Below are 71,430 nucleotides of genomic sequence, written 5' to 3' on the forward strand. Positions count from 1 at the left end.
TTACGTATATTAAACCAACTTTGCATCCCTGGGATAAACGCCACTTGGTCGTGATGAACAATCTTTTTAATATACTGCTCTATCCAGTTGGCTAGAATTTTGTTCAATATTTTAGCATCTATGTTCATCAGTCTATAGTTTCATTTTCTGGCTGTGTCCTGTCTGCTTTTGGTATCAAAGTGATGTTGGCTTCATAGATGCTGGAAGGGAGTATTCCAGTGTCTTCAGTCTTCTGGAAGACTTTTAAAAGTAGAGGTATTAACTCCTCCTTGAAGGTTTTGTAAAATTCATTTGTAAAGCCATCTGGTCCAGGACTTTTATTTTTGGGAAGGTTTTTGATAACTGTTTCAGTTTCATTAGCTGTGATGAGGCTGTTCATGTTATCTAGGTCCTCTTTACTTAATTATGGAAGTTCATAGGTATCTAAGAAATCATCACTTTCTTCCAGGTTCTCTAGCTTGGTGGCATATAGTTGTTCGTAGAAGTCTCACACGATATGCTGAATTTCGTAGGTGTCTGTTGTGATATCTCCTCTGTCATTTATGAGCTGATTAGTTTGGGTCTTCTCCCTTTTTTGTTTTGTGAGTCTAGATAAAGGTATCTCAATTTTGTTCACTCTTTCAAAGAACCTACATTTACATTCATTGATCTTTTGAATGGCTTTCTTATTTTCAATGTTATTTATTTCAGCCCTAACTTTAGTAATTTCTGTCCTTTTGCTTGCTTTAGGGTTCCTTTGTTCTTCTTCTTCTTCTAGGTCTTTAAGGTTTGCAATCAGGCTGTTTATTTGTGCTTTTTCTTGTTTCCTAATGTGTGCTTTTATGACTATGACCTTCCCTCTCAGTACTGCCTCAGCTTTGTCCCAGATATTTTGATAGCTTGTGTCTTCATTTTCATTGAACTCTTGAAACACTTTGATTTCTACCTTTATTTCCTCTTTGACTCAGAAGTTGTTAAGAAGTATACTGCTGAGCTTCCACATTTTGGGACTATTAATAATCTTTTGTTGATTGTTAAATGTTAGTTTAATTCCACTGTGGTCTGAGAACAGATGCTTGGGATGATTTCAATGCTCTTGAATTTGCTGATGTTGTCTTTGTGGGCTAATATATGGTCTATCCTTGAGAATGACCCATGTGGACTTCAGTAGAATGTGTATTCCAGTTTCTTGGGATGAATGACTCTGAAAATGTCCAATAGTTCTAGTTTATCTATCTCCTCATTTAGCTCCCTCCTGTCTGTATTGATTTACTGCCTGGATGATCTATCAAGCTGAGAGAGTGGGGTGTTGATGTCCCCTACTATGACTGTGTTGCTGTTAATATATTGCTGTAGCTCTTGCAGTAGATGTTTGATGAATTTAGATGGCTTCTCATTGGATGCATAGATGTTAAAAATTGTTAAGTCCTCTTGATTAACTGATTCTCGGAGCATTAAGTTGTGTCCTTCCCTATCTTTTAAATTTTATTTATTTTAAAGTCTATCATGTCAGATATGAGAATAGATGTTCCTGCCCCTTTTTGTGGGCCATTGGTTCGTATGATAGTTTTCCATCCTTTCATGTTGAGTCTGTGTTTGTCTTGTTGAGTTAGGTGGGTTTGCTATAAACAAAATATTGTTGGGTTGTGTTTTCTGATCCATCTTCCTACACTGTGACATTTAGTAGGTGAATTCAGGCCAATGACATTAATTGATATCAAAGATTAAAGATATTTTAATGACATTCTTGTAGATTTTTAGAGTGTTCTGATAGATGGCATATTTATGGTGGTCTGACGGTTTATAGAAGAACTTTCAGAACTTCTTTCAGGGAAGGCTTGGTGATAGTTGATTCTTTCAGCTGTTGTTTATCTGAGAAGGTTTTTACGCCTCCATCTAGTCTGAATGACAGTCTAGCAGGATACAGTAGTCTTGGTTAAAAGCCTTTCTCATTGAGCACTTGATAGATATCTTTCCATTCTATTCTGGCCTGTAGTGTTTGTGTAGAGAAGTTTACTGCTAATCTAATGGGTTTTCCTCTGTAGGTGACTCTTTGTTCTTCTCTTGCAGCCTTCAGGATCCTTTCTTTATCCTTATTACTTTCCATTCTAAATATGATGTGTCTTGGTGTCTTTAAGCCTGGACTAATTCTGTTTGGGACCCACTGGGCTTCTTGAATCTTTATGTCTTTGATGTTGTATAGACTAGAGAAGTTCTCAGCTATTATGTCCTGAAGCATGCTTTCTTCCCCTATATCTCTCTTTCTTCCTCTGGTAAGCCAATAATGCATATATTATTTCTTCTGAAGTCATCCCATAGGTCTCCGTTGTTGTTTTCAGCATCTCTTAATCTCTTTTTGAGATATCTTACTTCTTTTTTAGTTGTCTCTAATTCATCCTCAATCTTGCTAATTCTGTCTTCAGCCTCATTGATTCTATTCTCTCTCCCCTGTACTGTTTTCTGGAGTTCATCTATTTTGTTACCCTGTTCTGATACTGTTTTAGCTTGTTCAGCTAGTTGTGTTCTTAGCTATTTCAGCTTTCAGCTCTGTAATAACCTTGAGATAATTAGTGTTTTCTTCCAGATACTCATTTGTTGTTTCTGCATTTCTGATGATAATCCTTGCAAACTCTTTACTAACTCTTTTAATTATTTCCTTAATAAGTGTTTGGATGTTGACCTCATTACTTTGTGCTTCACCCTTTGGGGGCTTTTAGCTGCACTCTTTTCCTGTTTTATATTTCCAATATTTTGTCTTGTTGGTTTAATCATTTTATGTAGTATGTTATGAGGTCCTTTCTCACTCAATACTTTTCAAATTACTGATCGCTCTTGCCTGGATTGACTTGTGTCTAAGTAAGGTAATTAAAGGGTTATTTTTCTCCCCTGTAGGCTATGGGAGCCTGAGGGCTTTTAAACTATAAATAGCCTTCTTAGCTTAATCACTGACTCCTGACCAAGTGATAAAGCAGAGTGGGGCAGAGATAATCCAGTGATTATGCAAAGAGACTCTCACAGCCCCACCACTAGGCCACCAAGATATAGATCTTCTCCTAAGTTTCCTCATTAGTTCTCTGTCCCCTGGTGTCAGCACAGGGTCATCCCCCACCCCCACACCCACTGCTCCAGATTCTGAGGGCAGTAGCATTGGAGACTCACAGTTTCATTTGGTGAGTCTTAGGGGAGTCCTTTCCTCCTTTCAGCTGTCTTTTTGTTGGTGAAATGGATTAGAGATTGTGTCTCAACTGGTAAACTGCCGGACTGTTAACTAGCCACTTAATCTCTCCTAAACTCCTCTCTGTCCACAAGCCACACGTGTTTGCACTCACCGGTGATTTGGTGGGTTCCTGAAGTTGTTCGGGTCCTGTTTTGTTGTGGTCCCAGGTGGTCTCCTTGGTGTTCCTAGTTGACTCGTGAGAGGAGAGGAGAAAAGCACAGCTGCTGCTGCTCCATAGTCCCACCTCCAGAATTCTTAAAGCTTTATTTATTTATAGAGATAGAGACAGAGAGAGTAGGGGATCAGAGGACTGCTTTGCAATTCTATGTAGTGTTAGACATAATACCTATGCATTACTACCTGTTGAGCTACCTATCCATCTGTGAATGTGAACTCTAATAGTTGTAAATACTTCTTTTTTTATCCTTTCCTTCCCACATGTACACTCATGAAATGTGTAGTTTCATACAGATAAAATAACCACATGTAATGTGTTTTAACTAGTGACTTGAAGAGTACAGTGGAATTTCTGATTAATTTACAAATACCAAATTGCTGGTTGATTAAGCTGGCCAAGCCTTCCTAGTGAAAGACTAAAAGACATATTTCTCCTGTTCTATTACTTCAGAATACACTGTCTACCCATGAAAGTGTTATTTAGCCTGGAAAGTACATTCTGCATACTGGAGTGCTGAAATAAAATTTGTATATTCATAAAAGAGATCATCTTAACAGCATAATTTCTGCTTCTTTTGCATAATTGAATTCCCAAGAAATTAGAAATTAACTGAAAAATCCCATTCACATCCTCTTTACTTAAAGCAAAGGCTGCTTCAAGAATCCTGAAGTCTTGGAATTCCATTACCATAGTAGTAATTCCTTAAGGAATAAGATATTCCTCCTCTCCACCACCATAATGTGTACATGTGAGCTATCTAGGTGGCCATGTTGCTAAGGAAAGGGGCAGTGAGGGGACTTTTCTCACTGGCATATTGGCCAAGCCATATTTGACTGCCTCTTGATGACCTTTATTTTTTCTTTCTAGTTACAAGTTTGATGAGATTCATGTATGAAAACTCCTAATCATCATTCTGCAGATCTGAAATATGAGCCTGTCAGCAGAGTTCTTCATTGTTTGACCACTGAAGTTACAAGGATGCACTTGACTCAGTACACTTGCTGGTGGAGAGCTCAGAATTTAAGAATACACTTCATGATGTCAGCATTGGAAATGGAAGCATTCTCCCCAAAGTGTTAAAATAATTAGATGCTATGGGCATATCCTTTATATTTATATTCTAATATTCAAGAAATTTTTGTATAAGATTAGAATGAAAGTATTCTGTTATTTCATTTCAGTTTATTGCTACCAGGACTATTACTGGGATTTGGTGCCTGAATGATAATTCATAGCTGTCAGTAGCCATTTTTTTCCTTTTTACCCGTTCTTTCATTTGATAGGATGGGGGAAGGGGAGAGCGTGTGTGTGTGTGTGTGTGTGTGTGTGTGTGTGTGTGTGTGTGTGTGTGTGTGACAGAGAGAGAGAGAGACCTACAGCACTGTTTTACCACTTGTGAAAATCCCCACCTCATTTAGGTGTGGACTGGGGGCTTGAACCCAGGTTGTTAAACATGTTAATGTGTGCACTCAAGCACTTGGCCCCTATTTAATTCCCATAGGCAACTTTTATATTGTTTTTGTGTCTGAAAAATGACCACATCAAACCTCTCCTATTGGTACACACACGATAGGGAAATCCCCAAGGTTTTCAGAAAATGTCACATTATCAAATGAATTGACTTATATTAGAGCACATTATACATTTTAGGCCTACAGAAGTCAAAGTAGATGTGTACTTGCAGTAGGTCACACTGGGAAAATATTCTGTAGGATATAAGCTATCCACATCCTGCTCATTCTTAGTTTTTGTTGTTTGTTTCCCTTCAGGGTTATCACTGGGGCTCGGTGCCAGCACTACAAATCCACTGCTCCCGGTGGTCATTTTTTCCCATTTTTTTATTGTATAGTGTAAGGGCTTGACCTGAGGAGCCCCATCTTGGCCTCCCCAGTGACCCTGCCAATTAGTTCCAGGAAAATTCGTTCCCACTAGAGTATGGAGTACACTCACAAAATACCCTTGGACAAGAGGGTGTGGTAGGTGGAGGAGCGCTATTCTCCCACCCCCAAAATGCTTGCTTGTTCCCCAAAGAGGTTTTTTTTAAATAACTGCATATATTAGCTTCTGTACCCACTTACATAGGAAGTTGTGGTTTTTGCCTTTATAAATAGCTGTGTAACAAGGGCTGCTGTTGTTCTTGCTGTGAGACAGCTCTGGCTAGGAAATAAAGACTCTCAAGATTTGGACCTTGGTCTCAAGTTGTCTTCCTTGCCTCTACCCCACAACAGATATGAAAGAGAGGAATTGAGAGGGAAGGGGAAGATTGTGAGAGAGACACAGAGACACCTGCAGACATGCTTCACCATTTATGAAGCAACCTCCCTGCATGTAGGGAGCCAGGGGATGTAACTGGGATCCTTGTGTGGGTCCTTGCATTTCATACTATTTGCGCTTAACCCAGTGTGGCACTGCCTGGCCCTCTGCCTGGAGAGGGGGTTCTATCTCTAAGCCTTCCAGCAGTGTTATGAGGTTGATATTACCTCTCTCATTTTTTAAATTTTATTTTTATTAGTTATTTACAAAATAACAGAGGTACAATTTCACTATGTCTCCTTTTAGAGGAGAAAAATGGAAGTTCAGAGAAGTTATAGAACTTGCTTAAAGCCATACATTTAGTTCAAGGTAGAAGCTAAATTCCATCTATGCTCTGTCAGAGTTGAATATAAATATGCTTTATCTAAAACTGTAATAAAAAAAAAGCTGAGTCCCCTTGTCCTCAACATGGACAACTATAATCATCGAGGTATCAATTATAGTAAACCTCTAACTTGTTACAAGTTTTTTTTTTTCACAAGTAAGTGATTACAGTTATCAAGCCTTCATATGAAAAATCATCTGTTCATATGGTAAGGTATTAAACTGTAAGAAGTTCCTCCATATTCAACCTATGTGAATTAACATTCACATATTCTTGTACACTTAACTGGTGTATCTTGTCTTGCCACCATAGGCCTGCCTTTGTCAGCCAACAATTTAAAGGTGTTTCCCTTTATAACATCACCCATGCCACAGACATCCTTTACTACCCCCAAAGACAAATGTCTGTTCCCCTGGACATCACATCCACTGACTGCTTCCCTTAGACTTGAGATATGATCCCACCTCTTCATACCAATGGATACATTCCCCCTTCCTTACCTGTCTACCCTTAGTTGTGAGACCCTTGCTTGTTTTACTTCTGCTCACAGTAGGTCCTATAATTCTTAACAAGCTCATGGCCTTTTTGAAGCAACAGACTGATGCCATAAAGATGCAACCTATACAAGCTCACTATCATAGGCTGGACATGGCAGACTATGGAGTTGCTGCGGAGGATTTTCCCCCCTCCATCACAACGTCCACCATGTAGAGGGCTGGCTAGCCAATGACGGGTAAGGGGAAACTAGCGCTATCAAGTCAACCTAAGACAGGGCACCTGGTACTACTGGGCAAAAAATGACCAGGTGTTCCAATGACGGGTAAGATGGAAGGCTGATCCCCAACCTAAGACAGGCACAGTCCACCCTGGCACAAAACAAAATCCGCCAAACATCAAAACATGATATAAGAAACGGGGACATGTGGGGAGCCACGTGTGCCCTCAAGGTTGCTATTGGCATGGCCATAGAGTCTTTGTTAAAAGATAAGTTCCTGGGAGTCGGGCGGTAGCACAGCAGGTTAAGCACATATGGTGCAAAGTGCAAGGACTGGCATAAAGATCCCAGTTCAGGCCCCCTGGATCCCCACCTGCAGGGGGTTTCTTCACAATCGGTGAAGCAGGTCTGCAGGTGTGTCTCTTTCTCTCCTCTCTGTCTTCCCCTCCTCTCTCCATTTCTCTGTCCTATCCAACAACCACAATATCAATAACAACAATAATTACAACAATAAAACAACAAGGGCAACAAAAGACAACAAATAAATACTAAAAAAAAAAGGTAAGTTCCCACTTCCCTACACCTTAGAGTCCTTGTTAAAAGGTAAGTTCTTTTTCCCCATGAATCACCCAGGACCTTCCAGATAACGGCTGACTACCATGACAAACAATAATAAATAAATAGGAAAGATACATCCCCCAATACTCAGTTGGCTAAGGCACCAAACCTCTTTTTCTATAAAAAATTCAAATCAGATGCCCTGCTAACCATAAGAAGCAGATTGTTTGTGTTTCTTCCACAGGAATCCCGGAAAAAACCATCTGGACCCCTGCACACCCTGACATGACACACTCCCCCGAAACCCTAGATGTGACCTGACGTGATCTGAAGAACCTGATTCACAGACTCCAAGGACAGAACTTTTTTACTGCCTGTCTGCCTTTCCTGCTTCTGCTTTGGCTGTCACGTTTTGGCGGTTCCAGCTCACTCTCTACAGAAAAGCAGAATTCCAGAGGCTGACCTTCCTCATGCAGCGTTTCATCCCCTGCCATTTCTCCCCCTAGTCATCTACTTTGGACTGAGACCTCTATCGAACTTGCTGGTATACCCTTTGGACACTTTAGACAATTTTACAGCAGCTTCCTTCCCTTCACGTTGCTGGTTTTTCATAGACTGACCCTGAGTAGTTCATAGACTTTACAGACTGTTGCCCTGGCCATTAGATAAAAGGAAAGGGGGAGATGCTGGGAAATAGTGCAGATGCAGTCACATCTGCCATGTTGTCCCCTCAGGCTACTACTAGTTCCCGCAAGAGTTGGAACATTCTCAGGAGTGCCTGTTCAGCCATGTTGTGCCCTCAGGGCATTGTCTATTTCCCCGCGATATTTGGAGTGCTTTGGTTACTCCTCCCCCCTCCCATTCTCACGAGAGTTATTATCCTATTCCTCCTCCTTCCCATTCTCATGAGAGCTGCTCCTATAAAAGCCCTTCTTCTTCTGCACCTCTCTCTTGCCGGCGCTTCACCTCTTGCCAGTGCTTCACCTCTCTTGCCGGCGCTTCACCCCTCTTGCAAGCGCTTCACCTCTCTTGCCGGTGCTTCACTTTGGTGTTCAGATGCAGGAAAGGTTACTGCGTGAGGCAGCCATTTTCGCTACCTCCACATGGCCCAACCTGCTTCTCTCGCACCCAACTCTGAGGTGCCAGCACAAATAAAGATTTGTGTTCCCTCTTCGCCCTGGACCTCCTCTCTCTCTTCCCCGCGGTGCAGAATGACATCCAGGCTGGGCCACCTCCTACCAGCTGCCTTCAGGAGCACTGGAGACAGAGTCTGGGAACCCCAGACAACAGCAGGTATGCAGAAAAGGGTGGGGCTTCCTCAGGAAGATAGGTGGGTGGTGGAGGAGGTGACTGATCAGTGGAAAAGAAAGGAGTCTTGGTGGGTGCCATGTGAAACTCTCCTCCTGAAGTCTTATAATTTTGTAAATCATCAGATCACCAAGTCAATTAAAATAAAATAATAAAGGATAAATAAAGTGGGTCTTGGGAAACCTTGGAAAACCACTGTTAAAGTGCACTGGTAGTAAACAGATCTCTCTCTTCCAAAGGGGTAGAGTGATTTGGGATCTTTGACTTATGGGTCTATTCTAAGCCAGAAAGCTTTGCTTTTGAATTCACAATCTGTGATCCTTTTTTTCCCCCATAGACTTGCCCACTCAATTTGCACTACCCTGTAAGTTTTTAATCACATATTTTGAAAACACTCCCACATGTGAACATTCATTAAAAAAAAAAAGCATCATACTCAAGAAAATTTATGCCAAATCAGACAATCAAATCCTTTGTTCTGCCAATGTTTGAATTTTTTTTTTGCCATTTATCAAATTTCTAAATGTTGTTTTATCAGGTAAATACCTCTTTGAATCAATTTCAAGAATTAATGGTTTTTCAGAGACCATCCTCTTTGTCTGCATGTGTGTGTGCGTGCGTGCATGTGTGTGTTATTGCCACAGGGTTTATTGTTGGGGCTGGATGCCTACAGGAAGACTCCACTGCTCCATGCAGCCAATTCTTACTTCTTTCTTTTTTGATAGAGACAATGAGAAACTGATAGAAAAAGAGGGAGAGAGAGAGACAGACACAAGCAGCACTGTTCCACCGCTCCTCAAGTCCCTACAGGTAGGGACTGGGGGCTTGAACCAGCGTCTCTCTTCCTGATCCAACTGAGCTGCTTATTAGTTCACACCACACAGCCCCAAGAAACATATCACGTTCCAAACGTCACTGGGGACCAGAGCACAAGAAGTCGCATTTATTGTTTCTGTGACTACGTAGTGACTTGTAGTTTTTCATGTTCCCAAGACCCAGAATCTGAAATACAATTTTGTTCAATTAAAAACCCGTTGGAAAAAAGATTTTTCAAAAATTAATCTTCATTTATAGAATATCTTAAAAGCCGTTGCCACACATGGCACTCGTGTTGCCTCGGTCAGTTGTCTCATAAAAATGAAAAACAAAATCAAGGCATGTAAATACCGTTTTGTTCTACGTTTTAAAATATTGTCCTTCTTTGCTATGTTCAATCACGTTTCATCCATTCAAGGATATTCTGAACTTCCGCTGTCTGGCGCAAGGCAGAATGGAGGTATTTGGGAGCATCGGGGTTAAGCACTGTCCTGACTGAGCCGCAGCAAGAACTCGATCAGGGTCCTCGTGGGCCTCCCAGTCATGCCTTTGCGCAGATAGGGGACCTCGTCTTTGTTGGTCATCACCCCCGCGATGTCTAAGTGCGCCCACTTTGGGTGGGTCACAAACTCCTTCAGGAAGGCTGCCGCTGTGCATGCTCCCGCAGATCTGAAGAGAAGGACAGACGTCATTCCTTAGCCCTACAGACGTGCACGCGGAACAGTTCACTAAAGGTCCTCCAGGCCCTGGGGAGGCTCAAGAATAAGAGCACAAGCCTTCCATGCCTGAGGCCCAGGGGTGGATCTCGGCTCTAGGTGGGAGCGCCAAGAATAGCACCAGGGTGAAAGTGGGAGGAACTAGTGGGCGGTGCTTTGGCATCTCTCTTCCCCCTCCTTCAAGGCAGTGGGGGGGGCCAGGCTCAAAGCTGGGTCGCACACACGGCAAAGTAGCACACTGTCCAGATCAGCTATTTCACTAACTCCAAATTTTTGTTTGCATTAAAAAAAAAAAAAAAAAAGAATGTGGTCCAGGAGGTGGTGCAGTGGATAAAGTCTTGGACTCTCAAACATGAGGTCCTGAGTTCAATCCCTGGCAGCACATGTGCCAGAGTGATGTCTAGTTCTTTCTCTCCTCCTATCCCTCATTAATAACTAAAATTAAAAATAAAAAAATAAAAGGAAAAAAGAAAGATAGAAAGGACCCAGGTTCAAGCCCCCGGACCCCACCTGCAAGGGGAAAGCTTCACGAGTGGTGAAGGAAGGCTGCGGGTGTCTCTCTCCCTCTCAACTTCTCTTGGTTTCTATCCAGTAGTAAGTAAATAAAGAAAAAAGGAAAAGGAAAAAAAAATACAGTCATCCTGACTGCAGGTCTTGGGAGATAGCTGACTCTGTATACAGAGTGCTTGCCCTGCCATGTGGGAGACCCTGGGTTCGAGTCCTGGGGCCACAGGTGAGCACAACAGTACGGGGATGGGGGGTTGGGGTCTCCATAGGTGGAGTGGTGCTGTGTTTTCTCTCCCTATGTCTCTCTGAAACAAAATGGAAGAAGAGCAGAATGGGAAGTGCCTCGCTGGTCTCTGAAGTACAAGGTCCCAGACTCAGCTCTGGCATCGCATGTGCCACAATGATGCTCTCAGTTCTTTCTCATCTCATAAATAAATAAACCTCTAAAAAAAGAGAAAAAAAAAAAAAGGGAAAAGGAAGTGCCTGAAGGTGGAGGATCAGATGCCCAAGGCCCCGGCACCAGTAAGGAACGCACCCAGGGCTCGCACGCACCTGTACTTGCCGATGTTGTTCACGTCAGCGAGCTGGCAGTCGACGACCTGTCGCGTGTAGTGCTCAAAGAGGGGCATCCTCCACACACGGTCCCCCGTTTCAATGCTGGCCTGAGGAAGAGATGGGTGTGTGACCGCTGTTGACACTCAAGAGGCTTCTGGGTAGATTCACGGCACTGACATGCTCAGTGCAGCCAGGAAGCAGCTACTGACCCCCGACCTTAAACCTGAATCTGCACGGGGCACTAAGGGCTCAAACCCCAGCTGTTTGTGGTAAATGAGGGCTCTCCTGGGTGGTCTGCCCAGGTGGTTCCCACCTGTCTGCCCTCTGAAGAAGCTGAGGTCTAAACAGTTTCCTAGCAGACTCTGGGGTGATGACAGAGTGGGACACTGTCAGCAGTCTTGACAGCCCAGCAGACATCTCTCTCTGCACCACGCCACGGTGCTGGTGAACCATTTTCACATCTTCTAAGGACACAGGAAGTGGCAGATCGGGGAGCTTGTCTAGAAAACCCAGGGCACCTGCAATCAAGCTCACTGCAGTTTCGGTCCAAAAGTGCAACATGCAGGTCACTTTAACACAGGGCTTGGAGAAAGAGCACACGTTATTGGCAGGAGAATGATTTGCTCCCCACCCCAGCACTGTAACTTAGCCTCCATCTGCTATTCCTACCTCAAACAGCTTCTTCCACAGCCAGGATGAATTGGTGAAGACCCCAGTGGCTCCGGACCCCAGAGCTATGTCCATGGCCCCTGCAAAAAACAACCTCAGGTCAGTACTGCCGTCTCTCCACTCTCTCTTGCTCAGAGCAGACCGGCAGTCCTTAACTCAACTCTCAGGTCTCCCCACTTTTCAAAGATTAGCCTAGGAATTCCTAACTGCATTTACTGAATACCCACTTCTAGCTATTTGTTCAAACTCAAGAAGAACACTTGTAGGGGCCGGGCATTGGCGCACCTGGTTCCCAGCTGCAGGGAAGAAGCTTCATGAGTGGTGAAGCAGGGCTACAGGTATCTCTCCCTCTCTATCTCCTCTTCCCCTTTCAATTTCTCTGTCTGTATCCAATAATAAAAGTATATAAATTTTAAAAAGAACACTTGCACCCTTATAGTTACTGCAGTACTACACAGCAGAGCTAAAACATGGAGAAAACCAACCTAAATGTCCACCAGTGGATGAGTGGAGGAAAGCATGAACCATGTACACACACACACATGCACACACACACACACACACACAGTCATAACAAGAAAAACCTCTGCACTTAGGACAACACAAATGAGCATTGGGGCATTCATGTTAAGTCACTTAAGTCAGACAGAGAAAGACAAATGACACAGAATTTAAGCAAAAAAAAAAAAAGTAATAATCCAAATTCCTAGACACAAAGACCAACTAACCAGTGGTTGTCAGAGGTGGGAGGTCAGGAGGCTGAAAGGTAAAGGAACCAGGGCTGGAATGCACAGCACGAGGCCTGTGCCTGAAAGTCACTGAGGGAAGATCCCAGAAAGTTCTCACCGCAAGGGCTAACGGCTATGCCCGAACTCATGGTAGGTGTCGGGACCATATTGCGGGAAGGTAGCGGTGACTCACGCTTAAGCTCTAAGATCTAACGCGGTGCACCAGAGGACGCAGAGGGGGGGCGTGAAAGGCACTTGAGCAGGGCGTAAGGCCCAGCACCCCCTAGCGGAGGGAGATGGTGCTTCAGTGAAGCACAAGGTATGCCGTCACCTGTCGGGTAAGATGTGAAACTTGACCACGGTGACCAGTCTTGCAAGGCAACGTTTCCTTATTTAATATTAAAAAAAGCATCGTGAGAGTAAAAAAAAATTGTCACTATATATAGTGAGCAGTGTTTTACTAGATTTATCATGATGACCACTCTGTAGTGAGACAGAGGATGAGAAATGACATCAATTTAGGGGCCAGGCGGTGGTACACCTGATTAGCCACACACACTACAGTGAGCAAGGAAGGACCTGGGTTCAAGCCCCTGGTCCCCACCTGCAAGAGGAAAGCTTCCCGAGTGGTGAAGCAGGGCTGCAGGTGTCTCTCTGTCTCTTTCCCCCTCTATCTCTCCACCCCTCTTAATTTCTCAGTCTCTATCCACTAATATATAAAGTAAAAAGTTTTTTTAAAAAAGATCATGGGAAAAAATGACATACATTTTAATCTTAAGAGACACAGAATGAATCCCCGGGAGGAGAAATGGTGGAGGAAAGATTATGAAAGCTGGGTCTTTGCAGCAGGCAGTGCCTGTCACCCTGTAGGAAACTTCAGAGTTCTGGGAGGTAAGGGCCATCCCCAGGCATGGATGCTGGAGGGCGTTCCAGGGCAGCCCGTCAGAGGTTCACAGCTGGGGCCATCCTGGGTGGGCCTTAACACTCATACTTCACACTGCTGTCTCTTGCCACACGAACGTCTTGTGAACCCTTGTGCCCCCATGTTGTCTTCTTTATTTATAACATCAGGTTCAGAGCTCAGGAAGAAAGAAAGTCAGTGGACACCAAGTGCATCAGGATGAGTAAAAACCACTGGCTTGGGGTTAAAGGAAAGCAGCTCCTCAGGGAGCCTCCTCTGGCGCCATCTTGAGACATAACACTGAATGGCAGGTGTGGCTCACTGAGATTTGTTGGTTTTTAAAGGTACATACAGCCTGGAATCTTTTGAAACAAAGAGCTTAACACTTGGTGAGAGTGGGCCAGCTCCTTTGAGAAAGGTCTCTGAGTGTAAACGGAGGGAGCCAGAGTGCTGCTGACCGGACCAGTGCGGTGTCTGCACTCCAGTGGGACAGTGTTTCCCACCCACACTGTGGCAAAAGCCTGACCTGTGAGGGTGGCGGCATTGATGATGAGCTTGGGGTCGAAGGTGTGCGCGTAGCACAGCGCGTCAGCCAGGATGAGTCTGCCCTCGGCATCTGTGTTGTCCACCTGCAGGGAGGCCCAAGAGAACAGGTGAGGTCCGAGCAGCCAATGTCACCCCAGACGCGCAGAGCTATGTAGGCGGGCTGCAGGGAGCTGAACTCCTGCAGGTGACCCAGTGTGGTCCATACAGAGGTGACGATACAGTGCTGTCAGCTGGAGACTAGGTTTCAAAGCAGTGTTGCTTCAATTTAAAAAAAAAAAAAATTGAGAAAGGAAACTGAAAATGTTCTTTTGAACAAGAACAGTGCTTTGTTCTGGCTTACAGTGGTGCTGAGGAAGGAACCTGGGATTGGGGCCTCCGCTACCGCAGGCAGCAAAGTCCATCCAGTGCTAGTTCCCTAGCCCTGAGGAAACACGTAAAACAAACAAACAAAAAAACTTTCTAGTTGATTAAGTTTCACCAACACTTCCTTTTATTAATTTTTTTTAATGAGAGAAACAGACCAGAGCACTGCTCAGCTCTGCTTATAACGGTGGTGCTGAGGCTTGAACCTGGGACTTCGAACGTCTCAGGTAGCAAAGTTTTTGGTGGCGTTTTTTTTTTTTCTTGCATAATCATTATGTTGTCTCCTCAGCCCAAGAAGCACTTCTAAGTCTGCATGAGCAGACTCCTGCTCCACAGAGAGTCCCCCTCAGTACCCACACAAAGTGTTTCCTGGTGACTAGAGATTTCCCTGTGCCCGCCATCACAAACCTGGATGGTCTTCCCGTTCCGGGCTCTCACAACGTCCCCAGGCTTGTTGGCCTTCCCGCTTGGCATATTTTCACAAAGAGGGGCCAAGCCTACCACAGGAAAGAAAAATGGAGGTTTAGGGATGAGCTGGACCCAAACACACCACCCAAGAGACAGAGGAGGCCAACCAGTGGGCCACAAGAACATTCCAGCCAGAGTCCGTCCTCAGTGAGCGAGGCCAACTCAGCACCCCAGTGACCACGGGACATTCTGAGCATCTGCCACCAGATGTACAGGGCTTCTGAGACGTATTCCTACCACAGACTCCACCAGGAAGACACATCCAAATATATGCCTATCAGGGAATGTGTGAAACAGGTCTGAACCCATCAAAACGGACAGTGTCACAGAAGAAAAAAAATGGAGTGGGTGGTGGTAAGATTTTATAATTAGGGAAACTAAAGAATCATCATCATGACAACCACATACACCAGGAAGTGTTGCTTCGCTCCTATATTTGAAAATCAGAAAGGAGTAAATGTATGGACGCAGACCCAGGGGAGTTTTTCTTTTGTATTTTGCTCAGGGATGGATACAGGACCTCATTCGTGTGTAACATCTGCCTCCTCGCTCGTAACTGTATCTTAATTTCAAAGAGAGAGACAGACAGGGAGAGACACCAGGGCTCACAGTGCTGCCTTGTGGTGCTGGGGCTCAGACATGGGGCCTCCTGCACATGAGGCAAGCATTCCAGGTGAGCTTTCTCCCACCTGTTGCCCAGTTTTTACTCTCTGTTTACAGGGAGGAGGACAGAAACCACGCAAGCCTCAACGCTCTCAAACCCCGTGAGGCAGCGAGCGTCGTTCCTGCTGAGTCACCTCAGAGGCCCCGGGATGTCTTTCAGATCTATCAAATGAAGCTGAAGGAGGTTATTGTACCAGTCCTTGCAGACGTCAGTGGTGTTGGAACCCCACTGCTTGGCCCTATTGCTGGGAAGTGCTGGCGAAAAACAAGGCATGTTACCCGAGTGTTTTTCGCCGCCTCAGGAGCTGGCTCCCACTTGGCACTTGTCTGCCCAGGATCTTCTCTGTATCAAAGCAGCCAGCAGACCCAACCTGATGAAGTCACTGCTGAAAAACCCCAAAAGCCCTTCCGATCTCACTGCCTCAGGCCTGTTCACTGCAGCAAGCCACAGACTCGGCATGTGGCCTGCTAACCACGTTTTGCAGAGAAGGGGACGCGGCAGTGCCAGTCACAGCCCGAGACGGTGAAACAAGCCAGACGGAATCAGCTTCTGCCCCGTGATGGGCTGTACAGAACCATTTCTGGTCCTTGGAGGTCACAGGAGACCCAGCCTGTGGCCTGGACTCTGCCCGGGGCCTAGATTCTGCTTCCCACAGTCACACTCACCCACGATGTTGATGGGCAGGCTGAGCCTGGCCGCCGACACGATGGCAGAGCAGATGGTGGCGGCCCCGCCCATGTCGGCCCTCATGAGGTCCATGCTGGCAGCGGCCTTGATGGAGATGCCGCCACTGTGGGAGACAGGAACAAGGGTGGTTGGTGTTAATGACAGAGACCTCCTCTCCTTCTCCCCTCTTCTCCCTTTCTCTCCCTCCCCGTCCTTTCTGCAGAAGCCCAGGCCTCACACATGTGGTTCAACACTCTGGGCCACGTTTCCACTCAGAGGGACAGACACCATGATTATAAAGCCTTCCTCTGTAGCTGCGGCACCTTCCCACATGGCACTGGGACTCAAACCTGCGCTGTGCCTGCCCCACCCCCCAGGAGAACAGCCTGTGCTAGAATCTCTGTGGTGGGAAGGGACATGGATACATGCTGGAGGGTGAGGGTTGGCACAGCCTCTCTGGGGAGACGGCATGTCGAAAGGCTACAGCACCCCCACGCGAATGGAGTGTTTTTAATACCCACCACAGGAATGTCTGGCGTGGGGGGGGGGGGTTTTGAGGTAATGTGTCGTAGTGCACAGGGAGACAGCATACTGGAAGGGCACCTTCTCACATGCCTGAGGCCACAGGCTCAGTGTCCGGCACCGCCTTATGCCAGAGCTGAGCAGTGTACTAGCTTCTGTCCTAAGAATGAATCTTTAAAGGCTGGGGACACAGCATATTGATTTTGCAAAAGACTCTCATGCCTGAGCCTCTGAGGTCCCAGGTTCAATCCCCAGCCCCACTATTAAGCCAGAGCTAAGCAGTGCTCTGGTATATATATATATATATATATATATATAAATCTTTAAAAAATGATAATTTAGGGAGCCAGGCGGTGGCGTACCTGGTTAAGCACTCACATTACAGTGCGTAGAGACCCAGGTTCAAGACTCCACCTGCAGAGGGGAAGTTTCACGAGTGGTGGAACAGGCTGCAGGTGTCCCTCTGTCTCTCTTTCCCTCTCTATCTCCCCTTCCCCTCTCAATTTCTTTCTGTCTCTATCCAGTAATAAGCAAATAATTAAAAAGTGATCATTTAAGTAAAGACAAACCCGAGTCTGGCTTGTGACGACTATCACTCCTACGACATTATTTAGCCTTCTGGCTTTCTTCTCTGCTGAATACATTCAACCCCACCGTCTCAGTACGGGCTGATGAATGTAAAACCGGAAGGCAGCTTCTGACAGGCAGTGAGCATGTCATACGGAGCAGCTCAGTGAGACCTGACAGGCGCCATGCTGAGGCGAGCCGCATGCCCAGCGAGGCCTGTCCACTCAGTGTTCACCGGAGCACGACAGCAGGTGCCGGGAGGGTACCTGTCAAAGGTGATGCCCTTCCCCACGAAGACCAGGGGCGGCTCGTCAGCGTCGGGGCTGCCTTTGTAGTGGATTTCCAAGAAGACGGGAGGCTCTTCGGATCCCTTGGCCACGCTCAGGAACGACCCCATTCCCTGCTCTTCAATCCAAGACTTGGGTCTAACGGAGCGGAAGGGAGCAGGAGAGTCAGTGAGCACTGCTGTCGATTTCCGAGTAACCTACAACAGACTCATCTGTGTTTGAAAAAGAAGAATACTGCTCCTGTGTTCCTGTGCCGACTATGGGCCGCAGATCAAACCTATGGGGTCTACAGTTCCTAAGATTTATATACTTCCCATATTCAGGAGCTACTCTCTTCCCTGATCCAGTTTTCTAGTCCTTTTTCCATCTATGACACCATCCTCCCCAGACAATAACTTAGGCCACCTGCATGTTAGATGTCAAGATCAGGAAAAAACTAGTAAAGTCATAGGCCCTCTGGAATATACCTAAAACAGACCTACTAGTTCTTCCCAAAATGGAGACCCCAAATCTTCACCTGCAATATTCTTTTTTTTTGAAAATGTCTTTTTAATATTTATTTATTTCCTTTTGTTTCCCTTGTTTTATTGTTGTTGTAATTATTATTGATGTTATTGATGTCCTCGTTGTTGGATAGGACAGAGAGAAAAGGAGAGAGATGGGGAAGACACAGACGGGGAGAGAAAGATAAGACACCTGCAGACCTGCTTCACCACTTGTGAAGCGACCCCCCTGCAGGTGGGGAGCAGGGCGCTCGAACTGGGATCCTTACGCCGGTCCTTGCGCTTTGAGCCACGTGCACTAACCCGCTGCACTACTGTCTGACTCCCCATCTGCAATCTTCTTGTCTTTAGGTCCATGATAATCAATGATTTGTTCTGCTTTATATCTTAACTCTTTTTCAGCCACCAGGTTCCAGATGCTAACATGATGCCAACCTGACTTCCCAGGACAAACGACCCCACCAATGTGTCCTGGAGTCCCGCTACCCCAGATCCCTGCCCCACTAGGGAAAGAGAGGCAGGCTGGGATTATGGATTGACCTGTCAACACCCATGTTTAGCAGAGAAGCAATTACAGAAGCCAGACCTTCCACCTTCTGCATCCCACAATGACCCTGGGTCCATACTCCCAGAGGGATAAAGAATAGGAAAGCTGTCAGGGGAGGCAAAGGGATACAGAATTCTGGCAGTGGGAATTGTGTGGAGTTGTACCCCTCTTATCCTATGGTCTTGTCAATACTTCCACTATATAAATAATAATAATAATAGAAAAATACTGAATAATAATAATAGAAAAATACTATCTGCTAGAGCCACACACACGCTGGGCTTGTTGGGTAGTTGCCATCTCCCCCTGGCTTCTTCTTATCCATATGCCTATATAGGGATTTACTGATCCAAAGGTTTGGTCTATTTACATAAATCACTTTTACATAAAGCACTCCAGGGCATTGGTGGTTCAGTTATAGGATTCTCGCCTGTTCCGCCCCCTCCTTGTCACACTCTGATTTTCACCAGTCACTTTTCTCTCCACCCTCTCTATATCACATCCTGTTTCCACCCTACTTGGAGAGTATAAAAACAGCTGCTCTTCTGATTAAAGACACTTGGAAATTGCTTTCCGGCTCCGAGAGTTCCAGAGTGTATCTCCTGCGGAAGTTGGTGCAGCACGCGTTCCTGATCCCTCTCCCACACAGCAGCCTAGATCAGCTCCAGTTGAGTTCTCTCCAACCCAGAGAGCACCGGCTCGGGAAGAAGTACCCTCAGGCTATCCCGGCATCTGGCGCCCGGAACAGGGACCCGTAAGCAGCAGATTTACAAGAAGACATCTTAGATAAGTACACACCTTTTGGGTATCTGCAATATTGTGTTAAGGCACTGTGATTTTTTTTCTTTTTTATTGTTTTCCGGAGATCTTTCCACCATGGAAAATCTTTTCCAAATCCTGCATTCTTTTTCCAGTATACAATTTTTATATATCTGGGACATTTTTCTCGGGGCTTCACCTTATATCCTGTTGATCATCATAGCAGCTTTTAAGGGATATATAGGGCAACCTCTCAAAAGGCTTAAGAAACTAGAGGCTGAGGTCCAAGAGATAAAGGAAGTAATCATAGAACTTAACCAGCACCTTAAAAACAAGAAGAAGCAAAGGCCTGTCGTGATCTTGACCCACCCTAATTCCTCTGCATCTTGCCCTGAGGCCCCTATTTTGGCATCTTGCCCTGAGGCCCCTATTTTGGCAGACACGTGTCCGAATTCTCCTTTGGACTCCACAGCCACTTCTTCGGCCACCCCCATTTTGGCAGAAACGTGTCCGGAACCTCCTGCTGCCTCCACGGCTGCTTCTTCACCCCACCCTGTTTTGATAGACACATGTCCGAATTCTCCTGTAGCCTCCAAAACCACTTCTTCGGCCACTTGTCCAGAAGCTTCCACTTCAGTGACTCCTCCTACCGCTACACACTTATCAGAGGAAGTCCACACATTTCCGGTCAATGTTGCCCCCAATAGACAAAAACCTCAGGCCTGGTATCCATATTCCGCCACAGACCTGAAGGAACTACGCCAGGCTATCAAAGATGACGGTGTTCATGCCCCATGGACCAGGTCCATTTTACAAGGCCTGCTTCAGAACCTTAATACCCCTCAAGATTGGAGAGATGTGACTCGTGCTACGCTCCCAGGCCCCCTCTTCCTGCAATGGGAGGCATTCTTTCGCGATGAATGTTTACAACAATCGCGGAAAAATATTCAAAATCAGCCAGAGGGTAATTTTGATGCATTGTTTGGAACAGGCCAATTAGAAACAGGGATTCAACAGGCGGAAGCCAAGTTTCCAGCGGGGTATTTTGATCAAGTACGCCTGTGTGCATTAAAAGCATGGGAGCGATTAACACCACCCATGGGAGCAGCCTCAGCCCCCATTCTCTCCCTGCAACAAGAACCTGATGAATCCCTCACTAAATTCATTGCCAGGGTCCAGTCGAGTTTGGAAAGGAAGATTTATAATCCTGACGCTCGTTTTCTCCTACTGCGATCCATAGTCTGGGATGGAATGCTTCCGCATTTTCGACAGGCCTGTATCACTCTTAAAAATGAACACCCAGATACTTGGATTCTAGCTACACAGGATCTCAGATCAAGCTCTTTTCAAGGACCTATGTTACAGGCCTATGCAGCTACCTTACATAAGCAAAAAGGAGCTTGCTTTCAGTGCGGTCGCCAAGGGCATTGGCGTAACCAATGTTCAGAAAATAGACCGCGACCCCGCCTCCAGTCAGGGCGACCCCACCTCCAGTCAGGGCAACCCCGCCTCCAATCAGGGCAACCCCGCATCCAGACAGGGAATCAGAGACCACGAATGCCTTGTCCCAGATGCCAGAAAGGATTTCACTGGAGGAGAGATTGTTGGTCAAGGTTCCATAGGAACGGCACGCCTCTGCCAAATGTAAACAGGGATTTAAACTAGGTATGGGGCTTCCCTTAGCCCCGCCCCCAAGAGGGAAGGAAGCAGGTCGCCCGCTTGGTGCTGTGCCCTTCTTCCACAAACAGAAGCCCAGCTTGGGACCCAATCCGTCGCTATACCCACCACGCCAAGTAACAATAACAGAGGGTGAGCAGAAGGAGGAACCCGTGGTATGTGGGAACTTCCAGCATAGAAATAACCGGCTGGAGCAAGAGAACAGCTCGAATTCAGAGCCTGAGATTTTATGGACCATCCCTGTTTTAGAAAGGGGTCACCCAACTATGACAGTAAAGATTGGTAATATTCCTTTTAAGTGTTTGATTGACACGGGAGCAGATAAGACAATATTAAGACAAGCAGAGGTTCCCCAGAGTTGGGAACTCCTCCCAGGACCACGCTTACATGGTGTTGGAGGATTGACTCAGGCATTCCGCACACGAGATTCCCTTGTGTGGGAAGATCCAGAAGGGACTACCGGACGCTTTCAGCCTTTAATAGCTGATATAAGCACCAATTTATTGGGAAGAGACTTGCTGGAATCTTTAGATGTAGTGATATCCTCAGACACCTCTGCAGGACACCACACTCACTCCTGTGAGACTGCTAGACCCAACCAGCACCCCCAATACTAACTGCCACTGTTTGTAACAGAACTCCCCGCTTAGATTGGCTTTCTAATGAGCCTGTCTGGGTGGAACAGTGGCCTTTGCCTAGGGAGAAGCTAGAAATTTTAAAAAAACTCGTCCAAGAGCAGTTATCGTTGGGACACATTCGTCATTCTCGGAGCCCATGGAATACTCCAGTCTTTGTAATTAAAAAGCGCTCAGGAAAATGGCGCCTCCTCCAAGATCTTCGTGCAGTTAATAAAACCATGCAGGTTTGGGGCTCCCCCCAAAGGGGTTTGCCTCTTGCTTCTGCAATTCCCACAGGAATTCCAATCATAGCTATTGATATACAGGATTGTTTTTTCTCTATTCCCTTACACCCACAAGATTGTAAACGTTTTGCTTTCTCTGTTCCTTCTATTAATAATGCCAGCCCTGCCGATAGATTTGAATGGGTGGTACTGCCCCAGGGCATGGCTAATAGTCCTACTATTTGTCAAGAGGTTGTTAAATCTGCCCTTTTCCCATATATTCATAAGGGCCTTAAGGTTTTCCATTATATGGATGACGTGTTAATATGGGGAGAATTAGATACAGATCTCTCCGCCCTACGTGATTTTCTAATCCCTGCCTTAAAGAGAAGTGGACTTAATGTAGCTCCTGAGAAGATACAGCTAATCCCTCCAATATCTTTCTTAGGCTCAGAGATTTCCCTAACGCAGATTCGTCCTTTAAAACCTTGTGTTACTTTTCCTTCTAATCTCACTCTTGCTTCTTTACAAAGTTTTCTTGGAAATTTGAATTGGCTTAGGCAGTATCTTTATCTGCCTACGAGCTGCCTGCAACCACTGTTCGATCTGTTAAAAGGAAACAAACAGCCCTCCTCAAAGCGTATGTTAACCCCCGAAGCATCCTTGGCTCTGGAAAAAGTTAACCAGGCTCTCCAGGACATGCACCTCGTTCGATTCTCCCCCTCCTCTCCAGTAAATCTTCTAATCTTTAACTCCACCCCCACGGTAGTGGGGGCATTGTGGCAGAAACATGGCGTTCTCGAATGGCTTCATACGCCAGTAGGCGGAGCTCCAAGACTCCTTACCGAGATTGATGCCTTAGCATTTATGGTTCGCCAAGGAAGAAACAGATCGGTTCAGGTCTTAGGAAGGGAACCAGATTCAATCATTCTTCCCTTTTCTCTCACTGATACAGAATGGCTCATACGCCACCATTCTCGTTTTGCCATAAGTTTAATGGGTTTTCCAGGACAATTAGATAATCATTTTCCCTCTAATAATTTGATAGCTTCTTTACCTCTGTTGCCTCTACTAGTACCTAAACTTTTCTCTCGAGATCCCATCCCCTCTGCTCCTACAGTGTTCACTGATGGTGGAAAAAAGGGAGCTGCTGCCCTTATATATTATCCAGACCAGCAATACCCCAAACCTCTCTTTACTGAACTTCCTGATAATTCCCCTCAGTACAAAGAACTTTATGCTGTTTTCCTTGCATTAAAAGCTGTACCAGAATCCTTCAACCTTTTTTCTGACAGTGTGTATACTGTTAACTTACTTCCATGGCTTGCTCGATCTTATGTAAGAATTGATGACAACCCACTTTCTCCTCTTTTAATTCAAATTGCCTCTATGCTCTGTTCTCGAACCCATCCACTGTATGTTCAGCACCTACGTTCCCACAGCCCTCTTCCTGGTCCCCTGTCCGAAGGGAATGCTGCAGCTGACCGCCTTGCCTCCACAGGAATTCTCCTAGCCTCTGTCTCTAATCCTGCTGACTTTCATTCCCTAACCCATGTTAATCTTAAAGGTCTTCGAGCTCGATTTCCTGATATTCCTCTGCCACAGTTAAAACGTATTCTTGCTACATGTTCCTCCTGTGCAGGTCTAATCAAAACACCTGCTATTCAGACTCTAGGGGTTAATCCTCGAGGTTTAAAAGCCAACGCTCTTTGGCAAATTGATGTTACCCACATACCTAACTTTGGCAAACAAAAATATGTGTTCGTCTCAATTGATACCTTCTCTAAGTTTATGTGGGCTACAGCTCAGACTGGAGAAAACTCAAAAAAGCTTATAAGCCATATGCTCTCCTGTTTTGCTGTAATGGGCTTACCTCTTCAACTTAAAACGGATAATGGACCTGCTTTTACCAGCAAACAATTTAAAGATTTTTGTTCCCTCTGGAACATTACTCATACTACAGGCATTCCGTATAATCCACAGGGACAAGGCATTGTTGAGAGGGCCCATCAAACTCTTAAGGCTCAATTAAATAAAGAAAAAGGGGAAATGTACCCCCCCTAATATCCAGCTGGCAAAAGCCTTAACTACATTAAATCTCTTTAATATTTACAAAAACTCCAACCAACCTCCTATAATTCTTCATTGGCAAACACCACCCACCCTCCCAGCTATTAAAGTCAAATGGAAAGACCCACTTGATAAAATTTGGAAAGGACCTGACCCCCTGTTGACTATGGGGAGGGGTTTCGCATGTATTTTTCCACAAAATTACTCCAAGCCTGTTTGGGTTCCTGCCCGCCATGTCCGGCAATACCCACATGATGGTGCTGATATCCCTGAAGAACAAGAAACACTGCAAGAAGACTGGCTGCAAGAGGACTGGCTACAGGATGCACCCCAGGATCCATAATACAGCATGGCAGAATCAAAAAAAAAAAAAAAAATCTGATTCACAGAACTCCCCCCCCCCCCGAATGAATGTCTTATGCTATGACTGGCCAGTTGTGTTTTGTGAGTGAGTGAGTGAAAAAAAAAAAAAAAAAAAAATTGAGTGAGTTGAGTGACCAAAATTTTTGTATGACCCATTGTGCTCAGAGTACTCTGAAAGTTAACTGACTTTATATCAAACGGCTGGACGCAGCCATGGTTTCTGGAGACGTCCAGAAACAGTCCAAAAATTGTTCATTCCCCCTTTTGATTTCTTTTTTAAGTCTTGATATCAATATGAAATGTTTAGTCTTAAACTGTGTGAGTAAAGATGGTTCAACTATGACAGTAGTTCTAAATTCACATTTGAAATGATATATCTTATTTACAAGTTTTTCTCCTCCTGTGTGTTATAAACTATATATTTAATATGCGTGTTTCAAGTTTGGTAAACATTAACTTGACAGTTAAATCGTAACTTCGAAGCTACATTTTTACAAGAAGAGGTAAAATCAATTCATTTAAGTAACTGAGTGTTTAAGGTAAAACTCTAAATACTCAATGTGACAATTCATCATCTCCTAAGTTAAAATACAAATCCTCTATACAGGACATTTTTGGAGGGCCCCCAAAAATGTCCTGTAAGCTATCTTGTGGAAATTAATCCACAACAAATTTGGCATCAATCTGATATTGTAAATGTACCAAAAAAAAAAATTGTCACTAAAATGTGTTAACTCTAGTAACCTGAGTTTGCTTAAAAACCCAATGTAAAAATAGTTAAGAATCAATATATGTAACTTAAATTCGGTATGAAAACTTTGCTATATAAAGACTGCTACATGAGGTCACGTAAGATGACCTTTACACGAAATTATAAAGATACCTAAACCAGTTATAATCATTGAGTTATCAATTGTAGTAAACTTCTAATTTGTTACAAAGTTTTTTCATAAGTAATTGACTACAGCTATGACAAGCCTTCGCATAAAGAAGCATCTGCTCATATAGAATCCCCAGAAATCCATCTTGGACCCCTGACCTCTGACATCACCCACAATTACAGCCATCCCCAGAAACCCATGATGTGACCTGACACGATCTGGAGAACCTGATTCACAGACTCCGAAGGACAAGACTTTCCTACTGCCTTTCTCTCAACCATCGGTGTCTGCTCTTCCTGCTTCTGTTTCGCCCATCATGTTTTGGCGGTTCCAGGTCACTCTCTACAGAGAAGAAAAGTTCCGGTGGCCGTCCTCCTCCATCAAGATAGACGTGTGGCATTTATTTCCTGGCCGTTGACATTGGACTGATGCTTCTATAGAACTTGCTGGACACTCCTTTTATACTCCTGGACTTCTTGAAGAATGACTGTAGCAGGCTGACTCGGGATTTTGCAATGCCAGATCACCCCTCTAGCCCCTCGGCTTATCAGGCCCCCACTCCTCCACCCATCAGGCTCACTCTGTCTCTTGCTACTCTTACTTATCCCTCCGTCTTGTGCTAGTTCTTTTTAAAGACACTTACACACTATCATTCTGCTTTCTTCCCAACAGGTTTCCGTTCACCCCTACACTGCTATTCCCCTGACAGAGATGAAGCCTTTTACAGACATTGACCCAGTTATATATGGCCATTAAGTAAGAGGAAGATGTTGGGGAATTGTGAGGATATGGTTGAGCTTGGAAGGGCTTGAGCCTGAGGGGTGTGTCAATCCTGTTAGTCTCTCTCTCCACGGAGAGGTTGAGCAAGGAGGGACAGTAGAACCCCAAAAAAGGTGTGCCTCTTATCAGTCTCCCTGCCTCACAAAGTGCCCCACACTCCTGATACTATGGCAAAAAGTTAAAAAGAAAGGGGGAGATGTTGGGTAGTTGCCATCTCCCCCTGGCTTCTTCTTATCCATATGCCTATATAGGGATTTACTGATCCAAAGGTTTGGTCTATTTACATAAATCACTTTTACATAAAGCACTCCAGGGCATTGGTGGTTCAGTTATAGGATTCTCGCCTGTTCCGCCCCCTCCTTGTCACACTTTGATTTTCACCAGTCACTTTTCTCTCCACCCTCTCTATATCACATCCTGTTTCCACCCTACTTGGAGAGTATAAAAACAGCTGCTCTTCTGATTAAAGACACTTGGAAATTGCTTTCCGGCTCCGAGAGTTCCAGAGTGTATCTCCTGCGGAAGTTGGTGCAGCACGCGTTCCTGATCCCTCTCCCACACAGCAGCCTAGATCAGCTCCAGTTGAGTTCTCTCCAACCCAGAGAGCACCGGCTCGGGAAGAAGTACCCTCAGGCTATCCCGGCAGTGTGGAGTTGTACCCCTCTTATCCTATGGTCTTGTCAATACTTCCACTATATAAATAATAATAATAGAAAAATACTGAATAATAATAATAGAAAAATACTATCTGCTAGAGCCACACACACGCTGGGCTGGTGAAATAGTTCACTTGGAGAGAGTGCTGTGGTCTTTCATTCCCCCTCTGCCTTCTATCTAAGGAAACAAAACACATGCACATCCTCTGTCTCTCTCTCAGGCTTCAATTATCATGTCCTTTTCTATTATCTATATTGGGGGTGGGGCAGGCACTTGAGGATAAACCGGCTTCTTTTTAAATTTATTTTTCAATTTTTTGAATCATCTTTATTTATTTGACAGAGACAGGCTTAAATTGAGAGGAAGGGAGAGGTACAGAGGGAGAGAAAGAGACACCCGCAGCCCTGCTTCAACACTCGCAAAGCTTTCCCTGTGCAGGTGGGGCCTGTGGGCTTGAACCTGGATCTTTGTGCACCATTAACATGTGCGCTCAACCAAGTGCGCCACCAACTGCCCCCTCTCTCCCCAGCTTCTTCAACTAGAGCTCCGTGCTGTCTCCGCCATGACACTTGCTAGAAGATGCCTAAATTCCACCAAAAACAAACAAAAGGAGAAACTACAGGCAGTAAAAACACAGCTCCGCTGTCTTAGATGAAACACAAGGACAGAGTGAGGTGACGTATAAAAATGCACATGGCCTGAGAGGTACATGGGGTCCTCTTGAAGAGCCATGGTCCAGTGGGGGATAGGCTGGGGGAGGAGCCTAGTGGCAGCGCGCAGGCTTCCAGGCATGAGTTTCAATCCCTGGCCATGATTAGAACAGCACTTCAGGTGGGACAGATAGCAAAAAGGCTTTCATGCCCGAGGCTTCAAAGTCCCAGGTTCAATCCCCACCACCATCACAAGCCAGAACTAAGCAGTGCTCTGGTAAAAATAAATGAATAAGGGGCCGGGTGGTGGTGTACCTGGTTGAGCGCATGTGTTATAGTGCGCCAGGACCTGGGTTCAAGCCCCCGGCCCCCATCTGCAGGGGGAAAGCTTCACAAGGGGTGAAGCAGTGCTACAGGCGTCTCTCTGTCTCCACTATCTCCCCCTTCCTCTCAATTTCTGGCTGTCTCTATCCAATAAAGATTAAAAATAAATGAATGAATGAATGAATGAAGAAAGAAAGAGAGAAAGAAAGAAGTAGATAAATAAATTGCACTTCACCATAAGCAATGTTCTTCTTAAATTAAGATGTGGCCTTGCAGTGACAGCCACTGTACTGTTATCTAACAAGCTTTTAGGGGGGAAGTCAAGGAAAAGAGTCTCCTATTCGTTTCAACAACAACTGCTTGAAACCTGGGTCCTCGGCTCTCTCCTCACCCTCAGAGCCACAGAGGTTGCTGGCTGGGGCTTTGGTTGTTCTTCTTCCCCTTCCTTCATGCCACCCAACACAATTTGTAGGTCCTGCTAGTCAACAGGTGCAGTGGTTGGTTACTTGTTGGGTTTTCTGGGTTTTCGCTGGGGCTCCGTGCCTGCATGATAAATCCGCCTCTCCAGTGGCAGCCACCCTCCCCTCTTGTTTCTTCCTTCCTTCCTTCCTTCCTTTCCTTTCTTTCTTTTTTTATTTAATAGGACACAGGGGGATGGAGGCAGGGGTAGTGAGAGAAAGAGAGCTAGGACTCTGCTTTGCCACTGGTGAAGCTCCCCTCCTGTAGCTGGGGTCTGGGGGTCCGTGGAGCAGGGTCCTTGCACAAGGTAAATAGTGTGTGTAGGATTCGCTAAGTCATGCTCTCCTGACTAGGCTGCCAACAGCCCATTGTCTTGCCTTTTCAGAGGGCTGGAATCCCATCTGTTAAACACAGTTCCCCAGGGTTCTCATGATGTCAACTACAGATCACGGTGTCTGATTAAAGTGGGAAAACCAGTCGCTCCCTAACAAACGCAGGATGGGGCAGGCGGTGACATAATGGGAACGGGAATGGGTGCTGGGGACAAAGGAAAACAGATGCCAGATCTCTAGTCCTCCCGGGCGGGGAGCACAGAAGGACTCTGTCCTGTTTCCTGGCCACAGGAAGGCGGCTAAGAAACCCTCCAGACAGACCAACGCCAAGCCCAAGGGCACCCATCCTGCCTGTTTATGGCTGCTTCTAGTAGGGCCAAATCGCCGGAGATGGCCACCAACTCCAGAAGGCAGAGAAAACAAGCAGGAGGTGTGATATCTTAAAAGGACAGCTGGGTTGGGGAGCTAGCTCACTGGGCGGGGCCTGGGCCTAGCCAGCTGTACAGTCCAGGTGCCGCCCCCCCATCAGGACACTGGGGGGACTCCATTGCAGTGGCACCTCTCCCTCTGTCTGGACAGGTCTATTGGTCCAGCAGAAGTGAAACCACATATTCAAGAGTCCCCTGGCTCCACAAAAAAAAAAAAACCTCTCGGACTGTGGGTCTACTGGGTCACAAGCTCAGTCCCAGGGTTTATAATTAAGCTCCTGCCTCTCCAGAAGTCCCGTCCGTTTCTGTTGCTGGTACCACCTCAGCAGGGTGTCAGTGGGGGGGGGGGGGAGTCACACCAGTCCGCCTGGCCTCCTGCTCTATGTGCTCTCTGCTCCAGGGACTGAGCCTCTGCACGGGATTCTGCACCTGAAACAATCTCCTCCCCCCGTGTCTGTCTCTCTCTCTCTCTCACCTGCTGCCAGTGTGTCTGCTGTGCAGATGTCCCCTCAGGCTAGTGCCAGTTCCCGCGAGAGTTGGGACATTCTTGGAGCGCCTGTTTTGCCATGTTGTCCCCTCAGACTAGTGCCAGTTCCCACGAGAGTCAATAAGATATTCTCGAGGTGCCCTTCCCAACCAATCCTGTTCCGGCTCGTCAATCCCAGTTTTTGCCCTATAAAGCCCTTCTTCTTCCACCCCTCACTCTCTTGCCTGCTTTTCACTTCGGTGATTAGACGCAGGGAAGGTTGCTGCACGAGGCGGCCATTTTGGCTAGCTCCACGTGGCCCGAACCACTGCGCTCTCACCCAACTCTGAGGTGCCCGTGCGAATAAAGAATTGTGTTCGCTCCCCGCTCTGGATCTCCTCTCTCTTTCTCTCTCCTCCACGGCTCAGCACGACACTTAGTGCCTGAACAGGGACCGGCACCAACGTGGGACCTAACTGGCCCATCCCACAGATAACTAAAGCCGTTTGGCTACCTATCCACTATGGGCTGTCTTTCTACTTAAGAGGTTTCCCAAAGCCTCTACTCTTTCTTCATGAGACAGTTTCTCTGTCTCTGGAAGATTTTGCTCTAGGCCACACCTTGGTTTCTCTTGACCGTGATGGTAGCGCTTGGGAGATGTGCGGGGTCCCCTCCTGTGTCTCCCGCAGGAAGCACTGACTCTAACCTGAAAAACAGCCTTAATCTAACCAAGCATGAGGCTGTCGCCCAGAGGCTCCTATTTTAGCAGACACGTCTTCGGCTGCCACCACAGCTTCTGAGGCCCCTCCCCCTGCCACTTTTCCCAGAGGCAGGACGTTCTCCAGGACTCATAATACAAAATGGCAAAAATCTAAAAAAATTAGAGCCCAAAACAAAACTTCCCTACCATTTCTCTCTTCCCCCCTCACTCTCTCTAAATATCTTAAGCCTGCTTGCTGTCTAACCCCTCTGCTTTCAGTAGTGTTTTTTAAGATGTTATTGATATGTAAAGCTCTCAAATACCTTCTCAATGAGAGGCAGAACCAGCCCAGGCAAATGATAGATCACACAATGGTTATGCTAATGATTCTCATGCCTGAGGCTCTAGCAATGGCTCTTTGCCTTGCCACATTTTATTGCACTTAGATTGGTTAAACAGCCTTAAAATGATACGAGAAAGACCTTCCAAAATTATAAAGATACTTAAACCAATTATAATCATCGAGTTATCAATTATAGTAAACTTCTAACTTGTTACAAGTTTTATTTTTTTTCACAATGATTACAGCTGTTAAGCCTTCATATGAAGAAGCATCTGCTCATATGGTAAGGTACTAAACTATAAAAAGTTCCTCTATATACAACTCATGTGAATTAACAACATTCACATATTTTTCTACACTTAACTGGTGTATCTCATTTTGCTATTATAGGCCTACCTTTGTCAGCCAACAATTTATAAAGATTTTTCCCTTTATAACATCACCCATGCCACAGACATCCCTTACTTCCCCCAAAGTCAAATGGTTGTTGAGAAGGCCCACCAAATGCCTAGGCTCAATTAAGTAAATAAAAAAATAAGGAGAGACACATCCCCCCAGTATTCAGTTGGCTAAGGCACCAAACCTCCTTTTCTATAAAAAATTTGAATCAGATGCCCTGCTAACCACAGGAAGCAGATTGTTTGTGTTTCTTTCACAGGAATCCTGGGAAAAACCATCTGGACCACTACACACTCTGACATCGCCCACTAGACAGCATGACTATAGTGGCACACCCCCCCCGAAACCCATGATATGACCTGACACAATCTGAAGTACCTGATTCACAGACTCCAAGGTCAGAACATTCTTACTGCCTGTCTGCCCTTCCTGCTTCTGCTTTGCCTGTCACACTTTGGCGGTTCCAGTCCACTCTCTACAGTAAGGCGGAATTCCAGTGGCTGACCTTGCCCTTGGAGATCGACGTGCAGCGTTTCATCCCCTGGCATTTCTCCTGGTCATCTACATTGGACTGAGACTTCTATCGGACTTGCTGGTACACCCACTGGACATTTTACACAATTTTACAGCAGCTTCCTTCCCTTCACGCTGCCAGTTTTTCAAAGACTGACTCGCACTAGTTAATGGACCTTGCAGCCAGTTGCCTTGGGGACTGTACAGTACCAAACAGCCCCTTCGCTTGGCAGGTACAACCTCCTGCCTGCAGACCCAGGAAATGCCCCCTCATTACTAGGCCTTCCCCCCAAGGCAGAACCCCCCCCATTACTAAGCCCTGCCCCCAGAGACAGGGGACGACCCCAGAGGCAGGAAATGCCCCTTTGTGCACCAAGCCTTCCCTTGGCATCACACTGGCTCTTACTGCTTCCCTACTTGTCTCTTCCTGTTTTGTTACAGCATTCAGGTTTATGCCCAAAAGGTTTCTGCTCACCCCTACACTACTATTCCTCTGTCACAGATGGAGTCTTTTACAGACATTGAACCATCTTAATGCGATGACTAGATAAAAAGATAGGAAAAGATGGAGAAATATTGTGAGGAGATGGTGGAGCCTGGCAGAGCTGAACCTATGAGATGAGTCCCTCCAGGTAAGTCTCTCTCTCTCCAGAGGGGTTGAGCACAGGGGGGACACATAAATCTCACAAGGTTGGCAGCCATGTAAGTCTTCCCTCCCCAACAAAAACATCCTACATCTTCTCAACTGAGCATGGCATTCCTTTAAAAACATTTAAGCCTGCTCCACTCTAAATTTCCTATCCTGTGGCCATTAGGTAAAAAGAAAGGGGGAGATGTCCCCTTAGGCTAGTGCCAGTTCCTGCGAGAGTTAATAGGATATTCTTGAAGTGCCCTTCCCAACCAATCCTGTCCCGGCTCGTCAATCCCAGTTTTTGCCCTATAAAGCCCTTCTTCTTCCGCCCCTTGCTCTCTTGCCCGCTTTTCACTTTGGTGATTAGACGCAGGGAAGGTTGCTGCACGAGGTGGCCATTTTGGCTAGCTCCACGTGGCCCGAACCACTGCGCTCTCACTCAACTCTGAGGTGCCTGAGCAAATGAAGAATTGTGTTCGCTCTCCGCTCTGGATCTCCTCTCTCTCTCTCTCCTCCTTGGCACAGCAGGACATGTGTCTAAATCACTCCGCCACCTTCCAGACCAGATCATTCTCCCCACCTCTATGCTCCTGCGACACCCTCTGTGCTGACTTTTTCCATGCACAGGGCGTGAGAGAAAGGGGTGAGGGAGACCACAGCACTGCCCTACTATTCAGAGCTTCACCCGATGCTGTGGCATTTCTACACAGGCGCAGGGTTTGAACCCAGAACTTTGCCCATAGTGAAGTGAACGCTTTGCTGGGTGAGCCATCTCCCAAGCCCAAGGCCACTATGTATGGACACAAAGCTGCTCTGGTGAGAACAAGGAGGGTCCTTGCTGGGACGCTTTTATAGGAGCAGAACATGGCCAGGTTTAGCATGTGCTGGCTTCCAAAACATGCACCAAGTGCCAAGGCTTGCCTGGTCCTCTATTCTGTCTACACCTTCAGGGAATTCCAAAAACACGTGACCTCTAACCACAACCTGACACTCAACAGTCTGCTTGTACAGAAGGCCCCTTGGCAATCTCCTGTGATGGTGAAGAATTCTTTATGGAAGGCAGTATCTTTTCATCACGATCCCGAAGGCTCTGACTTGGGGTGCTTCTAAGGTTATGGGGAGAGGTCCTCAGAGGGTGACGGAACTTAGTTGCGACCTTTTAGGCAACCTGTAGCTGCGCTGCTGCCAAGGACACCTCAGGGTTCCTGGGGGCATCTCTAGAGCAGAAACATCGACTCTGGGTCAAGATAGGCAAGTCGTGCCCTTGTGTCCAAAAGAGAAAAGGCAGGTCGCTTTCACCTGCACACAACGTACCACGTATGGTCAAAAGACACCAGAGAGGGTTACTATCTGACCCAGAAACTCAACTACGAGGCATGCACAAACCACAAGAGGAAACAGAAATGAATATTCCACACAAAAACTCAGGACATGGGTGCTCACAGCAGCGTTATTCAGAGACTCCAGAAGGTGGAACAACCCAAACGTCCATCCACTGACGGTGAGGGAGATGGAGAAGTGAGCGCCTGCTAATGTCAGGAAAAAAGATAAGCAATCAGGCTGCCTGTGCGGCATGGAGCTCTGGGAAGATGCGAGAAATGACTGAGCTGTGCTTTGTGGGGGTGAACGGTGTGGTGGCCAGTGGGTCAGCTCCCCCTCAACACTCAGGGGATATCACCCCCCTCCCCCCCGTTACCTGATGTGAACCTCTGTTTTACTGCTGGCATTCTTCAGCTCCTTTTCGATGATTGTGGCGAACCTGGTTGGCGTCATCTCATTGGCGGGTGCCTCCATCAGCTGGCGTGCCAAGTTCTGCCCGTTGGCAAAGTGGACGCCCTTCTCCCAGGCCTCCTGGTCGCCGCTAGCAGGAGGAAAGAGGAAGGGCGGCTCAGAGCAGTGCTCCCCAACACTGGCCTCATCATTGCTCATGAAAAACCACAGGAGGAAGAGAACAGAGGGAGGTAATGGACAGCAGCGGCCCGGGCTCATTCTTGTGACCTGACTGGGGGTGTGTGGGAAGGGGGCAGAGAGTACGGGTGCAAGGAGCAAGGAGGAAATGCTGAGCCCCACTGAGTGGGGCTGAACACCCGGACCACCAGGGGCCCACAACTGTGAGCAGAGGATGAGGGATGAGAAGGCAAATGCCGGGTCTCCAAAACCCACACCTGCTGACCCTATGCAACTAATAAGACAGCCCCATACAGGGACTGAGGGCGGCTGGGGGCGGCCAGGGACTGGACCGAGGGGGCTGGGGAGTCATACTTAATGAGCCCAGAGACTTGGTTTTGCAAGATGGATAGGGTCCTGGGGATGAATTGCATCACCCGTGAGCAGACTCACATCTCTGAGCTGTACAGCTAAAAAGGGTTATGGTGGCAGATTTACTTAAAAATACCTAAGAGTCTATGAAACAAAGCACACAGATGATGCAGGGACCAGTGGGGAGGGAACGAAAATATGGGAACTGAAAGATTAGGAAAAAAAAAAAATCAAATGGACCTCAGAGGGGCTGTGTACACACACATACCCACACACACACAATCAAACAGGTTCTGCAAAACTCTCCTGCCTGAGGCTCTGAGTTCCCAGGTTCAGTCCCCAGCACCACCATAAGCCAGAGCTGAGCAGTGCTCTGGTGTCTCTCTCTTTTTATATCCCCCCCTATATATAATCACTAAGATAATAATAATAATAGTAAAGCAATGAAGCGCTATGTTCAGGGATTGGAAGACCTAGTATTATAAAATGATCAAACTACAATTTAAAGCAATCTCACAGAAGTGCCAACACCTTTTCTGGGGGAAAAGAAAAGAAAAGAAAGAAAACCGGTCTGACAGACTGGTGTTCCCAACTGCCAACAAGCAGGGAGGGTCTCAGAAATCACAATGACCATGTAGTGTGGGGGCAGCTCTCATGGTCCCCAAATGGCGAAGAAGATTGTCAGGGATGGTGGGGGGTGGGGGGTAGAGATAAGGGCCAAGACTGATGTTCAAGAAAGAGTCAGCCGCTCCCGGCCCTGCCAGCCTTCCTCCCCTCACCTTCCGTGCAGCTCCGCTGACACGGTCATCTTCCTCTTCTGCTTGAGCTCATCGTACTCGTACAGACCCAGCACCGCTCCTTCGGCAGCTGCCTGAGCATCCCCACAGGGGTCCACCTCCACAGAGCAGAGCTCCAGGTCCTGGAGCTGCCGGCACCCGGCTGCAGGAGAGAGGAACCAGGATGTTAGCTGCCATCAGGATCAGGCGGAAGAAGACACCGAGGCGTGGTGCGGCTGCTGCGGAGAGAACCATGGGGCTGGGGATTCAAGCCCCAGCTCAGATACCAGACTCTCTTGGGCCTCCATTTCCTGTCCCATAAAATAAGGGTGTACAGAGCCCTTGTAGGCAGTAGAGAAAGACAGACTGCAGGACAGAATGACTGACTTAGCTCCTTCTAGAGTGGGGCCTGAGTGAGTCCTAGCATTGCTTCTGAAAACACCAGGGTTTCCTGATGGAGCTTCCCAACCACAGGGACCTTGCCCGATTAAAAACGACAGAGAAGCAACAACGCTGAGATGATAGTCACGAAACGGAGCAAAGTCCATCATTAGCCTTGTGTTTTATTGAGAACAGGTCAGCAAAAACTGCCAAATGAAAGGGGTGACAAGCAAAGGTAGCAGAGGCCAAAGATCAATAATCAAGCTAGCAATCACAGCCTCAGCAGTGTTTCGCAAAGCATCTTTAACCAGAGTCTCTGCAGAGGGCCATGCCCTGCAGTGACTCAATGGGAAAACCTTGAGGTTTCTTTTTTTTTTTTTTTTGCTGGCACTAAGAATCCACTGCTCCTAGCAGCCTTGTTTTTTCTTCTTCTTCTTCTATTTTATTTGCTAGGACAGAGAGGAACTGAGAGGGAAGGAACAGATAGAGAGGAAAAGACAAGACACCTGCAGACCCGCTTTACCGCTCGTGAAGTATCCTCCCCACACACATCCTCGTTCAGGTCCCTGTACTTGGTGTTATGTGTGCTTAAGCGGTTGTGAGACCCCGCCTGCCCACACCATCCCCCGACTTTTAAATGCTCACAAACTGATCCCCTTATATTGGATTGTTGGAAAAGTCGTGATGCATGTTTATAAAAAATATGAGCTTGACTTTTATGACAAATCTATGAAACAAGGCACACAGATTATGCAGAACCGGTGGGGAGGGAAAGAATGAGGGAAATGAAAGATTAAAAAAAAAATCAAATGGACCTCAGAGGAGGCGTGTATACACACACACACACACACACACACACACACACAAAATCAAATAGGCTGTGCACAACTCTCCTGCCTGTGACAAACAGGGGTGTGCAAATACCTTTGGTAGCTGATAATAACCAAATACCCCCAGGACTCTGTGTCCACTATCTGATGGGCAAATGTGAGTTCACACATTTTTCTGTATCGTGGAAAGAAAAAAAAAAAAAAAGGGCTACACCAGAGTGAGCAAATGGTGAGGAGAAAACAGACTGCTCTGGGACAAATATAGGAGACAGCAGATCTTAGTGAAGCGGCCAAACGTGAACTAAACAAGTGTCAAGTTGGCCCTGCACGCTGAGGAGAAGGCCAGGCACGGACGGTGAGGGGAACTGAGCATTTGTTAGGATGAGTTTGGGTTGTGGTTGGGATAGTGACAGAGGGAGGGAGGGAGGGAGGGCGGAAAGGGAGAGAGAGAGAGAGAGAGAGAGAGAGAGAGAGATTAACTTAGAGAGGAGAGCCCAGGGAAGCCTTATCAGCATTAAACTTCAGAAGTAAAACAGGTGGCCTGAGGAGGTGGCGCAGTGTCAGCACACAGGGTGGGCATTCGCAGTCTCAGGCTCTGCCGCTGTCACCATGGACAGCCAAGAGATAACTGTACCCAGCAAAGCACTCACCTCACGTGTCTGAGAACCCAGGGTTGAGGCCGCACATCACACGGGAGCAGCATGGGAGGCCCTGAGGCAGTGCTGTCTCCTGTGTCAATCTCTTCCCCTCTGCCCACCCATTCTTTCTCTGTCCCTAAATTATCAATAAAAATTGAAAGGAAAAAAAAAAAGCCTAGGCCTGAAACGTCACTCGGTTGAACAGTGCATGCATGTGAAGGCCGGGTGGTGGCACACCTGGTTGAGTGCACATGTTACAATGCGTCAATGTGTGAGGGTTCTGGTTCAGACCCCCAGATCCCACTAGCAGGGGGAAAGCGTTGGTGAAAGTTTTGATGGTGAAGCAGGGCTGCAGGTGTGTCTCTCTTTCTCTATCTCCTCCTACCCTCTCGAATTCTGGCTCTCTCCAACAAATAAAGATAAAAAAATAGTACAGGCACAGTATAGTTCACTCCCCAGCACTGCACAAAAAGCCAAGTAAGTAAATAAAAGGAAAGTCACCTGCCACAGCAGTTCTGATGTTTTCTTTGCCTTCATGCCAGTTCTCCTGGTCATCCACCCCTGCGGCCTTTTTGCCGAGGCCGACCACCACCACGCTGGGGAAGTCCTGTCCACAAACACACAGAGTCACCCTGCTAGGTCTTCAAAGCCTTCAGTTCCAGTGGGGGAGGTCACCTGAGCCCCCACAAAAACCATTAAACCTCCACACGGGGTCAAACCCACTGTGACTCTACCTGTTCTGTGGTTTGGGGGCCCCGGAGCTTGGTAACGTTTAGTGACCTATAGTCACGTGGGAGAATGAACTGGACAATCCTGCAGTTACTTCTCCTGGTGTGAGAAGTACCACGAGCCAGAAAAACAGCTCAGCAGGTAGAGCAAAAACACTTGTCTGCTGTGCCCATGGCCCAGGTCCAACGTAATGCGAGGGACCCCAGGGCAGTAAAATCAGGCATGTGTGAGGCCCCGGGCTGTGCGAAACACAAGAAGGATACAAGGGCCACAACTATGGCGGGCGAACAAGGCAAGTCTTCAGATCATGGAATCTAAGAGGCACGATGGACATCGATGAATTGTTCTAGTCTGGAAATACCCATGGCTTATCGCTGGGTAAGACTAAATGTATGGCCAGACACCCGTGTGTCAGCATGACCACGTTGCCACAGTACTTGGCAAACGGTGGGTATTCATTGGGCATTTTGCCAAAGGATCCTTAACTTTATCTCCTACCTCATGTAGGCCATAAAAGGTCCGGGTTTTGCCAGTCTTCAGAGGTGGTCCAGACCTAAAAACAGAGCAGAGAGCTGATTTTGAAATGCCAGTGTCTCCTGCCCTCCTTGGAAGTGACAGAGTACACGACAATACTCTACTCTGCTGCTGCTGTGAACGTGCTGCCTTCATGCTTTGCCCAAACACGGAGCTCCCACGCCGGACTTCTCAGGTGTGGCACTTCTCATTCTCATTCAAAAAAAAAAACAAAAAAAAACCCTAACTCATTGGGAAGCAACTGCACAAAGTGAGGCCATGGCCAGGTGGTGAGTGGCTGCATCCTGGTGTGAATCACGGGACACAGGACAGAAAGACAAATAGCTCAGGTACAGCGTGTGCAGCCTGGAGACTGTCGGGGAGGGGTGGTGGTGGCGGTCCACAAAAGGGACACTGGACAGCTTCCAAACCAAACAGGTGGCAGCATGATCACAGAGGAGGAGTGGAGGCCTGGGGTCCGAGTTGAGAAGACTCGGTCAGAAGGACCCTGAGACTGTCCTGAGCAGGTTCGCTTTGGTGCCAATGAATCCAGGCACCTGAGAAGACTGTCTACCTGTGATGAACCCATTATTGGCAGAAAATGCAAATTCTGTTATTCGATGCTCCAACAGTGCCCCTGTCAGACTAGATGGGTCAGATTCTCTTCTATGCCCTTGCCCCGCCCCCCGTAACTCTACTTGTTAATTGTTTCTCAGAAGGAACTATCCCCTCAGCCCAAACACTCATGTTACACAGTTCACCAACACAGGTTAGTGACTTATCTCCAGGGAGTCAACCCAAAGAAATCCCTATGTCCCCAAACCCATTTGCACTCTGAAAATCACCAGCTCTCTTCATTTCTTGAAATTCTTTCAAGCGGGCTGGGAAGGCAGCATGATGGTGATGCAAAAAAAAAAAAAAAAAAGTCTTTCATGCCTGAGGTTCCAAGTTCCCAGATTCAATCCCTAGTACCGCCCTGGCGTTTCTCTCTGTATCTTTCATTAAAATAAAATATTAAAACAAACCCTTTCATGTAATCGTAGTTTCTGACAAAATGTGTATATGCCTTATTTCTCAGTTCAGCCACAGCCAACTTAGAGGAAGTTGCCTCTCTTGGGCGTACAGCGAATGTTCTAGTAATATGAGAAGGATCTGCCAAGACGTGGGAGGCTGTAAGTGGTTACCAGCCTGAAGGCTGGAGCTCTTCTGAAGGGGGGGATGGGTGGCACCACCCCCCCCCATTAATCAGGTCCTAAGCAGTAGAGAATAACTCAAAGCCACAGAGGGTCATGCTCACAACTTCTATTTCTTTGCTTATTCTTTAGACAGAGACAGAGAAGGCAAAGAGGGAGAGAGAATGAAAGAGACCACAGCATTACAGCTTCCCTCGGTGCGGGGGAAGCAGGGCTCGAACCTGGGTTGTGCACATGGCAAAACAGCAGCACTGAGTGAGCTCTTCTGCCTGCCCCACACCTGTATGACTGCCAGTGAAGCTGCTCCCAAGTCTGCCCACCATCTCTAGACCGTGGCTGGCCCAGGGTGGTCAGCATCTTGGGCCTCCTCAGAGGAAGGGGTTAGAATCTACACCTGCAGGAGAGTAAGCTTTAAGTCACCCTGGAGATTTGACACATGCGGCATGCGGAGAAGGAGCAGCAGCCTTGGGCTGTATTGAAGTAGCCCAGAGACATGCAGGAGGGTGAGAGCAGTGGCCAAAACCCACCCTTCTTGAGCCAGGAGGGTGGGTTGAGGAAATCTGGGACTTTCCAGAAGAAATCTGTGTTCTGCCTGAGGAGGCCTGACTTCCCAGAAATGTAGACCCACCCATGCAGAAATAAAGAAGACCAAAGTGCATTCCAGAGGCATACTTTCACTTCCACTTCTACTTCTACTGAACTGGTATTAGCTAGCAGTGCTATGGAAGATTTCTGTCAACTAACTGTAGCTTAGGAAATCATCTCTTCTGGGATCTGTCCAAAGCCGGGACCCACAAGTGAATACTCACAAGTTCAGAATTTTCCGCAGCTTCCCACACACCGATTGATCAAAGTTCTCTCCTGCACTTGTAAACTGGGGCACATCCTCCTCCTTTTCTTTGGAGTAGACTCCTAAAACAAGACCCTGAGGACAGTGAGAAAGAGGAAAAGTGTTAGATCCCTGACAGGGATTCAGGGGCCCCCAGATTCTAGTACCATGAAGATTGTGTCCCTCTCAAAGACCAGGACCTCTGCAGTCAGCTACACACATGCCCACCTAAATGTCTCCAAAGCCCAGACGGGGTGCTCTCTGCCCTGGGTCATCTCCACCACCAAGAAAGGGCTTTTAGGGTATCTAGGGCTAAGGGTCCCCTCTACTTTCAAGTATAGCAAAAAAAAAAAAAAAAAAAAAAGTGTTTTATCTGCTTTTCACCTCAGGGGATTTACTGATCCAGGATTTTTTTATTTTTTTCCAGACAGAAGGGAAGGGGTGTGTGTGATGGCAATGAAATTTCCTTTACTTAGTGCAGGGGGTTGAGGTGCAGGTTTTCAGTTTTCTAAGGTTCCCATGTACACACAGAAACAAACATCAATTGTGTGGTCTGGGAGGTGGTGCAGTAGATAAAGCACCGAACTCTCAAGCATGAGGTCCTGAGTTCAATCTCTACAGCACATGTATCAGTGATGTTCTGGTTCTCTTTCCTTTCTTTCTTCTTTTTTTTTTTTAAATTTCTTTATTGGAGAATTAATGTTTTACATTCGATAGTAAACACAATAGTTTGTACATGCATAACATTTCCCAGTTTTCCATATAACAATACAACCCTCATTAGGTCCTCTGTCATCCTTCTTGGATTTGTATTCTCTCCACCCACCCACCCCAGAGTCTTTTACTTTGGTGCAATACGCCAATTTCAGTTCAGGTTCTACTTGTGTTTCTTTTCTGATCTTGTTTTTCAACTTCTACCTGCGAGTGAGATCATCCCATATTCATCTTTCTGTTTCTGACTTATTTCACTTAACTTTCTTCTTCTTCTTCTTTTTTTTTTTTTTTACCAGAGCAATGATCAACTCTGGCTTATGGTGGTGGGGGGGAGGGGCTGAACCTGGGCCTCTAGGGCCTCAAGCATGAAGAGTCTCTGCATAACCATTATGCCATCTACCCCTGCCCTATGCTCTGGTTCCCTCTCTCTCTTCTCTCTTTAATAAACACACACACACACACACACACACACACACACACACACACCAGATACAATGTGCATGCTTCTCTCCTGTTAAGTGCCCTGTGTCCTTAAACATGGGTCACAGAACCCAGGAAAAGTGGAAGGGAGTGTTCTCGCTCTTGTAACCTTCAAGTACACATCTCAGTGAGTGTCTGGAAACAATCCTCAGCCTCAGGTTAACTCACCAACAGGAAGAGAACAAAGGACTCAGCCTAACAGGAACAGAGGCAGGAAATACTACCACTCTCACCTCCAGGAGCCTCAGCCCCCCCCCAAAAAAAAAAAAAAAACAATAACCAACCACCAAAAGTGGTGTGTGCCTGTATGTGTGTGTGATCTGAGGTTCCTGATGCCTCTCTCCACGTCCCTGGCATGGCCTACACTCCCAGCAGACAAGCCCACCTGTCACTGGTGTATTACTGTCCGGGATTCCACAGAATCGATGGGGAAACAGGGCATCCTGTCACTTGGGTAGGATGTCACACAGGATGAAAATGAGCTGTGGACATACGTCTGGGTGCCCTTGCCATTTGAGAGAGAGACAGACAGACAGACACACACACACACACACACACACACACAGGCAGCAGACTTGAGCTCAACCCTATGCAGGACTTTTCCTCCCCTGTGCCTGCCAGGCATTTCATTCTGGTCTCCAAACAGACCTCCCAAGAGCCTGCAGTTTCCCCTTTCTGACTGTTGCGTTTCCAGAACGCCTTGTGTGTGTGTTTGTGTGTTTTCTGCTGTCAGACACTCTCCTCGTAATTGCATGCAGAGCCCTTTCCCTAGGGGACCATCACAAGTCTCTACCCCCGGGGGACATGCATTTTTCTAGCTTTCCATCTAGGGTGGGGGCGGGAGATGTAGGTCTGGCCGTGAATCCGGAGCAGGAGACTCGGCCAATAGCCATCTCTTCTTTCTTCCCAAACTTGGGGTTTCTCCGAGCTCAGGTGCCATGGTCAGGGACAGGGGACCCTGGGATGGGGGAGGGGGAGTGACCCGCAGGGCTGAGCACCAGGAAGGATCAGGGATGGGCGCTGCACCCCGGGCTCTGTCATCGACCCCGCCAGTCTGGAGAGCTGGTGGGGCGTGGGCGGGGGAGGACTCAGCCCCGAGGGACCTGGGATGTGACCCCGCCGGCTTGGGTGGCACCGGGGGTGCGCGACCGTGCAGCCAGCACCGCAGCACCAGACCGCCCGGCCGCGCCCGGCCCGGGGCCTCTTACCTTCGTCATGTCTTTGGCAGCGGCGTTCGGCCCCCACAAGCTCCTCACGCCCAGACGTTGAACGGCGACTCGCCCAGCAGCCGGAAGAGGCAGCCAGATCATCTTCTCAGCTCAGCCCAGGGTGCCGCCTCCAGCGAGCACGTGGCGCCGGGGGCGGGGCCTTCGCTCGGATGCGCCTGCGCAGAGGGGCGGAGACAGCCGCTATGGGGGCGTGGCCTCCGGGTTGCACCAATGAGCATTGCAAGGGGGCGGGCCCGCGGAATAGGGGGTGGAGCCAGAAGGCACTCGGCGACGGAAGGGGCGGTGCTGGGACAGAAAAGCCGCAGCGTGGGGAGGTTTAAGAGATTGAGAGGCAGCAGGGGCGGGAGCAAGGGGCGGGACTTTCCGGACTATTCTCTATAGGGGCGGGTCCGGGGGCGGGGCTTTGGGAAGACTCCAAAGTGCTTGCTGGCCTCCAGATGTCTAGGGCAGGCATTGGGGATAAGGAAGGTCTCTAGGTGCCTGCCACTTCAGGGTGCAGGTCTCAATGAGTGGAGGGGACAACCCACTGATTATTTTGAACTTTTGGGGGGAATCTTTCACGTAGTCCGACTGTACAACACTGTAAGGCATTCAGCCCAAGTACTGTTTTTGAAAATAGGAGTTAATGCAAAGAGTGATCAGTGTCTTAAACATACATATATTTATTTATATTTGATTTATATATACTTAATCTAATGTATTTAATTTAATACTTTTAATATGTATTTAATTTAAATATATATTTAAAAGGTCTCTGAAAATGTTTACTTTTAAGAAAAACTGTCGTTAAGACTGTGAGAATTATGGTGGTTATCAATAAGAGGGTGAAGCACAGAACTTTGGTGGCAGGTGCAGTTTGCAACTATACCCTGTGATTCTATAATCTTGTATACCACTATTAATCACAAATAAAACACGGCTTAAAAAATACATAGAGCTGGGAGTCGGGCGGTAGCACAACGGGTTAAGTGCAGGTAGCGCAAAGCACAAGGACCGGCATAAGGATCCCGGTTCCAGCACTGGCTCCCCACCTGCAGGGGAGTCGCTTCACAAGCGGTGAAGCAGGTCTGCAGGTGTCTATATTTCTCTCCCCCTCCTCTCTCCATTTCTCTCTGTCCTATCCAACAACAACTACAACAATACTAACTACAACAATAAAACAAGGGCAACAAAAGGGAATAAATAAATAAAATAAGTATTTAAAAAAATACATATGGTATTTTTAATGGTTATGCAAAAGTCTTTCATATCTAAAGCTCCAAGGTCTCAGGTTTAATCCCCAGCACCACCATATGAGCCAGAGAGGAACAGTGCTATGGTTAAAGAGAGAAAAAAAAAGTTTTTGTTGTGATTGCCCTCACAAATATTTTGCTGACATTCCAAATCTGGGCTTTGTGCCTCCCTGCTGCTCCTCAGACAGCTAATTACCTCAGTGTGCTAATAGCCTGCATTTCTTGAATGCTACAGTTTCCACCTCTGGCTTTTCCAGTGTCTGGCAGTAGACTGTGGCTGACATATAGGTCAGGTGCCATAAGATGTTTGAATTAATGCCACTTCTAATGGCTGTGGCGCTGATAATTAAAGAGTAGAGGAGGCCCCACCTGTGGGGTAATAGCTGCAGATGCAGATCCATGCAACAGCTGCAGAGACAGAAAGCCTTGAAATTAGACCCCAGCATGATGGAGGAGGAAGAACATCAAGAGGTGGAGGAGTGTGTGGGAGGGTGCTGGCGGGGCTTGGCTATAGACAAGGCTGGCTATCATATAAAGAGAGACTGTAATGAAGAAGACCATAAAAGGCTGGGAGTGTATGGCTGCTCTGGGATCAATGTGATCTTTGTAGAAGTTGGTGGGAAGTAAGAGCTGTGTGCTAGCATGAGTGGCAGAGTGTGGTGTCCTGGATGGAGAAAGGCTAAGCAACATGGGTGAAAGTTAGGCTTCAGGAGTTGGGCGGTAGCTCAGCGGGTTAAGTGCACGTGGTGCAAAATGCAAGAACCAGCGTAAGAATCCCGGTTTGAGGCTCCGGCTCCCCACCTGCTGGGGAGTCGTTTCACAGGCGGTGTAGCAGGTCTGCAGGTGTCTATCTTTGTCTTCCCCTCCTTTCTTTTTAAAGATTTTATTTATTTAATAATGAGAAAGATAGGAGGAGAAAGAGAAGGAACAAAACATCACTCTGGTATATGTACGGCTGGGGATTGAACTCGGGACCTCCTGCTTGAGAGTCCAATGCCTTATCCACTGCGCCACCTTCCGGACCACCATGTCTCAGTGTTTCTTGGGAGGCACCCATTGTCCACAAACATATTTCAGTGTCTGGTCATTTCTTTTCTTTTGTTTGTAGCAACCCTTCATGATAACACAGAGTCTCTCCCCCTGCCAGTCCCTAATAGTTTCCCCTCCAGACTACACCTGTATGCTACTCTCACTGCCACAATATTTTCAGAAGCAAATATTTTCATTTTCTAGTAATAAAAACTGTTAGCCTCCTGCCGTGTTTAATGTAAGAGAGTTGCTTATATGCCAACCATTGTGGGCTAAAGACTAACAGGTGTTCAGTGACCAGATGTCATCAGACAAGGCATAGGAATGTATTTCAATGTTTAGTCTTTTTTAAAGTAGTTTAATTATCTTTATTTATTGGATAGAGACAGCCAGAAATCGAGAGGGAAGGGCTGAGCTCTAGAGTTCTTCCAACAAAGAAATGTTAGAGCAAAGAATCCACATAGTGAGAAGGAGCAGCTGGTGGAAGGGGCAGGAAAGAAGCCGAAGAGAAGTAGCTCCTTGATTTAAAATGATGCCTTGAGAAGTTCTCTAAAATAGAAGAGTGAGTCTTTCTCTTCTCTTCCTCTTCTCTCTGGCTGGAATGCAGCAAAAACTCCTTCACTGCAAAGCAGAGACACCAACACGCACTAATAGGGTGTTTCCTTTCCGAAAATATTAACCTCTGTGGCAGGAGAAAGAAGCAAGCAGCTGTCTAGTTATCACTGTTGTTTTGACCTTTGCTTTAGCAGAACTGACATTCTGGCTAATTCCCACAGATACCAGAGTTTTATTCAAAAGACATTTTATTTATTCATTTACAGAATCATAGCACATGTGATGCTAGGGATTGAACTTGGAAACCTCATGCTTTTAAGTCCCAAGTTTTATCCACTACTCCATTTTTCCTGGCTTGCTTGTTCAAACTGTGAAGTGTTCTGCAGTTTTTAATGGGCCCACCACTGGGGCCCACAGAAGCCTCCATCCTGGGCACTTTGAACTGAAATTGCAGGGTGTCCTTTCTCTCTCTCTCTTTTTCTTTTCTTCTTCTTCTTCTTTTTTTTTTTTTTTGTTGCCTCCAGGGTTATTGCTGGGATTCAGTGCCTACACTATGAATCCACTGCTCCTGGAGGCTGTTTTTTCCATTTTGTTGCCCTTGTTGTTGCGCTTGTTGTAGTTGTTATTGTTATTATTGTCATAGCTGTTGTTGGATAGGACAGAGAGAAATTGAGAGAGGAGGGGAAGAAAGAGAGGGGGAGAGAAAGATAGACACCTGCAGACCTGCTTCACTGCTTGCAAATCAACCCTTTGCAGGTAAGGAGCTGGGATCCTTACGTTGGCCCTTGTGCTTTGCACCACCTGCACTTAACCTACTGTACCACCGCCCGGCCCAGCCCCTTCTTTTTTTTCAAAGAGTGATCTAAGTTTTCTCCAATATGGTGGGTACCAGGTTGACCTCTTGACCTTGCACATGGCAAAGCAGGCACACTAGGTGAACTCATTTGTTGACTCAAAGGGTTGAATTCCAAAGGGCGATGGTTCTTCTATAACTTTGTCTGTCTGTCTCTCTGTCTGTCTATCTATCTGTATGTCTAATTATTTTTACCAGAGCACTGCTCAGTTCTGGCTTATGGTGGTCCTGGGGATTGAACCTAGGACCTTGGAGCCTCAGACATGAGAGTCTTCTTGTTAACTATTATGCTATCTTCTCCATACTATGGCCCCTGTAATAGTACCCCCACGGACTACAAAGTAGATAGGAACCCTCTCCATCTTACTTACTGTTGAATTTCCAGTGCTTACTATAGCTGCTGGAACATAGTAAGTGTTCAGTATCTATTTGTTGAATAAATGGGTGAATTAATGAAAGAAGGGCATTTATTTTCTGGTATTTGACCACCAGAAGGGCATCAAAAGGTCTCTTTATCATTCTGCTACCTGAAATAATGTAATGACTAGAGCTTCCCTCCCTCCCTTTTGTTCTTCCTTCCTTTCTTCCTATTTTATTGGATAGGACAGAGAAAAAATGAGAGCGGAGGGGGAGACAGAGAAGAAAGACCGAGAGATACCTGCAGACCTGCCTCACAACTCATAAAGTGTCCCCCCTGCAGATGTGGATCAGGGGCTCAGACCAGAGTCTTACCTGGGTGCACCACCCCCATCCCCCATGGCGAGAGCTTCTAAAACCATCTTGTGCTGTGAAGACAAATTCGTACCAGGGGGTTGATGGAATGGAGAATGGAGAGGGTGGGATTCTCTGATAGGTCTTTGGACATGTCCTAAAGTCCTATCATCAACCTTTGCCCTTCATGAATATGAAAGTATTGGCCCAGGTACGTATAGTCCAATCTTTGTTCAGGTGTACTGTTGTCAACTGCTATCAAGTCAAAAACGAGTAGATTTTCAAAACGCAGAGGTATGAAGTAGTCTTCCCGGTTCATGAAGCTAAGGGACATGTATTCAATGGAATATTACTCTGCAGTTTAAAAAGATAATATTGTTACCAAGGCAAACATGTTTCTCTGGGGTCCCTGAGTCTGATGGGAGGCCAGAAGCAGAATCTCTAGGACACCATCTATCTGTTTCAGCAAGCCAAGTGTTTTTTTTTTTTTTTTTCTGTTTTTATTTGTGATTAATAGTTAGTTACAAGATTGTAAGATTAAAGGGTAGAGCTCCACACCACACCTACCACCTGAGTTCTATATCCCTACCCTTCCTCCTCTCAGAGATAATCACCGTAGTTCTCACAAGTCTTAGAAACAATTTGCTCTGTCTCTCTCCCTCTCTATCACCCCCTTCCCTCTAGAGTTCCGGCTGTCTCTATCCAATAAATAAAATAAAGATAATAAAAATAATTTTTTAAAAAGGAACAATTTGCTTGCTTTTTTTTTTAATTCAAGTTCATGTGTATCAGTCCTGTAGATTCCACATGAGTGATATCATCTGGTCTTTCATCTCTTCACTTATTTCACTAAGCATAATCACCTCCAGTTCCACCCATTTTGTCCCAAAAGACACAATATCATCTTTTTAAATTGTTTATTAACAATTTATTTATTGATCATGACCATCAGAGGGTTTCACTCATATGTAGACTATATGGCACTGAGGGGTAGGGAAACAGCATAATGGTTATGCAAAACGACTTTTATGCCTGAGGCTCTGAGGTCTCAGGTTCAATCCCCCACACCACCATAAAGTCTGTCTAAGTCTGTCTCTCTCTCTCTCTAGATAAACTATATATATATACATAAATGGCACAGAGATACACAAACTTGGGGGAAAAGTGGCCAATTTGTCTCTAAGATGTTGTAAAAACCATATCGTAGTTATTGTGTGTGTGTGTGTGTGTGTGTGTGTATTTTGGGTTAAAGAATTTTAGTGGTGGGTACAGTGTGGAAAATAAACAAAAAAATGAAAATATTGTGTAATCTGACAATATTGTAAGCCTTTGTTTTATTTTTATTTTTTTTTAACCAAAGCCCTGCTCAATTCTTGATGTATGTATGGTGGTGTGGAGGATTGAACCTGGGATCTCAGAGCCTCAAGCATTAGATGTTTGCATAACCATCATGCTATCTCTCCCACCCATAAACCATTGTTAAATTACTAGTTAAAAAAAACAAAAGTCTGGGGGCCGGTTGGTGGTATACCTGATTGAGTTCACATTACAACACGCAAAGACCCAGGTTCAAGCCTCCAGTCCCCACCTGCAGGAGGAAAGCTTTGCGAGTGGCGAAGGGGTCTCTGTCTCTCCCCCTCTATCACCCCTTCCCTCTAGATTTCTGGCTGTCGCTATCAAATAAAATAAAGATAATAAAAAATAATTTTTAAAAGTCTGCCCACTCTCTCAATACAAGAATTTGAACCTTGTCCCATTGTACTGGGGTCTATGCTGTTCATTGTTAACTATAGCTTTCATAAAACTGCAAGGAAAAAAAAACCCTATCAGAAGTTGTGTTATGACAGTAAATGAAACTTTGAACTTGTCTTGAGCAATCCGGATTATACAACTGACTGTCACCCTGGATCAAATCCTTTGATCCTTTTTGACGTAAAGCTGGGGGCAGAGTGGTCGTGTTCCTGGTTAAGCACACACACATTACAATGAGCAATGAAGCCAGTTCAAACCCCAGTACCCACCTGCCTAGGGGAAGGCTTCACAAGAAGTGAAGTGGTGTTGCAGGTGTCTCCGTTTTTTTCCCCCCTCTAGCTTCCCCCTACCTTCTCAATTTCTCTGTCTTTATCGAGAAGATAAATAATTAAAAAGAAAAAAGGGGGGGCTGAGCTCTGTAGGTCCTTCATAAACCTACCCTAGAGCATCAGAGTGACAGTGACATACCTGCCAGCGGTTATCATGTTTCAGTGCTGTCTTATCACGCGGTCACTCGAGCCAAGTTCGATGGCTGACTCGGTGTTTATTTAATCAGTCCATGACAAATTTCTCTGAAACAATAGCAATTGCCCGAGTTGTGCTTATATCTATATAAATGACTTCTGTATTTTGGGTTGGATAGGACAGAGAGAAATGGAGAGAGGAGGGGAAGACAGAGAGGAGGAGAGAAAGACAGACACCTGCAGACCTGCTTCACCGCCTGTGAAGCGACTCCCCTGCAGGTGGGGAGCCGGGGGCTCGAACCGGGATCCTTATTCCCCACTCTGGCCCTCTTCACTCGACCACAGCAGCTGGCATGCCAGTGGGAGACAGATAGACAAGCTTCTGGGGGGGTCAACCAGACATGCTCAAACACACACACACACAAGATGAGAGAGGCTGGAGCCGGGTGGTGGCACACTTGATGGCATGAACAAGGACCCAGGTTCAAGACCCTGGTCCCCACCTGCAGAGAGAAAACTTTGAAAGTGGTAAAGCAGTGCTGCAGGTGTCTCTCTGTTTCTCTTTCTATCTCCCCCTTCCCTATCAATTTCTGTTTATAGAAAATGAACTAAGATTTTTTTTAAAAGTTACTTAAAAAAGAAAGATGAGGTAAATCACTAAGTCTGATCACTTCTTCCAGAGGGACTGAGAGACACTTCCGCCAAGCCACGCAGATACCTCAAGTATTCTCCCTCCTACCCCACACCTTTTTATTGTACGCTTCTTTTTTAAAAATTATTTTTATTTATAAAAAGGAAACATTGACAAAAACATAACATAAGAGGGGTACAACTCCACACAGTTCCCACCACCAGAACTCCGTAGCCCATCCCCTCCCCTGATAGCTTTCCTATTCTTTATCCCTCTGGGAGTATGGACCCACAGTCATTGTGGGATGCAGAAGGTGGAAGGTCTGGCTTCTGTAATTGCTTCCTCACTGAACATGAGCGTTGACAGGTCCATCCACACTCCCAGTCTGCCTCTCTCTTTCCCTAGTAGGGTGGGTCTCTGGGGAAGCAGAGCTCCAGGACACATTGGTGGGGTCTTCAGTCCAGGGAAGCCTGGCCAGCATCCTGATGGCATCTGGAACCTGGTGGCTGAAAAGAGGGTTAACATATAAAGCCAAAAAAAATGTTGAACAATCATAAACCTAAAGGCTGGAATAGTGCAGATGAAGAGTTGGGGGGGTCCTCCATTTTGTAGATAGCTAGTAGGCATATTTTATTTATATTCCAAAGGGCCTGTGGCCATACTAGTATTTTTCCCCCTGAACCTGAAATCTGAAATGCAGGTGGGTCCAAGTTATTATCTGGGGAGAGGATGTCATGGCTGGAAAAGGAACAGAAAGCTGGAACAGGGAAGAGAGTAGCTCCCTAATATGGGAAAGGGGTATAAATATTGTTGATTGTAAACCCTATTGATTTGATTTGGTCTGGGGCCCATATTCAGCTTAGAAGCCTATGTGACCTCTGCATCCCTGTAGATCTGACTTCACATTCTATGGTCATGAGTAGGAACATTCCAAGCTGCCCCAGTATCAGGACCCATCTCCCTCAGGTGTAGCTTAGAGTATGTTGTCCATCCTCCCTTTGGAGGATGGAACATTCTCTACCATTGTTGATCAAGTTGAGGGCAAGGTCTTATGGGGCACCCACAGATGGGTCTGTTTTGTTGTTCCTGATAGAGATGACCAATAGTAATGGAGAGAGGGATTTATTTGAGGTCTAGGACCATCATGTATGTTTGGGAATCTCAGGACTCCCCGAATAGGGCCCCAGATGATGGAATGGCCTGATAGTGACTAAAGAGTCATTGTTAAAATATGCCTGTCTCTTGCCCTTCTTCGTCTTTGCATTCCTTGCTTTGCTAAGGTTAGCTTTGGAGTGAGTGAGAGAACCGTAATAGGAAGTAGGTGAGGAGGGTATCTAAGTCTAAGTAGACACTATTTCATTAGGAACTTTATGCTGACTCACTGCAGACTATTGTGTACTTTTGCTTTCAGGTATATATTTTGCCCTAATTTATGGATACATGTGAATATATGCCCCATCTCATGGAACCTGGTCTATATTTAGGTTTTGGGACTTTGTTAGGAAGTGAACCTCCTGGAATGGAATTCGAGAATCCTATGAAAGGAAGATCTCACCCAAGTAATGAGGGTGAAGGGTTGATATTCCACGCCTGATGTCTCTAGCCACAGTCTGAAGTGAAGCATGCTGAGGTGGGACTCATTGCATTGATTAGGTTGGGATCAGCAGAAACAATATCATTTGTTATGAATTGAGTGAAGCATGCAGGAAAGTGAGCCCCATCCTAGAGGTTCCAGGACTGGGGGAAAATATAGGTTCTATAGAGGAAATGGGAGGTTCCTGCTGTCTTAGGGTGAAGAAGACAATAGATAATTATTGTTATCATCACATTATTTGGCAATTGTTTTAACTTTGAAAAATATCTTTGTTAGGATTTGCTGTATCATACACAACATCACCATAATTTATATCCTTTGACATTATTTATATGTATCTGTGCCGCTGGTTGCTTCTGTTCTCCCTGGTCTAGGCTTTTAAGAGAGTCAATATATCAAAGACTCAGCCTATGTATTAAAAAGACTCTGTGCTTTAAAAAGTTTGAGGCATACAATCAATTTTTCCCCTCTCATATTAATTAGATAGAGATTTATATGACTACAAATAAATAGGAGTGTACCTAAGCACAATTCCCACCACCAAAAGACTGTGTCCCACCCCAACCACCCACTCTGCCCCCGCCCCCCACCTGCTGCCCCGGGAAGCCAAACATCTACCCTCACCCTAGGGTTTTGACTTTGGTGTCCTATTCCAGTACTGTACACTTCTAATGACCTTAAGATCCCAGTGTCAACTGCATAATACCGGCAGCTTGTTTTGATACTTTTAATGTTTTCCAACTGCTCAACTCTGGTTCCCAGGGGTACAGGGGATCGAACCTGGTACCTAGGAGCTTCAGGCTTGAAAGTCTTCTGCAGAACCACTGTGCTACCTCCCTCAGCCATGGAAAAGTTTTCTTACAGACACATACAAGGTGACTGGAGATCACAAACTTCCCAGACATGGTAGGCTTGACCTTATGTTCTTATGAGTTGCTTCTCCTCTGTCTTAAGATGGGATGCAGGCTTGGTGAGAATCTCACTTCTAGGTGATATATATATATATATATATATATAAAGCAAAACAAGCAAACAAAAACAAAGCAAAGGGACATTACAGGATGAAACTTCAATAAGTTGTGGTCTGTTCCAGCAGGTCTGAGGCCTCAAAGAGGGGAGGTGAGATTGAGGTATGTTGGGGGCCCCAGTGCTCTGTGGTGGAGAGAGGCAGGGGACAGTTGAGTGGAGAGGGAGGTGTGCTGACACCTGTCTTGGGGAGAAGTGACACCATATCCTCTGTGACAGCCACAATCTTAAAAATCAACATCCCTCAGGCAGAAGTTGAAAAACAAGATCAGAAAAGAAAACACAAGTAGAACCTGAAATGGAATTGGCGTATTGCACCAAAGTAAAAGACTCTGGGGTGGGTGGGTGGGGAGAATACAGGTCCATGAAGGATGATAAATGACATAGTGGGGGTTGTATTGTTAAATGGGAAACTGGGGAATGTTATGCATGTACAAACTATTTTATTTACTGTTGAATGTAAAACATTAATTCCCCAATAAATTTAAAAAAAATTCAACATCCCTTCAGTCAAGTGACTTGGCTGAAAGAAGAAACGGCTCCCCAAACCTAGCATCTGTGTGTGTGGTGTGTGGCTGGTTCCATGAGAAGCTCGAGTTCCAGACCCACTCCCATGCTCCTCCAGCACCCCAGGGAAGCCTCTTCCTTGGCTGTGCTTTGCCACGCAGTTTTCTCCAAGTTCTTCAAGCTGAACTGGATTTTATTGGCATCAGTGGTGTAACAGAGGCGCTTGTAAAAATCAGCATGAACCTGGGGTGGAGGGCGGTGGGGGGGGTTCTAATTTACTTGTCATAGTGCCATGGGAGGTGACCTGTGCACACTGACCACGCTGGGGTGGGGGGGGGCTGACTGACAGGCAGATTGCACACTGCAGGGGGGCTGACTGACAGGCAGATTGCACACTGCGGGGGGCTGACTGACAGGCAGATTGCACACTGCAGGGGGGGCGCTGACTGACAGGCAGATTGCACACTGCAGGGGGGGGCGCTGACTGACAGGCAGATTGCACACTGCGGGGGCGCTGACTGACAGGCAGATTGCACACTGCGGGGGGTGGGGGCTGACTGACAGGCAGATTGCACACTGCGGGGGGGGGGCGCTGACTGACAGGCAGATTGCACACTGCGGGGGGGGGGCGCAACTGACAGGCAGATTGCACACTGCGGGGGGCTGACTGACAGGCATATTGCACACTGCAGGGGGGGCGCTGACTGACAGGCAGATTGCACACTGCGGGGGGGGGGCGCTGACTGACAGGCAGATTGCACACTGCGGGCGCTGACTGACAGGCAGATTGCACACTGCGGGGGGGTGGGGGCTGACTGACAGGCATATTGCACACTGCAGGGGGGGCGCTGACTGACAGGCAGATTGCACACTGCGGGCGCTGACTGACAGGCAGATTGCACACTGCAGGGGGGGGCTGACTGACAGGCAGATTGCACACTGCAGGGGGGGGCTGACTGACAGGCAGATTGCACACTGCGGGGTGGCGCTGACTGACAGACAGATTGCACATTGCAGGGGGGCTGACTGACAGGCAGATCCTGGTATGCAGGTCACCTGTGGTGCTTGTGAAAAGGAAATTTTCCTGGTCTCAGACTTGGAGCCTTTAGGAGACTATCAGTGCAAAGCTTGCTTTTAAAAAAGAAAGGATGAAAAAAGAAAGAAAGAAAGAAAGGAAGGAAGGAAGGAAGGAAGGAAGGAAGGAAGGAAGGAAGGGAAGGAAGAGAGAGAGAAAGAAAAGAAAAGAAGAAGAGATAAGAGAATAGGAAAGGAAAGGAAAGGAAAGGAAAGGAAAGGAAAGGAAAGAAAAGAGAAAAGAAAAGAAAAAGCTTTGGGGCTGGCTGGAGGTGTACCAGGTTGAGCATACACATCACCATGCGCAAGGACCCACATGCAAGCAGTGAAACAGTGCTAGAGACCTCTTCTCTCTCTCTCTCTTTCTCTCTCTTAACCAGGTGCACCACTGCCTGGTTCCCCACATCTTTACTTTCTCCAGGTTTTCTTGGCTTACATTTTTGTAATAACTTTTATTATTAATTATTTCATTTTACAAAAGCACTGCTCAGCTCTGGCTTATGGTAGTGCCGGGGGTTGAATCTGCGATACTGGAGTCTTGAACTCCTCGTGGCGCTCACGTGGGTGGCCTCGCAACTGAGGTAGTCGCTGGCCTCCCCGTCACCAATTCAAGAGATGCGTGTGATGCAGAAGGGACAGCTAGGAGGAATTCGGGCTTATATAGCAAAGTGGAACACAGAACATTTTTCACATATGTCAGTAATCCTAGCTTTCCAAAAGGTCAGTACCCCCTATGGTGGGGAGGGCAAAGGAATGACGGGAATTGATAAGATACCAAAAGGTCAAAGCAGTTAGTTACCATGAAGCAAGAGTTGTTAATTATCTAAAGGTATTAAGAAAAACATGGTGGTTAAATAAGCAGAGTGAGATAAAGCAGAGAAGGGCAGAGTATTGATGTAAGCCATGATGATCAAAGAAGGGAGGAATAGGGTGTGTGAGGGTCTCATTGATAAGTTACCGGCAAGGCAGGGTGAGGGAGTATACTTTGTATGTGATCAAAGACGGTGAACTTATAGTGAACTTTAAGTCAACTTTCAAGCAGGCAACCATTTGGTTTGCAGCAGGGGAATGAGTTAAGTGTTAGAGGTTGTAGGCCTCTGTGAAGCCTGGGAGACTGACAAGGGGGAACTGAGTCAGGAAAGTGCTTCCTTCCAAGCTCTATCCTCGAAAGGGAGAGACTGACAGGAGGGGTGTCTTTTCAGACCTCCATCTCAAGGATGGGGGAGTTCCCCTATGCTCTACCATGCTTTCACATAATCCCACAGACTTCAAAGCCTTTTGCATAACCACTATTCTATCTCTGTTCTTTATAAAGATTTTTAAAGAGTGAAACTCTGGATTAAAAAAAAAAAATGAATCCCTGGGGCTGGATGGTGGCTCACCTGGTTAAGCACACACATTACAGCATGCAAGGACCCAGGTTCAAGCCCGTGGTCCCCACCTGCAGGGGGAAAGCTTTGTGAGTGGTGAAGCAGGGCTGCAAGTGTCTGTCTTTCTTCCTCTATACCTCCCTCTTCCCTCTTGGTTTCTGGCTGTCTCTCTCAAATCAATAAAGATAATTAAAAAATATATGTTTTTTGGGGAAAAAAAAGAATCCCATTAGGGTTTCTTTATGTACTACTTTGTGCTTGCTGAGATATCAGTTAACTGATTAATTTCCAGAATGTTCTGCTCCCTGAGAAGACTAGTTATGGTCATGACAGCACAAAGTATTGGGGATGTGAGACCTCTGACCTCGTTGATGCTGATCTCTGAGAAACGATGCCAATCTCACTTAACCAGCAATGCTATATAAATTCTAAGATATAAGAAGACTTTCTTCCCTCAAATGGAACTTGAAATGGAAGAATCTAACATATAAGAATCATAGATTGAATGTGAAGAGGAAGAAACACTTAATGACCCTACTGGCATCTGGTCTGGACACCGTATTACTGTCAGCGGACTGCTTCCCCCTAGTGGTAGAAGCTGTTCATGACACTTTTTTAATGACCTTTTTTTTTTTTTTTTTTTCCCAGAACTATTTAGTCCACAGGGATTGATCCCTTTGACGATGAAGACGACCATCTGTAGTACTGTGATAGCATCACATTCTAGAAGTGCCAACATCTATGCCACTATGGGGGGAAAATAGCTCATGATTTTTTTTCAACAGAGAGGGAGAGAGAGGGTAAGACACCACAGCACTCAAGTTTTCCTTCAGGGTCGTGAGGGTTGTACTTGAACCTGGTTCACACACATTTGGCGAAGCAGTGCGTCATCTATGTGAGCCATTTCAAAAACCCAGGTCATTTTTTATCATCTTTATTATTATTATTTTATTGAATAGAAACAGCCAGAAATTGAGAGGGGAGGTGGAGATAGAGAGAGAGAGACAGAGAGACACCTGCAGCTCTGCTTCACCACTCAGGAAGCTTTCCCTCTGCAGGTGAGGACTGAGGGCTCCAACCTGGGTCCTTGAACATTGTAATGTGCCCTCAACTAGGTGCTCCACCCCCCACCCTCTCTTTTTTTTAATTCCCCAAGGGGGGTACACTCTCTTTTTTATTTATTTATTTTCCCTTGTGTTGCCCTTGTTGTTTTATTGTTGTTGTAGTTATTGTTGTTGTTATTGATGTCATTGTTGTTGGATAGGACAGAGTGAAATGGAGAAAGGAGGGGAAGACAGAGAAAGGGAGAGAAAGATAGACACCTGCAGACCTGCTTCACCACCCGTGAAGCAACTCCCCTGCAGGTTCGGAGTGGGGGGGGCCTCAAAACGGATCCTTATGCAGCTCCTTGTGCTTTGCGCCACCTGTGCTTAACCTGCTGCGCTCCCCCGACCCCCTTTTAACTTGTGATTAATAGTTATCTTCCAGATTGCAAGGTTACGTGTATATCTACATCACAGCCACCACCAAAGTTCTGTGTCCCTCCCAAGAGTTTTCACAAGTCATAGAAACAGTTTGCTAGCTTCTATTATTTATTTATTTATTCAAGTTTACGTACTTCAGTTCTCTAGGAGTGAAACCATCTGGTAGCCGTTTTATTATTATTATTTTTTAAATTTATATTTATTTATTCCCTTTTGTTGCCTTTGTTTTATTTTTTGATTGTTGTTGTTATTGATGTTATTATTGATGTCATCTTTATTGGATAGAGAGAAATGGAGAGAGGAGGGGAAGACTGAGAAGGGGAGAGAAAGATAGACACCTGCAGGCCTGCTTCACCGCCTGTGAAGCGACTCCCCTGCAGGTGGAGAGACAGGGGCTCGAACAGGCATCCTTTTGCCTGTCGTTGCACTTTGCAGCCACCTGCGCTTAACCTGCTGCGCTACCGCTCAACTCCTCTGGTAGTCGTTTTTCATCTCTTTTCTTATTTCGTTAAACATTATCACTTCCATTTCCATCCATTTTTGTCCCATAGGACACAATATCATCTCTTGATTGCAGAGTTGTATTCCATGAAATAAGTACCCCATAACTTCTTTATCTAGTCATCTGTTGATCGGCATTTAAGCTAGTGGAAACCCAGGTCTGGATTTTTAACGATCAAAGCAACAACAAGAGATGTAGTGGCAACTAATTTACTTCTCCTGCTTCTGATTTGCTGTTTCAAATGAAACAACTTATCTCTCATTGAAAATATCTTGACTGTGGCCAGGCAGTGGCACACCTGGCTAAGGGCGGGGCTCAAGCCCCTGGTCCTCACCTGTGGGGGGGGAAGCTTCACGAGTGGTGATGCAGAGCTGCAGGTTTCTCTGTCTCTCCCTCCTCTCTCAATTTCTCTCTGTCTCTATCCAATAATAAATAAAATTGAAAATCAATAAAAATAATAAATTCTTTCTTCAACAAAGAAATACCCTTACTCACAAGAAATCTTACAGCAAGACAAGCAGTTGAGATCATCTAGGGTGGGGGAAACAATATCATGGTTATGCAAAAAAGATTTTTTTCATATCTAACACTCTAAAGTCCCAGGTTTAGTCCCCACACCACCATAAGCCAGAGCTGAGCAGTGCTCTAGTAAAGAAAACAAACAAGCAAGCAAACAAACAAACAATCACACTACCATCCCAGAGGACCAGACAGTAGCGCACCGGGTTAAGTGCATATAGTGTGAGGCACAAGGACTGGTGTAAGGTTCTAGGTTTAGCCCAGCTCCCAGCCTGGAGGGGGAGGTCGCTTTGCAAGTGGTGAAGCAGGTTTGCAGGTGTCTATCTGGTTCTCTCCCTCTCTGTCTTCTCCTCCTCACTCAATTTCTCTCTGTTCTAGCCAACAACAACAAAAAAATGGAAAAGACAGCTGCCAGGAGCTGTGAATTCGTGATGCCAGCAATGAGCCCCAGCGATAACCTGGAGGCAAAAACAACAACAACGAAATACTATCATCCCAGTTCAAACCTTCTCACACCAGTCAGCATCATGCACCAGTGTACCTGATTCTAGAATTAGTGAGTGGCCTGTGGGCATAACCTTTGGCAATCAATGGAACAAAACAGAAGAGATGGGAGTACATTTTACTGGAGAAGAAAAGGTGATTTTTCCCCACCGCCACAGCTCAGCAGGATAAAGCCCTGGGACACTGGGGGAGTTTATTTTGCCCAGGAAACAAGAAGACACAGCCATCAGATAATTCTGTCTCATTGAGCAAGATGTTATCTACTATGAAAAATGAAATTTCTCCTTTCTTTCTCCTTACCCTCCCTCTACAAGACACCCTGCCTTTGGTTTCCCAGATAGACTGGAGTCCAGAGTCCAGTCTAAATTAATCCCCCTTCCCCACCTCCCCTCTCCATTCCTCTCTTTCTTCTCTCTCCCTTTTCCTCTTCCCTTCCATCTCCTCTCACCTCTCCCCTTCCTTTTCCTTCTTGTCCCTTCTCTTTTCTCTCTCTCCCTTTCTCTTCTCTCTCTCTTTTTTCTTTATTTCTTTATGCTTATTTATTTATTTCTGTGTAGAGACAGAAATTGAGAGGGGAGGGGAAGATAGAGAGGAAAAGAGGCAGAAAGACACCTGCAGCTCAGTTTTCCTTCTGCAATTGGGGACCAGGGGTTTGAACCTAGGTCCTTTCACACTGTAATGTGTGCGCTTAACCAGGTGCACCACCGCCTGTCCCCTCTCTTTACCCTTCCCCATTTCCTCTCCTCTCTGACTCTCTCCCTCTCTGTCCCCACTGATGCAATTGGACTCATTTAAAAAATGTTATTTATTTATTATTGGATAGAGACAGAGAAATTGAGAGAGGAGGGAATAGTGAGGGAGAGAGACAGAGCGATATCTGCAGCCTTGCTTCACTGCTCATGAAGCGTTCCCCCTGCAGGTGGGGGCCAGGGGTTTGAACCCGGGTCCTTGAGCACTGTAGCATGAACACTTCATCAGGTGCATCACCACCTGGCCCCTTTGTTAGGCTACACTTCAGCTGTGAGTCTGGTTCATGCGACCCTCGGGGTCTTCCATAATCTCATCTCTTTGGGAAAACTTCCCGTCTCTCCAGTGCAGTGTGTGGTCTCTCTGACCGAATTTGTTTACGAACACCGCCACCACGTGGCGGGAGCCAGTCTTGTTCGCCTCAACCTCCTGCTGCAGGCAGATGGGCGAAGGGTTTGTGTGCCTTCATGATCTCTAACCTGCCAGCCAATGTCCCGTTCATCGTCGGAGCTGGACGCACACCAGTGCTTCCTGGACCGATGGCAGCTGAAAGCAAAGGTAACACAGGCAACACAGTCACATCCCTGGGAGCACTGCTGTGGGTGGGACGCCCAAGTACATATTTGGGAAGATTTTTATAGAGAAGCTTCTGTTAAGAAAGGTAGAGGGTGCTGGTGAGATGAGATCAGACTTGAACTGATTGTTATTGACTTTGGGCCATGGGTAACAGCGGTCTGTTTTGAATGCATTGAATTTTGTTATTAATAAGGACATCACTGTTATTATTACTATTATTTTATCAGGGCACTGCTCAGCTCTGCTTTACAGGCAGGGCTGGGGACTGAACCTGGGACTTCCATGACTGAAAGTCTTTTTTGTATAACATTTATGTTCTTTGCAGTCTTCTACATTTAATTTTTTAAATATATTTTTAAATATTTATTTATTTTCCCTTTTGTTGCCCTTGTTTTATTGTTGTAGTTATTATTATTGTTGTTATTGATGTTGTCATTGTTGCATAGGACAGAGAGAAATTGACAGAGAAGGGGAAGACAAAGGAGGGGAGAGAAAGACAGACACCTGCAGACCTGCTTCACCGCCTGTGAAGTGACTCCCCCCTGCAGGTGTGGAGCCGAGGCTCAAGCCAGGATCCTTATGCGGTCCTTGCACTTTGTGCCATGTGTGCTTAACCTGCTGTGCTACTGCCCGACTCCCCTACATTTTATTTTATTTTATTTTATTTTATTTTATTTTATTTTATTTTATTTATTTTTTAAAGATTTTTTTTTATTAATGAGAAAGATAGGAGGAGAGGGAAAGAACCAGATGTCACTCTGGTACATGTGCTGTTGGTGCTTGAACTCAGGACCTCATGCTTGAGAGTTCAGTGCTTTATCCACTGAGCCTCCCAGACCGCCTACATTTAATTTTAAACACAAACGGAGGAGAAGGAGGAGGAGGAGGAGGAGGAGAAGAAGAAGAAGAATGAGAAAGAGGAGGAGGAGGAGGAGGAGAAGAAGAAAGAGAAGAAGAAGAAGAATGGGAAGAAAATGATGAGGGAGAGGAAAAGGGAGGAGGTGAAGGAGGAGAAATAAATGAGAAAGTCTATGGGACCAAGCAGTGGTGCACCCAGTAAAGTGTACACATTACCATGCACAACGACTTGTTTGAGTCCTGCTCCCCACCTGCAGGGTGGATGCTTCATGAGTTGTGAAACAGGTCTGCAGGTTTCTCTCTCTCTCTTTCCCCCTTCCTCCCTCTGTTTTCCTCTCTCCCCTCAATTTCTCTCTGTCCTATCAAATAAAATAGAAAGGGGAAAAGGAGAAGAAAAAGAAAAAGAAAGAAAGGAAAAATGGCTACTGGGATTTGTAGTGCAGGCACTGAGCCCCACTGATAGTCCTGGTGGCAAAACAAAACAAAACAATCATGAAGTCTCATATCCTTGGTTGTGTTGTGCATTTTATCACAATGGTCCTCAGTGAAGGACAAAGGCTGAAATGTCCACATCTTCTGTGGAGAAGTCCAGATGAGGATGTCACTGTTGCAGCTGACCAGCTGGAGGGGGCGCCAGGGCCCTCTAGGGATAAGACCTTCTTTGAGTGACTGCAGGAGCTAGTTGAACAATGAAGTGCTTACTGTTCACTGTTGCATTTTGTAAACAGAATCCTCAGGGTCCCAGCCTGGCCTGTGGGCTCTGGAGATTTCCATAGGGGGGCTAACTAAGACTTAATAATGACAGAAGATTTGAGCTTACAAAGCTACCAAGAAGACACAACATAGAATTTCTAGAAAAGGTGTATTATTGGGCTATTGGAAACGTCTGGACATATTTTCTATGTTTTTCTATGCCAAAAATGCATCGTGACCTTTCTGAAAACCCAATATTTTCTGTGAAGGAAGCAGAATGAGAAGAAGCCCATGCTGGACACTATTTGAGATGAGGGACACAGGGTGACACACAGATGTTGAGGGCAAATACCTGGAGGATTCAGTAGTACCACCCAGAAAATAGGAGTGGTTACAGGTGTGGCTTGGAAAGGTGGAAGTGGGGCTTAGATTTGAAAAGCTAGAATCCAGGCAGGCTGGGAGTATGGACCGACCAGTCAACGCCCATGTTCAGCGGGGAAGCAATCACAGAAGCCAGACCTTCCACCTTCTGCATCCCACAATGACCTTCGGTCCATACTCCCAGAGGGTTAAAGAATAGGGAAGCTACCGGGAAGGGGATGGGATGTAGAGATCTGGTGGTGGGAACTGTGTGGAGTTGTACCCCTCCTATCCTATGGTTTTGTTAATATCTCCTTTTTAAAATAAACAAATTAAAAAAAAAAAAAAGCTAGAGTCTGTGAGCTCTGCTCTCTGCCTGGACCATCCTGTAAGTGGCAACTTGGTCCTTTCTCTCTCTCTCTCTCTCTCTCTCTCTCTGACTCCATCTTTCTTCCTCTCCTGTCTTTCATGCCCTAACATGTGAATGCTCTCAATTTTCCTGAATAAAGTTCAAAGTGCCTGGATAGTCATGCTCTCTCTTCAATTCTTTGTTGAGCTAATGCGTGACGAGCTTTTTAATATTGGAGGAACAATCACCGGTCTTCCTTTTCACCACAAGACAAAGTTCCAATGTGTGTGTGTGTGTGTGTGTGTGGTGGGGGGTGCACTACAATGTTGGAATGCCCTTGAGAACATTAGGTTAATGGAAAAAAATAAAATAAAACCAGACACTCTGCAGGTATGCTAAAATCATTGAGCTATATGCTTTATTTTTTAAAAAAAGATTCCTTTACTTTTATTTATTTATTTATTTATTTATTTATTTATTCATTCATTCATTCATTCATTTTATCATGACAGAGAGAAATTGAAAGGGAGAAGAGAGGTAGAGGGGGAAAGATAAAGAGACAGCTGCATGTCCAACAACAGATGAGTGGCTGAGTAAGTTGTGCTCTGTATACACAATGGAATACTACTCAGCTATTTAAAATGGTGAACTCACCTTCTTTATCCCATATTGGATGGATCTCCAAGATATCATGTTGGGAGTCAGGCGGTAGCACAGTGGGTTAAGTGCAGGTGATGCAAAGCACAAGGACTGGCGGGGGATCCCAGTTCGAGCCCCCAGTTCCCCACCTGCAGGGGAGTCGCTTCACAGGCGGTGAAGCAGGTCTGCAGGTGTCTGTTTTTCTCTCCCCCTCTCTGTCTTCCTCTCCTCTCTTCATTTCACTCTGTCCTATCCAACAACAACGACATCAATAACAACAGCAATAACTACAACAATAAAACAAGGGCAGCAAAAAGGAATAAATAAATAAATAAATAATCTTAAAAAATGGTCAACTCACCTTCTTTATCTCATATTGGATAGATCCCGAAGATATCATGTTAGGAGTTGGGAGTTAGTGCAGCAGGTTAAGCGCAGGTGGCGCAAAGTGCAAGGACCGGCAGAGGATCCCGGTTCGAGCCCCTGGCTCCCCACCTGCAGGGGAGTCACTTCACAAGTGGTGAAGCAGGTCTGCAGGTGTCTATCTTTCCCTCCCCCTCTCTGTCTTCCCCTCCTCTCTCCATTTCTCTCTGTCCTAACAATGACAACATCTATAACAATAATAATAACAACAACAATAAAAAACAAAAAAATTAACAAAAAGATGTTAAAGCGAGATAAGTCAGAAACAGAAGGATGAATGTGGGATGATCTCACTCATAGACAGAAGTTGAAACACAAGATCAGAAGGGAAAACACTAAGCAGAACTTGGACTGGAGTTGGTGTATTGCACCAAAGTAAATGACTCAGGTGGTGGGGGGGTTCAGGTCCTGGAACATGGTGGCAGAGGAGGAGCTAGTGGGGGATGCATTGTTATGTGAAAATGTTGGGAGTCGGCTGGTAGTGCAACAGGTTAAGTGCATGTGGAGCAAAGCGCAAGGACTGGAATAAGGAAATGTTATACATGTACACACTATCGTATTTTACTGTCAGCTGTAAACCATTAATCCCCCAATAAAGAAATTAAAAAGTAAAGAGAGACGTCTGCAGCCTTGCTTCACTATCATGAAGCTTCCCCCACTGCAGGTGGGGACTGGGGACTTGAACCTGGGTCGTTGCGCATGGTAACATGTGCATTCCACTGGGTTTATCATCACCCAGGCTCCTTAAATATTTATTTACTAATAAGGAGGAGTAGGAGGGAGAACCAGAGCATTACTCTAGCATATCTGATTCTGGGGATCAAAGCTGGGACTTCCTGCTTGAGAATCTAGTGCCTTAAGTATGATACTACACCACCTCCCAGGTCACACATACACTTCAGCTTTTAAAAAAAATGTATTTCGTTAATACTTATTTGATTTTTACTGACACAGAGAGAAAGAGACCAGAAGATTCACTGTTTAGCTCTTGCTTAGAGTAGTGTGGGGGATTGAACCTGGGGCCTTGGAGCCTCAAGCATGAAGATATTTTTCATAGCCATTATGTTATCTCCCCAGTTACTTGCTAAGACCTTTTAGGAAAACCCAGCAGGAAACAACTGGGTGAGTTGAAGCAGTACTCCCTCTCCCCCTGGGGTTCAAGCTCTCAGTCCTCTTTGTAAACTTGACACCTGTGGCCTCCTGTGAGTACCCACCCATCCTGGAATGCCCTTCCCTGGCCTGGCTACCTTCCGCACTGGAAAAAAAGTCTGCTCATATTGCAGGGTTCAGATCCAATGTCACGTCTGTGACGCCTTCTTTACTCCCAAGTCCTGGCCTGAAGGAACAAACCCATCCCAGCTCTCGCAGGCCTACACTGTGGTGTCACACTGCTGTGTGGTGGTGGCCTGGCCTTCAAAGGACAGGTCAGAAGAGCGTATACAAGGCTGAACCCTGGTTCTGGCCATCACGATTCACTTCCTGTTCTCAGCCGGCTCACCAGTCTCTCCGTGCTGCAATTTCCCCCTCTCTGGAGGGGAAGTAAAGCAACACTGATAACCCGAGTTTGGAGTTAATATATGAAAAGCTTTTAGAACTCGGATTACTAGGGAGTCAGGAGGCCCAGGCCATGGTGGATGTGATTGTGCATGTGTGACAGCATTCAAGGACTAGGGTTTGAGCCCTATCCCCACCTGCATTCATAAGCAAGTCTCTCTCTCTCCTCTTTTTCTTCCTTTTTTCTCACTTTCTAGCTCCCTCTTCCCTCTCAGTTCTCTCTGTCCCTATACAATAAATAAAATATTTAATAAGCCTCCAGCATTGACTATTTTTCTTCTTGGTGTTAATGTTTCTGTGTGATTTTTGTGCTATGGGGAAAACTGGATTAAACATTTTTTTAAAAAAATTTTATTAGAGACAGCCAGAAATTGAGAGAGAAGGGAGTGATAGAGAGGGAGAGAGACTACATCACTGCTTCACCACTTGCAAAACTTTCCCCCAGAAGGCAGGGACTGGGGGCTTGAACCCAGGTCCTTGTGCATTGTAACGTGTGCTCAACCAGGTGCGCCACCACCCGGACCCCTAGATTTTTTTTTTTTTTTTTGAAGAGGGAGAAGGACAAAATGATATCTCTCTCTGCACCCTTGCTCCTATATCAAGTGGGGGTAAACTGGAGGACTGTAAGCATTTATGGGAGGGATCGTGCAGTACTGTATGGCAGACAACATCATTGTCCATGTCCACCTACCTATTCATGACCTTCTGTGGTCTCTGTTACGTTCACTGTGCAGATGAGGAAACCAGGAAGTAGACGTTCAGTGAAATGCATCATAAGAAATGAAGGGAGAGCCAAGTTCCCATCCGTGGGTCTGACGCGAAATTCACTTGAAAAAAATTACAGGCGAACACGCTTGATAGGTATGTGATTTCCAAATTTTCCTTTATTAAGTTCTGAGGTAGAATTTGTGCAGGTAGACTGAAGATAAAGCTCAGGAACAGATTTTCCTGAGGACTGTGGGAAGGATTGAAAAGGCCCTTCTGAGGAGACCTCTTCTCTTAAACTCTTACAGATCACACCTGGGCAGAATTCTGTTGGCCAGCAGGTGTGGTTATCTTGCTCAAAACTCCTCCCCCTTTGTGCCATGCTAAGTATCTTGCTTGTGTTCCCTGCTCCCCATTTCCCATGTGCTCATGCAATGTCCTCGGGCCCCAATTCCCAGTGTGCAAACTTAGTGAGAACAAAGTGTCTGTGCTTCCCAGGACCTCACTGTGCCCCTTTTCTGTCCCTGCACAGCGTGAGGGAGGGAGGGCACATATGGCTGGCACAGGGCAGCTCTGAGGTCAGTGAAAGAGAATGCTGGAAAGGGTGGGAATTGGGGAAAGATGGCTTTTCTAAACAGGCACCACCCTGCCTCCTTTTACTTCTTCCTTTTGTTAAAAGCAGTGCTAGAAAGTGTCGTGCCTTCCAATCTTGATGTTTTCATCTCTGTACACTCATGTTTATAGGAGCTCAAACCTGGAAGTAACCCAGGTGTCTCCCAGGAAGCTAAGAAAGGTGTGTTTCATATGTGCGGTGGAACACAACTCAGCTGTTAAAAATGGTGACGTTGTCTCTTTGGTCCTATCTTGGATGGAGCCTGAAGGAATCTTGTTAAGTGAGATCACTTAGAAGAAGAAGAAGGAATACGGGATGATGTCACTCTTGGGAAGAGTTTAAGAAACAACAACAGAAGGGGAAACACAAAGTCAGACTTGGACTGGGTTTGGTGTATTGCACCAAAGCAAAGGACTCTGGGGAAGGGGGTGTGGGGTGTTTTGAGATCCTGGTACATGATCATAGAAAAAGGGATGAACTTATAATGACCCTGGATCCATACTCCCAGAGGGATAACGAGTAGGAAAGCTATCAGAGGAGGGGATGGGATACTGAGTTCTGGTTGTGGGAACTGTGTGGAGTTGTACCCCTCTTATCCTATGGTTTCTGTGAGTGTTTCCTTTTTATAAATAAAAATAAAAAACATATTTTAGAGACAACAATAAGTAAATTCAGATATAGGAAAGAATATGCTTAAGAAACTCACAGCAGCTCAAATGGATACCATAACTAAGATGGAATGATGAAAGTCTAAAAACAAAAGAAAAAGCAAAAGGGGTACAGAGACTTCTGCAGAGATTTTGTAGATAACAGGGAGGTGAGAAATTGAGGCCATGTGTCAATCATGGTCCTGCAGACCATTAACCCCATAATGAAATGATATATATTTAAAAAACCACGCATATTTAATCTCTGACGCAATAATTTTACTTCTTGACTTTCCTGAAAAGACAAGCATGCAAAAATAGACATGTGTTACCTGTATTTGAAATATCACTGAGTAGAAGTAGCCTAAGTATTACTTGAAGACAAAACAAACTCTAGCTACACAATGAAGGGAAAAAACACAGTGCTGAGGCATCTCATAGGCACCTCCTCTCACCCCTGTTGCTAAGCTGCCTTCCCCAGGCTCGTTTTTTTTTTCTCATTCTTTTTATTTCAGAGAAAGGAAGAGACAGGGGTGAGGTGCCACAACAGTGCTCTACTCCTATATGGTGTCAGCAGTTCAAATCCAGGTACTTCAAAGGAACATGAGTAGAACAATTATTTAGTAAAGCACTTTAAAAAAAAAAATAGGACAGAGAAATGGAGAGAGGAGGGGCAGACAGAGAGGGGGAGAGAAAGATAGACACCTGCAGACCTGCTTCACCACCTGTGAAGCGACTCCCCTGCAGGTGGGGAGCCTGAGGCTGGAACCAGGATCCTTCCACAGGTCCTTGTGCTCTGTGCCACCTGTGCTTAACCCACCACGCTACTGCCTGACTCCCTAGTAAAGCACTTTTTTTAATTTAAATTTATTTATTCCTTTTGTTGCCCTTGTTGTTTTTTTGTTGTAGTTATTATTGATGTCATTGTTGTTGAATAGGACAGAGTGAAATGGAGAGAGGAGGGGAAGACAGAGGGGGAGAGAAAGACAGACACCTGCAGACCTGCTTCACTACCTGTGAAGTGACTCCCCTGCAAGTGGGGAGCTGGGGGATCGAACCCGGATCCTTCCTCTGGTCCTTGTGCTTAGCGCCACCTGCGCTTAACCCACTGCACTACCGCCTGACTCCCAAGCATTTTTATAAATTGTTAATCAACTATAGCTGCCTGTGCCCACTAGTTCTTTTTTAAATAATTTTTAATTTCATTTATTTATTATTGGATAGAGACAGAGAAAAATTGAGAGGGGATGAGGAGATGGAAAGGGAGAGAGACAGAGAGACACCTGCAGTCCTACTTCACCACTTGTGAAGCTTTCCCAGGTGGGGACCAGGGGCTTGAACCCGAGTCCTTGTGCACTGTAATGTGTGTGCTTACCCAGATGCACCACCACCTGGCCCTGTCCACTAGCTCTGTACTCCTGAGGTTCAGACAGTATTTACTTGCAGTGTTTGCTAATCCTCCGGTAGAGACCCTCAGATTCTCTTCCATTCCTTATTCAGACAACAGGAAGATCATGAACACTGAAGCCCAGCCCAAGGGTGGAGGAAGAAGAAAGGATTGTATGTGGGAATCAGGCGGTGGTGCAGCGGGTTAAGCGCACGTGGTGCAAGGCGCAAGGACCTGAGTAAGGATCCCGGTTGGGGCCCTGGCTCCCCACCTGCAGGGGAGTCACTTCACAGGCGGTGAAGCAGGTCTGCAGGTGTCTGTCTTTCTCTCCCCCTCTCTGTCTTCCCCTCCCCTCTCCATTTCTCTGTGCCCTATCCAGCAAAAACGACATCAATAACCGCAACAGTGTTAAACAACAAGGGCAACGAAAGGGAAAATAAATAAATAAAATTTTTAAAAAGGAGTGTGTGTGTGTATGTGGGGGGGGGGGGTTCACTACTGCCCAGCTGCCACTGTTAGCTGCATGCCCTTTTGCAAAATAAATAAATAAACACCTTTCTTCAACTTCTTACCTTTTGGTTTGACAATTAATTTTTTAAAATATTTATTTATTTATCATTGGGTAGAGACAGAGAGAAATTGAGAGGGGAGAGAGAGAGATAGAGAGGGAGAGAGACAGAGAGACACCTTCAGCCCTGCCTCACCACTTGTGAAGCTTTCCCCCTGCAGGTGGGGACCAGGGGCTTGAACCCAGGTCCTTGCACACTGTAGTGTATGCACTTAACCAGAAGCGCCACCGCCCTGCCCCGACAATTAATTTTAACTGGACATTATCTACAACAGCAAATAAGGGGTGTGCTCTACCAGTCTTCTACCTTTTTCTTCATTCTGCCAAGAACATAGATTTTCGAGGCCATGAAGCTAGCAGGACTGACCTGGGAGATCTTGGTGGTGAGAGTGGGTGTGGGTGGTCAGTACAGGATGTCCTCAGCTGTGACCGTGGCCTCTTCGATTTTGGTCTTTATCTCTGGGAGGGGGATCTGGCTGATGGCCACCACCACCAGGCTGGCAGCATGGGCCGAGGCGCTGGCCACGCAGATCCAGAAAGACTCCTCATAGCGCTCCTCCACCACCACGAAGCGGAAGAGCTTCTCCTGGAAGTTGGCGATCCGCTCTGTCAGGTTGTGAAATTTCACCGCAGCCAGGAAGCTGGCGAGGGCCAAAGCCACCACACCACCTGTAACCCACAGGAGTCAAGGTCACCTCCAGAAGTTCTCAATCTCTCTCTCTCTCTTCCTCTTTCCTTCTCTCAAAATATTTGGGCTGCTATATTTTCATTTTCTTATATTTAATAGGACAGAGAGAAATTGAGAGTAGAAGGGAGATGGTGATCTAGGATATAATAATAATTACAAACTTATGGGCTAGGTCAAAAAGACATCTATAAATTCCAAGCTTGCTTATCTATTTCTTTATTTTGAATAGAGACAGAGAGAATTTCAGTTGGGGAGAGGAGAGACAGAGGGGGAGAGGAAGAGGCTGGCAGCACTGCTTTACCCAGCCATGAAGCTCTCCCACTGAAGGTGGGGACCAGGGGCTTGAATCTTGTGTACTTCATAAGGAATTTTGCTCCATACTCCCGGAGAGGGAGAAATGTTAGGGGAAAATGACCAGATGACTCTGAAACCCAATTCCATCAGGACCCAGAAAGAGAAGAGGAAAAAAAGGAAGAACATTCCGAAGTAGCAATAGGTATAGGTGTGACTCAGAAAGGAAGAGGAGGCAGAACCATAGGGGAAAAAAGGAGGCAAATATATAAAAATCTAGATAGTTATAGAAATAATAGTCAACCCATATCTGTGACCTTGGGAGAACCACTACATTTCTGATGGAGGAAATGGGGACACAGAACTCTGGCGGTGGAATCGCACTGGTTATTCTGTGAATCACTAATAAAAAATGCAGAAAAGATTTATTTATTGATGGGAAGTGGTGGAGAATCTGGGTGCTATCCATGGCAAGACACACACCTATCTACTGAGCTATCCTCTGATCTTCAAAGGCACTTCTTTCCTCCTTCCTTTCTTTTTCCCTTTCTTTCCTTCATTCTTTCTCTTTCTTTCTTTCTCTTTCTTTCTTTCTTTCTTTCTTCCTTTCTTCCTTTCTTTCCTTCTTTCTTTTGTAATGGGGGCAGGAACTCAAGATGTCACACATTCCTGACACTGCTCAGTAGCCTTCTGGGATCTTTCTCTCTCTCTCTCTCTCTCTCTCTCTCTCTCTTTCTTTCTTATTTCTTTCTCCCCTCCATTCTTTTCTTTCTTTCTTTTTTTTTTCTCCCACCAGGGTTATTGCTGGGCTTGGTGCTTGCACCATGAATCCACCGCTCCTGGAGGATTCCCCCTTTTGTTGCCCTTGTTGTTGTAGCCTCGTTGTTATTATTATTATTTATTGTTGTTATTATTATTGCCATTGTTGATGTTGTTCGTTGTTGGATAGGACAGAAAGAAATGGAGAGAGGAGGGGAAGACAGAGAGGGGGAGAGAAAGATAGACACCTGCAGACCTGCTTCACCGCCTGTGAAGCGACTCCCCTGCAGTTGGGGAGCCGGGGGCTCGAACCGGGATCCTTACGCCGGTCCTTGTGCTTTGTGCCACATGTGCTTAACCCACTGCACCACCGCCCAACCTCCCCTCCCTGCTTTCCTTCCTTCCTTCCTTCCTTCCTTCCTTCCTTCCTTCCTTCCTTCCTCTCTTTCTTTCTTTCTTTCTTTCTTTCTCACTTTTCATTTAGGAAGAGAGAGAGTGAGGAGAGACAACACAGCATTGTTCCACCATTCACAGAGCTTCTCTTGGCTTCCATGGGGTGCCAGGGCTAGAACCCAGGGCCTGGAGCATGGCAAGGCCTGTTTCCTGCTGTGTGAACTCTCAGACTGCTGCAGCCTTTAAGAAGGAGAACATTCGTGTTCACCTAGAAAAGTTAGAGACCCAGGGAATCAGTGGCTGAGGTGGGCATTTTAGTTAATTATTTTATTTAATCTGTTGTAATAAGAGTGTCTTATATGTTCAGCACTACTGCTGAACAGCTTACCTGTGCTGATTTTATTTTTAATTCTTTATATTGGGGTGGAGGAGATAGCTAGATAGATGACAGATGGATGGATAGATAGATAGATTGATTGATTGACTGATTGATAGAGGCCTTCCATGGTGCTTCCATATGGTAGCAAGAGGGGAAGAGGAGAAACATTATAGCAGTGCTTCACCATCCATGGTGCTTATACGGTACCAGGACTTGAACCCAGGCCCTCATGCATGGCAAAATGTGTCCTCCACCAGGTACACTATCTCCATTTCCCCCCAAGACATGCATTAAGCCCTTCATACCTTCCTCCAGCTACTTAAAACAGCCCAGTGATGCGAGAGCCTTCCTTACCTGCAAGCACGTTCCATAGGCAGATGCCCCCGGGGCCGTTGACTGCCCTGTAGGGCACCTGTACCATGTTGAGAATGGCGAAGCCCATGCTGACCAGTGCCAGGGCCAAGGCCAGGAAAAGCAGCAAGAGGATGGTCACATGTAGGCTTGCATTCAGCTCCCTCACCACATGCGGGAA

The 71,430-nt window shown here is 46.2% G+C and overlaps 2 protein-coding genes across 2 annotated transcripts in view; both read right to left on the reverse strand.

The window, feature by feature from the left end:
* Positions 1–9,509: 9,509 nt before the first annotated feature.
* Positions 9,510–42,596, reverse strand: LAP3 (leucine aminopeptidase 3). The gene is made up of 13 exons (XM_007517862.3): positions 42,442–42,596; positions 40,020–40,135; positions 38,003–38,057; positions 37,277–37,382; positions 34,930–35,089; positions 33,588–33,752; positions 17,548–17,706; positions 16,192–16,316; positions 14,803–14,891; positions 14,012–14,114; positions 11,857–11,936; positions 11,185–11,294; positions 9,510–10,078 (listed from the first exon to the last, which is right to left on the reverse strand). The coding sequence occupies exons 1-13, from the start codon at positions 42,541–42,543 to the stop codon at positions 9,889–9,891; spliced, it is 1,560 nt and encodes a 519-aa protein (XP_007517924.1). The 5' UTR covers positions 42,544–42,596; the 3' UTR covers positions 9,510–9,888.
* A 25,822-nt stretch (positions 42,597–68,418) lies between these two features.
* The window catches only part of CLRN2 (clarin 2), a 10,513-nt gene continuing 7,501 nt past the window's right edge, over positions 68,419–71,430 (reverse strand). Inside the window, exons 2-3 of the mRNA XM_007517863.3 lie at positions 71,253–71,430; positions 68,419–69,057 (exon numbers count right to left, since the gene is read on the reverse strand). The exon at positions 71,253–71,430 is cut by the window's right edge and continues 2 nt beyond it. Coding sequence (XP_007517925.1) covers positions 68,792–69,057; positions 71,253–71,430 — 444 coding nt within the window. The 3' untranslated portion in view covers positions 68,419–68,791. The remainder of the gene's footprint in view (positions 69,058–71,252) is intronic.

Source organism: Erinaceus europaeus, chromosome 3, assembly GCF_950295315.1.
Source record: "Erinaceus europaeus chromosome 3, mEriEur2.1, whole genome shotgun sequence".
NCBI classification, from domain to species: Eukaryota; Metazoa; Chordata; class Mammalia; order Eulipotyphla; family Erinaceidae; genus Erinaceus; species Erinaceus europaeus.

Coding starts and splice junctions, on each gene's coding strand:
- LAP3 (XM_007517862.3), bottom strand. CDS start 42,543: ATGATCTGGCTGCCTCTTCCGGCTGCTGGGCGAGTCGCCGTTCAACGT. Junction 40,136..42,441: donor CTGCCAAAGACATGACGAAG/GTAAGAGGCCCC, acceptor CACTGTCCTCAG/GGTCTTGTTTTAGGAGTCTA. Junction 33,753..34,929: donor TCAGCGGAGCTGCACGGAAG/GTGAGGGGAGGA, acceptor TCCTCCTGCTAG/CGGCGACCAGGAGGCCTGGG.